The 71,443-nt window shown below is 49.4% G+C and overlaps 2 protein-coding genes across 2 annotated transcripts; one reads left to right on the forward strand and one right to left on the reverse strand.

Annotated features, from left to right (window-relative positions):
- Positions 1-34,779: 34,779 nt before the first annotated feature.
- NPBWR2 (neuropeptides B and W receptor 2) lies at positions 34,780-35,778 on the forward strand (the record flags this gene model as incomplete). Its single annotated transcript, XM_084296814.1, has 1 exon — positions 34,780-35,778. One exon carries the CDS (start codon positions 34,780-34,782, stop codon positions 35,776-35,778), a length of 999 nt encoding a protein of 332 aa, XP_084152940.1.
- An 11,575-nt stretch (positions 35,779-47,353) lies between these two features.
- Positions 47,354-59,757, reverse strand: OPRL1 (opioid related nociceptin receptor 1; the record flags this gene model as incomplete). The annotated part of the gene is made up of 3 exons (XM_084296441.1): positions 47,354-47,877; positions 48,124-48,479; positions 59,531-59,757. The coding sequence occupies 3 exons, from the start codon at positions 59,755-59,757 to the stop codon at positions 47,354-47,356; spliced, it is 1,107 nt and encodes a 368-aa protein (XP_084152567.1).
- Between the last annotated feature and the right edge of the window lie 11,686 nt (positions 59,758-71,443).

Consider the following 71,443-nt stretch of genomic DNA (forward strand, 5'->3'; position numbering starts at 1 on the left):
CTGCCGTGGATCTGTGCTTTGGCATTTCTCCCCTTGCTCAGGTCTGTATTTCTGGCTCCTGAGTGACCTTGTAAATGCAGCCCTCTGAATCCAGCAAGCACAGAAGGGTGAGTTATGGCCTGTACACAACACAGGAGGGGGAAAAAGCACAGGACAGACATTCTCAGCTTTCAAATCATGCACCAGAAAGCAGGTCTGTCCCTGGTGCTGTGGGGTCTCACGGGGATGGTTTTCCCTCCTGAAAACACAAGCTCCTTGTGCACTCCTTGGAGTATAAACGAAACCAGCGGTGTATATTATACAAATAGGAATTACTCAAATTAATGGCAAGATTACAACAAGCTGTAAAATTCCTCTACCAAAACAACTCATTAAACTGGCTGATTTCATTTTTCACCCTGATGGTCTCATTGGAAGTGTCATGAATACAGCGATGCCAGTCTGAGGCAAGAAACGCAGGGACATGCTGAACAGAGAGGCAGGGCTTCCAGAAAATGCAAACCCAACGACTTCTTGGTTTGGCTCGAGAATTAGGAAACATGCTGTGCAAAGACCTTTTGCAGCTGGTTTTGCTGGGAAATCCTGCCTGCAAACGAAGGCAAGGATGCAGGAGTGATGAAAACATCACTCCTGTCTCCTAGAAACAGGACAAACTCGTACACTTAAGACATACAGAAGAGGGGCTTGACCCTTCCCCAGCACCTTTCCAGTGAACGTATTGAAAATATAATAGCGATGATGTTGCTCCACTGAAGTCAGTGATTTTATCAGTTCTCTCACTTAAGAAATGATTGATTTTCTCATATTACCGGGATAAATTCTGGCCTGTAATATGTAGGTCATGAACTCATCCATCTCCACCTTCTGAATCTCTGGGCATGGTACTCCTAGAATTAATGGTAATAATAATAAACTCCTATCTCCTTCGGATCATAAGAGTTTAACGATTATTCACTAGCAAGAGTGCGTTGCTTCTGCAGCCTCCTCTTCCCTCGCTCACCCGACTCTCTGGGCTACGCCGCTTGTATTTACGAGGAGCAGTCAATAAACCCCATGCGGTTGTAGGCTTTGTGGGGTGCTAATTTCTCCCTTTCTGAGCTAGGCACACAGTCCCCGTGGCTCCAGCTAAGTCCTTTTGCCAAACAAACAACAAAAAAAAAAACAACACCCAATACAACAAATGATTAAAGGAGAGCGTGCCTCCAAGCTGCGTGATGCGGAGAGAGGGTGCTGGAGGAGTGGGATGTGCTGGGATGGGAGGTGCAAGACACTGACAAGGGGATGCTGGGGCCTTATAAAGAAGATAACAGGAGGATGACACCAGCCCTCTTCCTGCACTAAGGAGAAGAAGCTGAGAAGCCACTTCCATGCCTCAAATCCTTCCTGGGAGGACAGGATTGGGGTAAGCACAGGGTTGAGATGCCACCGCTCCTCTGCAGGGTCCTTCCTCCTCCATCCAGGCACTTGGGCAAGGACCGAAGTGATGTCTGCACTCCTGAAGCATCTGAGCAGAAGACAGTACCTGACTCTGAAGATTTTATGGCATCTTTCCATGCGCTGCACGCCAAGGCAACGAGAGCTGTCATCAGTCGGAGGGCACTGAGCTCTTTTTGGCCTCTGAATATAATTCATTTAAGCTCTTATGAAGTAATTCATATCCAGATTTTATTAGACGTGGAAGACCTTTTTATTTCCTCAGTGTATTCAGCACACAGAGAACTGGTGCTATGGTTAATTTTATTTCTGTGCTTTCTGTGTTTTAATAATGATCTCCCCAGCTCCATTTGACTCTGAATAGATGGAGGAGATAGAGAGAGATGAGGCTGAATAATGTAATCATGTACTGCAGACAGAGAAATACTGGTAAAAATCATGTGTAATGAGTATATGACTGAAGCAGAGAGATGAAAGTTATAAAATCTGATGTAGTTGCACACCTACCAGGTTTGTGGCTACACTCTCCAAAATATGCAGTCAGGCTTTCAAGAAAAATTCAAAACGATGAAAAGTGACTTGCAGATTTGAAAAATATTTCAAAAGTGCTAATGTCATATACACGTATAGCACAGCTCTATGTGTATTTTCTGTCTTTCACTTCTTTTAAAAGCCATATAAGATAAAGAGAAAGAATAAATAAATAAGTAGATAGATAGATAGATAGATAGATAGATAGATAGATAAAATCCTGTGACACTATTTGTGTGCTGAATGCCACTAGGATGTGACAGTTTCAAGACCAAGTTCTGGCATTTTGTATCCCACTGGCCCTGCAGCTGAGGTATCCCCAGGACACGTCCCAGTTCCTTGGGCTGGGTGATGGAGCATCTCAAACCAGATGAAGCCACAAACACAAAACACTTCCACCTCCAATTCTGCAACAGAAGATTTTTCCAAGTGCATCGAGCAAGCTGCCTGGGCCTCCTGGAACTGCAGCCAGCTTCTGTAACACTTGATTGAAAACCAAGAAAGGATTTAGTTATGTTTAAACATTATTCCTTTAACCGATACTCGCAGTTTGCATGATTTCAATAAACTGTGTTACATTTTCCAGGGGATTCACACAGTGCAGATATTGAGAGATTTAGCAGTGTGTGTTTCTTATGAGCCCAGAAATGGGCAAATTAAAATCTGCCTGTGCTGGACACTGGAATCCCCCGGGCAGAGTCAAGGAGATGAAATTGAAATAAACGGGATTGAGCACCGGAGAATTTCCCTCTTGTTTTGGTTGTTTGTCTTTTTATTTTTCCTTGTGAGCTCTCATCAGCAGCATCTCTCCTGGTTGCTCTTTGCCTTGCTGATGCCCACCTGGGTTTGCTCTGAGAGCAAGCAGCGGAGGAGCAGGACCTCTGTGTCCTGCTGAAGGGAAAGAGAACTGGACAGTTCAGACCTGCCGTGTACGTTGCAGAGGTGGACAAATCCCATTCCTTTTTGTTTCTGTACCAACTACAAAATTCCCTTGAAGCCCAGCCCGCGTTTTGAGCCCAGCTTTCCCTGCCCATGCCTTGCTGCCCCTGGAGTGCCCAGAACAGGAGGGGAGCGCTGATTTTAATGGGATGCTACGGTTCCACCCACACAATTCATCTCAGCAGAAAGACCTGTCCAGCTTCTGCCAGCGATTCTTTTAGAAGTGAGAGGTTAACACAATTCAGTCAGGCTGCCCTTCGTCATTCAGAGAGACAGGCTTTGAACATCCCCAGGTGAAGTGGCTCTGGCATAAACCCTCCTCCTCCTCTTCCATCTTCCCTGACCCCTTCATCCCTGAAGGGATGTCACATCCCTGTGCTCTGATCTTCTCTCTCGAGGCCGATTAGCCGGAGCTGGAGTTCAGGGAGTTGTGAGCACCAGCTTCCTCGTGGTGCTGCTTGATCATCGGTGTCTGCGAGTGCTCCCAATTAGCCTGCAAATGCTGCCTCCACTTCACAAATACCTTAAAATTGAAGTTTAACGAAAAGCCACCTGTGTAGCCTTTCTTCAGCGCTCTCTGCCATATCAAAGCCTTTGAAAGCAGCTAAGGACAAGGTTTATTGCCTGGAAGGGTCCATTTGAGCATCAACTCCTTTGTGCTGAGGCTGCTGCACGGAGTCAGGGAGCAGCCACCAGCCCGTGCCACCAGCCATGCTTTTGGGGAGCTTTGGCTGAGCATCAGCGAGGGCATCAGGCTGTGAAGTTCACCTCCCAGGGAGCCACCAAAGGGCCTTGCAAGCAGAAAGGTCACCTGGCTCGGCTGCTTCCAGAGGAGCTGATTAAAGACTTGTTTCAGGAGCCGTCGGTACCCGCAGCAAGCCCATCCCTGCAGTCTGATTCTCTCTCCTCGTGCAGTAATGATCTGCAGCTCGTCGGAGGGGGCTCGCTGGGGGAGGAAGGCAGCAGCATGTTTCAAAAAATGATATTTGTGAGGCTGCAGCTTTGAGGTGGATATGATGAAGAGCCAGGAGGCTGGATGAAGGTGAAACAAGTGCACAGGGAAGTGGCTTGGAGGAGGAAGAGGTGGTCCGAGGCAGCATCCCCACCATCATGCCCAGCGGCCAGGGTGCAGCTGGGGAAACTGGAAAGCGACCCTGCAGGGAAGGTCTGCAAAGCCCCAGGGGATGCAGCCAAAGCCAGCACAACAGAATTGAGCCAACTGTGCCTTTGTAGCCTTCCCTCCAGCTTTCCCACCCAAAGCATCCCAAGGGTTCTTCTCTAAGCACAAAATAAATAAATAAATAAATAAAACACTTCTGCATGGTAGAGAGTTTGGAGGGGCATTTGCACTGGGAAAACAGAAGGAATATCTTCAGTTCCTGGCTACAGCAGTCTGGCATGAGTGTTGAACACATCTGATAGAAACAGCGCCAAAAACATTGGCAGGCATATCTGCCACCAAAATCAACATGCTGCACGGTGCTAACCCTACTTAATGGTTTTGTTTTTCAATTAGAAATAAGGGGGCAGGGAGGAAAGCTCTGAAAATCACACACTTCTTTTTCCTTTTCCAAAGTAGCTCTGTGTTTTTCAGTACATCCATTTTTCACTATTATTTCTCCTGTAATTTTAAAGAAAGTAATTACTTGAAAACATTGCAAAACATATGAATTAAACCAAATGTTTTGATTAACTCAAAGCCAGTGATGTTTCCTTTCCTCAATAATTTCAAAATTAAACTTAAAAAAATCTTATCTGAGAAGCCTGTTTAAAAGGGAATGTTTGGTATTTTGTGGCCCTTCTGTTAGGTGGACAGCTGCCAGCATGTTACTCTTTCAGTGTTAAAAATACTTTTAATGGACCCAAACTCCAGCTCTAAGCTATTTAGAAAGGAAAAAAAAAAAAAAAAAAAAAAAAAGACAAACAAACATGTTTTTCTAGTCCTTCTCCTTAGCCTCTCATACAGAAAAAAAAAAAAAAACACCCTGATTGTACCTGGAATTTCTTAGCTAAGATATAAATACTGTATTTAAATTATAATGATTGCATTCATAACATGTCTGCTCTTTGAAGGAAAGGTGGAAAGGTGTAGCTGCACTGGGACAAATTTTGTTCTCCCCCTCCTCCCCACCTGAAAATGTGCAGGATTTCTCCATGGAGATAATCGAGTGTTGAAAGGAAAATTCATGTCATGTAATTTCCACGGGAGACTTCTCTTGTTCAGCAGATTTCATTACTGCAAAAGTTTCAACACTTCTTCCATACAACCACATTAAAACAAGGGGCGAGGCGGGGGGGAAGGAAATAATCCTTCTCTGGAGGTTTTATGGCATTACTTTAATGAGTCTGCCCTTCTGTTACCCTCAAGCTTTTGAGTTTGTCCACCCAAAAGTTCCGGAGCCCATCACGCAGACAGCACCCTGAGGCTTGCACACAGACCACAGAGGAAGGGGCTTGTAAAGTGCTAGCAGCTGTGCAGAACTCTAGCCAAGCTGGGCAAAATTCCCCCCGGATTAAAGCAGACAGACATTTAAGAAAGGTCTGTGCTGTGCTGAGCACCCAGATCTGCTGGGTGAGTTCCTCCAGGGGAATCAGGGGAGCCTTGCAGCCGCATCTTCCCTGGAAGGGCTCCTCAGGTGCACCATGACCAGAGACACCAATCCCCCATCTGTCAGAGACATTCTGTCTTAAACTTCTGCCTCAGGGCTTTCTGCACGTTCTGTATCTTCTCCGTGATCACCGTGTCGCTGAGGTGATCGCCAAACTTCTGTTTCAACAGCACCCGGATGATTTTGATGCAGCGTTCGTCCATCATGGGCTTCGCCTCCCGGAACGTGTTGCCCCTCCGCCCCGTGATGGAGTGGCTCTGGATGTAGTCGGAGGTGAAGAGCTTGTAGAGCAGAGTCTTGCAGGCCGTGCTGATTTTCTGGTCGAAACGGATGGCCTCTTTGAGCTGTTCCTTGGTGTAGCCGTTGAAGAGCTCCACCACCTCGCAGGGCGGCCGATGGGGCTCCTCCTGGAAGGAGAGGGATTCCAGCCGCTGCACCTTCTTCTTCAGAGAGAGGACGTCCTGCTGCAGGTCCAAGACCATCCTCTCCAGCTGCTCTACCTTCTCCCTGAAAAATTAAAGCCAGAGGATAAGATGGGCAGAGGGAAGACAGCCCCATGGCTCTTGCTAAACCCAAGCAGCACTGACGTGCGTCCTGCAAGTGGGCCCAGGACAAGGTCTCTGCCAGAATGCCTGGGTGAGGAGCAAAAAATGACATGGTCAAGGCTTTCCAGAAGCTCATAAACATTCAACTCTCAACCCCACCTCATCATGCATGCCTGGTGACTTTGATGGCCAATTTTCTTTTCAGTTTTAAGGAAGATACAAGGCCAGTAAGTCCCAGGAGGCACTTATCCATGGTACGAAACAATGGTAACACAAGAAATGACAATACCAGTGCCATAACATGATTTTTGGCACATGTTTCTTTGCAGTAAAACTGTCCCTTGTAGCTACTTCATCACTGGGTACTTGTCGTTAAAGTAATGGACAATAAAGCAAGCAACACGCAACCATGTTCAAACACGATAGGTGGCATTTTGATGGTTATAGGCAAGAGCTTTGTGGTTTCTGCACTGTTTTAGAGCCTTCCTGCATCTCTAGCGCTGAGCCCTACAATCAGAAACACCTGGCTCTGATTACATTGAGATTCAGCATCTCTTGGCTCTAAAATTGCACCGTTTTGTCACCCAGCTGTGGTCTCAGTGTTCATTTCTGTAGTGAGGGAAATACAGTTAAGAACAAGTGCCTCCTTTTGCTAATTACCTTTCCATTTCACCAGGACCGATTTTTTTCTGAACTCTCTCAAAGGCATCCGTCTCTTGCAAAGCATCCAGCTTTCGTTCTTCACAGCTGGAAGAAACAAGCAAGCTAAGAAGCACTGCCACCAGCTCCACGTTCCTGTTGCATTCATTCCTGCTGAGAATTATCTGGAATTTAAGGGCTGGCAGCAAAGTCAACTCTGGTTTCACTTACAGCAAACCCAAAACATCGCATGAAATGATTTTATATGGCATGAGACAGTCGGGGTCCTCACCGTGCCGCCAGGTGTTACCTGTTCAGACAGACGTGTTGCTGGCACTGGGACAAGATGCCATCTGACTTCCTCTTCATTGCCAGGGCAACATAATCTAGAGGCAGGAATGGGGGACAAAATGAACAAGCCTGCTGTTGACTAGGCCAGCACCTGAATCCCTTTGTCTCCAGGACAAATTATCTTAACATTCGTGCCGAATTGCACGGCAACACATGGTTCTCTTTGCATAACCAGAATGACCCAAACCTGCTTTCCAGGACTGAACAATTGAGATTTTGTTTTTAGAAAAGGTGGTGTCTCGAGGGCTGCTTGTGCTTTCAACCAAAAAAAAAAAAACAAAAACAACAGTGGGCAAGGCAGGAGGAACCAGTGTGTCTCTGGACCCTGCTGTTAGTCAGCACGTAGAGAATGCACCCATGCATTTCTAGAACTGCTTAGCACATGCACTGGTGGATGGAAAAGCAGGCAAACAAAGAGGCAAACGTTAGAAGACTTGGCTAATCAAGGGACAGGACTTTTGGATGTCACAGTTATTCAGGCAGGCTGGATTGTTTTCTTGGCTGAGAGGGAAAGAGCTGCTAGCCCAGGAGAAAGAGTTGGAGCCTGGCTCAGCAGATCCCATATGCTGTTGCACATGCATCTCCCTGTAGACAACCCTCCTGAAGATCTCACGGGTGAAAAGGACCAGAAAATTTCATCTCTGACCCTTGTAGACCTGGAGCAAAGTGGAGGTGTCCTGGCAGCCACACAGGTTCCCAGCCCAACAGCAGGAGATGGCAAGGGTCAAGGTCCTGATTTACAGCCCCATTTACCTCTGGTAGCGGTGCCAGCCCTGTCCTCTTCACCCTGGGACGTCCCCGGCACGGCCAGGGTGACAAAAGGGGCCGGGGGGGTGAAGGCACTGGCTGGGTGGGGTGGCCCCAGGGCACGTCTCTCCTTGATGATGGAGGAGCTGCCAACATCACCGGGCAGGCTGGCCTCGGCTGCCCGCAGCAGCGGCTTGCTGGGGTAACTCCGGTCCCCATATTTCCTGGAGGCATTCCCCGGGGTCCATTTCGGGAAGGTTTTCCTGGATTTTTTTGCCTGGGGTGACATCATGCTGTGGTTGGCTGGTTCGTCTTCTGAAAGCAAAGTGGACACTCAAGACGTGCAATTTGGGGTTGGTGCTGGGCATCCCCCACCTCCCGCTCGCCGCTGCCCACCCTGATGGTAGGGCTGGGAAGTTTGTGATGGGACAGCACCACACAGAGCAGCTCCCCACCCAAAAAGCCCCAGGGAAGGTAGAAAGGTGCCATCTTCAACTCCTTTCACCCCAAACCCATCATCCCGCTGTACTAAAAGCTCCAAAAGCCGGGACACTACTCACTTAACATCCCCAGGAGCTGTCTGTCTTCCTGCAGCTTCTTCTCCAGGACATCTTTGTGCTCTGCAGGAAGAGAGGAGAGGACTTTTCAGCACCGACCTTGCTCCCTCCTGAGCAGCCCCAAGTCTCAGCCTCCGAGGACGGGGCCCTCACTCACCGCTGATGCCCTCCACCATGCCCCAGTAGAGCCCGCTGAAGCCAGGGCAGCGGGCCAGCACCTGCTCGCCCACCGTGTAGAGGTGGAAGGGCTTGCGGGGCTCCTTGATGTTCTCGATGTTGATGACACGGCTGCCGTCGGGCCAGCTGATGAGGACGTAGAGCTTGGCCGACATCGGGGCTGCCCACCTGGAGCAGGAGAGCAGGAGGAGAGCATCGCAGCACGGCTTCGTGCTCGGGAGAAATTCATAAAGGGGACTCTGCCTGAGGCTGCGAGCCCCATAGGTACAAAATATTTCCCCCTGCATCTTTTCTACCTGTTGTTTCTCTTTCCCCATCCCTCTCCTGCTGTGCTTGTCTTGTCCTAAATCCTTCCCCTGTGGGGTTGTCCTGACTGGGGCATAGCCCCACAAGATTTTACTGTCCCTCAGTTTAATTTGAAGGACTCCAGCTACTCGTGGTGTCACCTGGGGTCAGGCAGGGGCTGCTCAAACTTGGGATGTGTTGGGCAGACCCTGGACAAGCCACCGAACAGGCACAGGCTGGTTCCTCTGCCAGCATGAACCAGCACAGCTCAATCGACATCAATGGGGCTACAGCAATTTGCTGCAGAGCGGGACCAGATCTGTGCAGTATCAGGGCAGGACAGAGAAAAGACTCAAAAAGACCCAGGTGTGTTCCAGAAAATGCTCTTTCCTTTGCCTGTATAGCTATTTCTTTTCAGAAATGTCAAACTGCTTTGATAACGAGGGCATCAGTTTACCTCCATTTCACACAAAAGGAAACTGAGGCACGGAGCAGCAAAGGAGACATCAAAGACAGCCAAATAGCTTTCAAACTCTCCCGAGCCACAGGGGCAGCTGAGGACCAGGCTCAGTGAGGATTTCTTTCCAGGTTTCATCCCACACATCACAGATGAGCACAAAACCAGGCAGGGACCAGCTGCCCAAGCTCCTAAGGGCTCTGGCAGAGCATCCCTTAGCCCATCCTGCTCCGCTTTGTGGCAGCGTTTGGCAGAAGGGTTCTGGGGACTGGGGCTGAGCCCTTGTGCCAGGCAGTGCACAGAGGATGGCTTCAGTGCCCGAAGCCGATGGCAGGGAGCTGGGGCAAGGAGAGGAGTGGTGGAGCAGGGACAAACTGGCCAGACAGGCAGCTATGCCCCAATTTATTGCCATCTCTCATTTTGCATCCATATCCCCATTAAAGTTGAGCCTGGCCATGACTCCCCTCACCTGGGAGGTTCGGTTCACCCTGCACAACTTTCTCCTTCTCCTTCCCCCTTCCACCATCCAGCAGCTGCAGCAAAGCTGCTTGCAGGAGCTGTAACCCTCCCTGAACCCGTCAGCCTGCCCTGCTGGCACAGACTCACATCTGGCTCGCTCCAATCGTTTTCCCCTGACCGAGACACGCCGTGCCATTTATTTTTATAAGGCAGCACCATACAGCAGCTCGCCATGCGCTGACGGCTTGCTCCCCACATCCCCCTGCCAGCCACGGAGGTTGGATGCTCTGCAGCAGGCGGCTGCACCCAGCCCTCTGCGTAACCCCAGGATGGGGACAGAGACCAAGCAGAGTGGGATATACTGAAAGCTGAGACTTCTCCCTCCCCAAAACACAGCTGTTTTCAAGAGCTCCTGTATTCTAAACAGCAAACAACCCCAACCCCCCAAATCTCCCTACAGGTGTTTTCCTTTCTGTAACATTTAAAGCAAAAAGCACTGATCTTTGCTGCTGCTGCTCCTTCCTGCCCCACTTACCAGGTGCTCATTTCCCTTACCGAACACAACAAAACTACACAAATGCACAAACAGAGAAAGAGAGAAAGAGAGAGAGAGAGATCAAAATCCTGATAGCAACAGAGCTCGTCCTTGCCTGGTTAGCACTGCTCCAGGTGTTGAGTCTTGCAAAATGTCTCCTGGCTATGCAGATCTCAGCTGCCTGCTCCAGGAGAGGAGGTGGCCGGACAGTCCTTTGCCTTGGGCTTGTCCCTTCACCACAGTTCCTTCTCAGGTCTCCTTTGTCTGGCTTAGAAAGCTCCCACCTGCTGTCCCCACTGCATTACAAAAAGAAGGAAAAAAAAAAAAAAAAAAAAGGAGAAAAAAAAAAGCCCCTTTGCTTTCTTTTTTTCTTGATTGTTTTGTTTCAGCATTATTTTTCCTGTTATTTTTCCGTATACATATATATTTTTTTCCTTAGCTTGTTTCAGGTCTGTTTCTTACAGGGAGAGAAAGCAGAAGAGAAGAGAAAAAGCCTTGGATTTTTTGGAGCATGAATAAACCTTGCATTTCCATGAGTTATTCATGAATAATTCATGAAAATGCATGATTAATTCAGGTTCATGAATTATTCAGGAATAATTCTCGAACATTCCTGGTTAATTCATGCTCACACAGCGAGTGAGTCAGGCTCTAGGGCTTGGCAAATTCCTTTCTCCCCGAGACAGGAGAAGAGAGGCTTAGAGACGGCTGCATTGTGCACTTCCCATTTGCTGAGCCTGAGAAGCAAACATTCTGCAGGCCCTTTTTTTGAAACATGGGCTTGAAGAAGAGATCTGAAATGCCTGCAGCCTCCTGGCCACGGAGGAATAACACAGCACCAAAAGGGAGAGAAAGAGAGAGAGATTTTGCTCTTGGAAGGAAGCCTGGCAGCAAGGTTTTCTCCCTTTCAAAGCATCTTTTGGACTGGCTGCGCCTTTCCTTCTCCCCCTGCCTCCGGATCTCTGGCTGGTTAAGATGCACGCCAGCTGCTTCATTTGTTACCTGCTATGTACAGAAAAGGACAATACAAGCAATCTCTGCTTGAGGAAGCAGAGGGATTCCCCTTGCCACTCGCCCATCTGTCCCCACACGTGTGCACAAACACGCTCAGCCCCTTGGCTGCCGCAGCGCACGCTGGTGGCAGTCAGCTCTGGGGCACCGTTTTCCCCCGTGGTTCATCACAAACATTAAGCTGGAGAGGAACAGCTCAGTCTTTGTGAATTTCTCCCCAAAATGCCACCCCTGCAACACCTAGAGTTTGCTACCGCAGTGTGTTTTTTTTTATTACTGGTGCGTGCAGGTTCACAGCCTGCAGCCAGTGGGGGGTCACAAAAAAATCCCCCTGCTGAGGTGGTCCCAAGGCTGGTGTGGGCACCTAGGACATTGCTAGGGGCTGAGGGCAGAGCCCCAGGGCAGCCCAGGTACTTTGCTGGGATGCTTATTAACAATCAGTTATCTCAAGAACCAGGAGACAGCCAGCACAGCAACCCCAAATCCCACAGACTAGCTCAGCCAGGGGTTTAGTGACACAGGTTTTCAATACCTTGAGCTGCCAGTTCCCAGAAACCCAGCTAAAATACAAGGCATCAGCTTTGTCAGAGCCCGCAGTAAAGAAAAGCTGCTGTGTGGCACCCAGCCTGCCATGGTCTGAGCTGGATCCCTGCAGGAAAAGGCACAGGGACTGGAGCCACCTCAGCCCAGTCCACAAAAGCTGCTCCAGCCCCTGCAAGACATGGAAATACAGCACAGGAGTGAATAATCCAGCAGGGCTGTCTGTCTTGTCTTAGCCAAAAGCAGCTCTGGATGCTGTGGAGACTTCAGATGTTCAGTGAGATATCAGCAAAGGACCTCATACAGAACCACAGGGCAAGAAAATGTCTTTATCCCTGAATGGCAATATTCACAGCTCAAAGAATACAGCTGTCAGCCCAGGAAAACAAGATATTAAATAGAGATCCAAGATAAGGAAACATATCACTGCAGATACAAGTGTAAAAGCAGCGATATTTGAATTCTATGACGTTTTGAATGATGTTGCTGAAGGAGAATTACACATGAAGAAGAATTGAAAAAGCAATGATGAGAAGAAAAATAATAGGCACATGACAATGGATATGAGATTGGATTTCTGTTTTTATGCAGGATGTGGTCCAATAAAATCTGCTTGCAAAGTGGCCTTGCTGAAGCAAATATTGTTTGGTTTGCTTTGAAAATCCATCAGTATGCAAAGCCCAGTGGATGACTAGTCCTGGGGGCAGGAGTGGGCAGGGGCTCTACTGCAAGCAGTGGGAGAAGAAAGGTTGCAGTGACCACAAGAGGAAGACAAACTGTGGTCTCAGCAGATAAACCAAGACTCCATTCGTAAACATAGTGTTATTGTTGAGTTATTCCAGGAAAATACAAGTCTGAAGTGAATCTGAAGCATATGACTTCATGGGAATTAGCAAGTCCTGATTAGCTTTGCCATGCTGTGTTTGACTATGAAATCCATTGCCAGACTCTGACTGGGGGCTGTACCAGAGCTGCTGCTTTGGGAACCTCCAGCTCTGCATTTCCTGGCTCTTTGAAAACAAATCTCATCCTGCCCCCCCAGCACCAGCACGTTTCCACCCTGTAAGCTGTATGTGCCGAGATTTAAGTTTCAGCTGTGACTAAGGGACAGTGATAGAGTCTTTGTAAACTTGTCTAGAGAAGCACTGAAGGAACCGTGTTCAGCATTTTACAAAACCAAGACCAGCAGCTGTTCAAATGCTGCCCTGTCTTTATCAGGATGATCATAATTGATGTTTAATGGGATTTAAATAGCAAATGTAGGTGTCTTTAATCTCCCTTTGTGTTTTACCTCTGCAGCGTTCCTTTTCGTTCAGTGTGCACGCTTCACCATTTCAAGACACAGCCATAGATGGATAACTGAGGGAAAAGAGCTGCATGGTTCATGATTCTTATTGCCACAATGCAACAATGTGGGAAACACCAAGCAGTGGGGTTTGGTGGGACCAGACCTGAGCATTGCCAGGGCACGAGCTGCAAGAAGGACCCAGGCATTTAGCGAATCCCCCTTGTCCCCAGTCCCACTTGGGATGGCTGTTAGGGCTGCGGAAGTCATTAGAATGGATCTGGGATGTGATTTTGTGGCCATCTGTGTGACAAACGCAGTGGCATAAGTCACTGCCTGTACCAGAGAGAGACCACCTGGTGGCATTCTGCATTTTTAATGACAATAAGTACAAGTCCCCTCTCTGCTGGTGGTACGAGAACACCGAAACATGATCCAGGCTAATGAGGCTGGAATTAAATGTATTTTAATTAGAGACTTGTCTCTTTCTTAATAGGCTAGAAATAAGTTAAATCATTCGGAAATGGGGAGCAAGGCAAGTCCCAGGTCAGCAGTCCCCTAGTCTGGTACACGTAAGTCCTACCCACTGCAGTTTGTCAAATGTTTTTTCCAGTCCACAGGCCTGGCAGAATATCTTGCAGTTTGGTAAATGTAAAGCCCTTTCTTCTCTTTGTTGCCTTGAATTCATCGGAATATTTTTTTTCCTCTGCAGAAAAGAGATTCCCCGTTGTAATTCCATTCAAAGAAGCCTTTCTTTTCACCTATTCAGCTTTGCATCATTTTGCAATGCCTATTTCCTGAGCTGTCTGTATTTATTTGACCTTTGCGCTCTACAACATCTGTTTCCTTATCTGCTTGGCTGGCTGGTTCCTTGGGCTTCTTTTGTGAGCTTGTCAGTGAGATAGCACAAGTACAGCCTGGTTGGGGGGCACACGGTGCACGAGCTCCCAGGAGGAGGGCAGGGTGCTGCCTCCAGCCCCCTCCATGGGGTCCAGACAGAAGACAGCTCCTGGCCACAGCTTTGTTCCATTGGGGTAGTTTTCCCCCATTTCTTCCCCTTTCCGGCAAAAAGTACAAAGTGGGCTAAAAAGAGCAGTTATTTTCGTCAGGGGGCATGGGCGCAGCACTGCACTGAGGTGCCATGGGGACATGTCACCACCCACAATGTCCCCAGGCACAGCATCCTGAACACCAAAACATGTGAAATCCTCTGCTTTCACCTTACATAACCACAGCTGCTAATCATTCCTCACAGGGTGCTTAATATTGCTGAATAATTCATCAGATCCCCTCCTACACGTCACAGCACCAAGTGAAGCAGCACCGAGGCCTTGCAGGCCCAGCGCAGCTGGCACCACACAGGGCCCAGAGGTGCCACCACGAAGGGGCCATGGGGGTCCCACCAAGCACCCCGGACACAGGGGCACAGGGGAAAGGAAAATGCTGAACAGGTTTGCAGCAACACACTGTAAAATCAGACAAACAGAGAAATCGTCCTTGGCCAGATGATTCTCTGGGCCTCTTGTGTGAATAATCTGTCAAAATCCATGGCTCTGCTTAGGAGGGAGAACAACCCCACCCCAGCCCTGCCTACTCAGTGACATTATTTTGGTACCTGACTACTTAAAAGGTGTAAGCATACTCTCTCTAATTTGCTAAACTGACAAATTTACTCCTCTCAGGAGACATCCTCATCTCCATCTTCACCCTCTTCAGCCTTACACACTCGGTTCAAAACATGAAAAGGTTTTTTCCTTAATTTCTTCTCCAGGAAGAGGGAATTGATCTTTTATTTTTAGCATGACAGCCACAGCTTAAATTGACACGTTGACTGCAAAAATCCACTGCTCGTCACATCAAAGGCTGATTCAATAGTACCTATTACTCTGGTAACGGAGGTCTTCTCAGGGAAGAGTGAATTAGTACAAAGAGACACAAGCACAAAGCACGAGGGGGAGAGAGGAGCTGACAGGACCAAAATGGATAGGGCCTTCTCTCTAGAGATGCACATCTGTGCAAGGAGGCAGAGGAAGGAGCAAAAGCTGAGAAGACAGTGGTGGTTTAAATTAGGATATTTCTTGCACAGGGCAAGCAAAAACATGACACACTTCTCACCTTGTCAATGGATGCAATTCATTCCTCTCAGCTCCAGCTGGGGAAATGTGGGGCAGGGTCCAGTCCTCACTCGCCTAGTGAAGGACAGAATTGATCTGAGCTCAGCCCAGTTTTCACTGCATGAACTTCACAGGTTTCTACAAGATGTAACTCGTGTTTGCAACAAGAAGAGCATTACCATCGGCAGGGAAAGGTTTTCCTCTTCATCTTGCCTACTGTGCAGGTAGTTGTCTAGTAAAACACTGTGCTCTGCTTGGTGGACCAAAGCAGAGATGTAGGACTTTGTGTGCCCCAACAAACCAGCAACCAACTCACGCTGTGGCTCTGCTGCTCAACACCATCAGTTCTGCACAGAACAGGCAGCAAACTGTTCTCTCTTTGCATTGCCCATCATTTTTGGAGTGGGAACCACAGATCACCATCAAGTTTTCTAGTGTTAAGCGCTCCATGTAGCCCCATCCAAATTCTGGATGCTGGTTTTAGGTTAATCCAACGCTGAGTTTTTGGCCCTGTCCATCAGAGTTCAGGTCAACAGGCACCCATCACGCTGGGGCTTGGTCTCCTTCCAACCAACAGTAAATGAAAAGATCTACCAGGGATGTCATGGAAAACCTACACAAAGTCTCAGGTGCTTTCTAAGGAAAAGCTCACTTCTCGTTTTCTTGGGACCAAGGAAGGTCTTGTTTGCTCAGCTGGAAAGTGAGACAGTTTGTTTCTCATACCTACTCCACATGGCATCACTGATGTACTTTTAACTCAGAGAAATCTGCTGATTGTCTTCCCCTAAATAAAGAGCTGTTCCTGCGAGTGACACCGCGGTGCGGGAAATGCAAATAGGCTGTTATTCAAATGCCATTTCTGAAGGGATTGTGCTCTGCTTTCAGATAAGATTAGGAGCTCAGTTACAGTACAGAAAAGGTCTTTCATTAAAAATTCTTTCATCAAATCAAACATAGAACATAATAAGGACAAGTTGCAAAGCTCTTCAGAAGCACATCTGTGCCAGACTGCTGGGTAGCGAGGCCTGACAGAGGGAGCCTCAGCTGTTCCTCCTCGCCTTCTTTCAAAGAAATGAGTCCCACATACCTCATCTAAATACATTTGTGAGGAAAACACATAACCAAATACCTCTGGGGCACTGAGTTCATTGAATGCATATCTTACACTGGTGGAGAGGACCAGTATAGGCAACTATCCACTCATTTTAGATGTGCAATAGCACGTTCAGCTAAGTTGAGTAAAGCCTGGGAGCTCTGTTTCCAGTTCCAGCCAGGTAGCAGGAGATCAGTTATAGATTTTAAAGGTTTGTTTAAGCCCAGTTTCTAACAGGAGATGCTGGATAATAACTGGATAATAAGCCTAACTGGATAACAAGCAGGTGTTGGTGAAAAAATGACCATTCCAATTTGGAGCACAAAACAGAGATTCATTGATATTTCCTTTCAAAAGAAATCCCCAAAGCTCGTAATCTGTTGAAGAAAACAGTCACCTGGAAGGGAAGAAACAGCATTTTTCAGCAGGCTTCACAACTCGGGCAACAGCCACCCCCATCAAACACTAGGGATGCAATTCCCACACCAAAAACCCTTCAAAGATCTCAAAAACCTTTCTCGGGACATGCTTGAAAAGTGATCCATGAAGGCCTAACATTCCCATCAAGGACAGCACAGGATGAGTATGAGAGCATGTGCAGAGCACTTCAAAATTCAGACCTCACAGATGAGAAGGGATTAAATCCCAACAACTGATTATTCAGGAAAGGGATTAAGCCACGAGCGAGGGCTTGGCAAACAAGAGTGTTCATAACAAACCTATAGTAAGTGTACAGGGAGGAAGAGAAAATAGGGCTGAACACATCCTGAAGTTCCTCTTTAGACTGACTTGATGCCTAGTGCATGCAGCAGTGAGTCACAGACACCTGGCTCAAAATATTCCTGGCAGAACCAAAAAGTCTACTGATAAGCAGTGGAAACAATTAAAAGCACACTCAGAAGTGAGCATGCTGTTTAGGACTGAAGAAGAAAGACAAAGAGGCTAGACATCATATAATAATTTGTATAATGAGGGTAAAATAGATTCTTCTGTTCGTTACGTACCAAAAGACTGACAGACCATTCAAAGAAACCAGAAAACAATTCACTGCTGTCAGTGGAAAGCTGTATCAAAAACAACCTGGAATTATAACCAGCACAGCAGCTTTCAGAGCATCTTTGATCTAAAGATTTATCAACTTACACAAAAAGGGTTAGCTATCCATACAGATACCACAATATCTACATTGAGCTGGGGCAGTAAAGGATGCAAACTTTTGCTTTTTAGGCTACAGAAACCAGAAACAAAAATAAGAGAGGGACTGCAGAGAGTCAGAGCTCATGCTGGCAGTCTCCTTGCCCACCTCTGCTGGGCTTGGAGGGCACCCGAGAGGACAAGCAGCCTGAGCCCCCTTTGCCAGAGCTGCGCTGAGCCCCAGAGGAGAAAATCAGCATCAGTCCCAGGGGCAGAGCAGCCCCTGCCTGCCTGCTGGCTGCCTGCCAGGCTGTGCTGCGTAATTACCCCAGCACAGATGGCTAATGACTTCGTCCTCTCCTCGCTGATGAGCCGGAGAAGGACTGAACAAGTTTGCTCGTTAGCAGCGTGACCCTTCAGGCTGCCTCGTACAAAGGAAGAGAGGCTCCGGGCACTCCAGCAGCACAAAAACAGTGGATGCTTTCCAAAAACCATCACTTTGGGGAACAGCCAGGGCATGCTGGGCATCTGCGGTTAGTAGCAAGTCATGGTTTGGGCTCTCCATCCATCTCCTGTTCACTGACGCATCCTGCCCTCAGCACTCTGCTGCCCTGCTGTGACACCAACACGCTGTGTTGGGAGGGGAGGAGATTTCTGCCTTGCTCAGAGAGAACTGCCGAAAAATAAAATAAAAATCACTCTGCTCTTCCCGCGCTGTGTTAGCACACAGCTCCCTGCTTGCCAGCTCCTGCAGAAACATTGACTTTGTGATGTGACCCCAGTGCCGTAACATCTGGGCACGCACGTGCAAAACTCCACTACAGGAACATGCATCACCACTCCTCCAAAATGAGGCTGTTTATTTTTCTTTTACCAGCTCTAAACTCCTCCAGAAAACACACAGTGCAGGGAAGCCAGGGAGAGCAAAGTGATGCCTCTGCGGAACAGTGGGCTGGTTTAAATTCTTCTCATTAGGTCGTTAACTGCTGGTTTCATTAGGCTGCCTACAGACAAAACATAATTGCTTAGTGGCTACTGCACAGTAAATAGCCAGTTGGGTTTATTAACGTTCTCACAGCTGTGAACCTGCCAGAGAAATTCTTTTAACTATGCCTTGTAAAGTTTGTTCCTTCCCAAAGAACACGGCAGGTGACCGGTGTTGGGAACGAACCCCCCATAAAGGTGTTTTGATGCAGTTTGATGGCACGTGTATGTGCTCTGCACTGAGATCCTGTCCCCAAAATCCAGGTAGACCTTTCTCAGCTGGGGCTCTGAGAACTCTCTGGGGAGTTATAACTTTAGTGCTCATTTCACAGGAGCTTTTATAGCCCAAGAGTCAAGGCCAAGGCCATAAAACGCTGCTCAAGCCCTGAGCTGCCTCGAGATGCTGGATGCTCATATCTGCAGGTCTGTTCGGAGCCAGGTCTACAAAGTCCTCTTCAGCAGAAGCCTGTTTTAAACCTTGGCTTGCACTAAAGACAGCCCCTTAGCTTAATTTACTTAAATGTTCCCCTTAAACTGACATAATTTATAATTGCTCTGCTCAAACTCATGGCTCATCCACTCTTAATTTACTCTGCCTACTTGCAGGCGAGCGAGTTATAGCAGCCCTCAGCACATCCGCACTCCTGCCACACTTTGATAGCTCCAATTTAACTTATTACTATGCAGACACACATTAGATTCAAGTTTACCTGAATGAGGGCTTTATCCAGATCCTGCAGGAGCTAATAGGGAAGATATTTCAGTATATTCAGTGCGGCTATTATCTCAGGGGGAAAAGAAAAAAAAAAAAGGCAAAAAAAAAAAAAAAAAAAGCATCTTGCTCAAATAAGAATAAAACTTCTACCAGAATGAGTATAAGAGTATTCCTTTGTTTCACCTAACCATTCAGTAAAAGCCCCCACTCAACACCTTCTTGTATTATTTCTAGCATTCACTACATAGCCTATTATTAGAAGAGCCATGGACCTGTGCTGCAGTTAATAATGATCTCTGGCACTTTTTAATGCTATTTTTTACTCCCCTCTCCACATTTTCTTCAACAATAGCTGACTAGGTGCCCTCCTATCTTTTTATCTTCAGTTTAATCTGTTTGCTCTCGTCTTCCCGTGGCACAGCACACGATGTTTCTCCAGCACACCCTGCTCAGGAGCAGGCACTGGTTGCTATTTCATGATTCACCCACCACAGCCTCTGGCTTCCCACCTCTTCAGCTTCCCCTGGGTAGGGGAGAGCCAAGGTCAGCCAGATGCAAATGACGTATTTGAAGCTGAAGTGTGACTGGGGAGGGGGGGGGGGTGTTTTGCTTGATGAGCAGAAGATGAGAGAAAGGTCTTGGCTGTGCCTCATTTATTAAATCACCCTCGGTTCTGCAGGGAAAATTAAGGACAGAGCAATGATGTACCTCTGACCAGCTTCCCGCTGTCAACGTTACTGTCATTAAGGCAAAGACAGGCACATCCTCTTAGCCTGACTCCTGCTGTGATGAAAACATTGCAAAAAAATAATAATAATAAAGCCGGGATTTTCATCACATGATCTCTGCCTTTCCAGCCCTCATACAAAGGGGGCAAAGAAACGAGAAGGATCCCCAAATTCTCCAAAATACCATTATCATTTTCTTTTTTTCTGTATAAGCTTTGGCAACCTAAGCGAAGCAGGTTGGCTTTTCACAACCCTTCCCTACACACATCTCACAGGGGTGCCTGATCCCACTGCCCGAGCACCCCAAAGCAACACCCTGTGGTGCAGCAGGCCCAGCCCCAAATCCGCAAATCCCGAGGAGCTGCTGCCATCCCACCAAGCCTGCGTGCCTCCGGCAGGCACCTTTTTGCCAAGCTGAGCCAGATCTTCCCCAAACTGAAGTGGTCGATTTGTCGCGGAAATGGAGGATAACCATATTCCTGTCCTTGCAAGGAGAGTTGTCACTTCACACCTATAACATCAAGGCTTTTTCCCACCAGAGTTGTCCAAGCACATGGGCAGTTTAAAGGCATCTCCATAAAATGGGATGGACCCAAGAGAGCTGCTCGGCCCCTTGCAAGAGCTGGCTGAGGCAGGCAGCAGAGAATTAATTGATATGCATGTAACTGACACATAACAGCCACAAGGCAAGTGGGAAGTTGAATCCAGAGAATAAAATGAATAAGAGGAAAAAAAAAAAAAAAAAAAAAAAAAAAAAAACATCAAATAATAAAAGGTAAGGAAAGCACATCACTCCAACAGGTTGGAAAATGAAGGAAAACAATTTAAAGAAACACAGGGAAAACAAAACACCAACAAAAAAACACCAGCAACTAACAAATAGCAAACATGATGCCCAGAGCAGAAACAAGTCCAGGGAGACGATGAGAAAACAGCTGAGCACATGCTGCAAGCAACATGAGAAGTGAAGGGGGTTTGTGTGAGAGGGGAACAAGAGGTAGAGACAACCCGAGGCATGCCTCCACTTCTTTTCCTGCATGCCTAACCCATTCCCTGTCCATTGTTTTTGTGGGATTTGTTTTTTGTTTGGTTTTGGTTTATTCATAGTTTCTTGCATTACAAGGTAGGAGTCAAGAAGCATAAGAGTAAAGGTGAGGAGAGGTGTGGCTTATTAAGAATAATCCTGCATGGTATACAAGGTGCAACCTTGTGCCTCATCAGGGCTGCACCTGAGAGATAGGGTATCTCAGAGATGACATTAAAAAAAAAAAAAAAAAAAAGTCTCAAAAAACAGGTAAAACCTCCAAAAACCAGGAAGGTGAGAGCCAGTGGCTGGCATGGGGTCAATTTTCTGCCCACTGACTCAGCCCTTGGTGCTTGCAGCAGGTCAGGGACACGCTGCGCTCCGAGGCTCTCGAGGCAGCAGCCTCGTCTCCAAGTGCTGAGGCTAACAATGCAAATAATCCCAAGCAGAGCTCACGTCTTTAATTGCCTCTTTCCCTCTTCCCAGGAAGCCCAGTCGCCCTGGTTACTACAAGCCCAATTTCCTTCCCCTCCCTGCCAAAGAACAAGCCCCCTCTTGGCGAGCGCTCCCGGGGTTACCTCACGCTCATCACACCCATGCTCGGAAGAAGGCAGCAAGTTCATTTGTCAGTAATTACACTGATTAACTTCCACAGCCGTCAAGTTCAAGAGCCCTGGAGTACCTCGGGTTACAAATGAGACTGCAGGAGGAAAAAGCTCCGCTGGATTATGCTGCGGATGCAGCGGTCCTGGCAAAGACACCCAGCTGCTCCTTGCCTGCCTTGTGCCAACATCCCAAAGTTGGGGCAATCACAGCCCGGCCCCATTTGATCCACCATTCAAAACAACCCAGGATATTTGCAATTCTCCCCTCAAAGGCAGCATCTCAGGAAAACAAAGTGTTTGTTCCTCCCAGACCTAAAAGCGTAGCGCATTTACCAACAGCCCCAAAAATATATTTCTATTAAACATCTGCATTTTCCACGGAAAGGAGCACGCCGAGCCTTTTTTTTGTTCTCTTCAAAATCAACCGGAGCTCTTTGGAAAGGGCTGCCACCCCACCTTCTTATTTTTCCCCATTTGGTGGAACATTTGCTTTCTGTTGTTGTTTGTACCGGTGTATTTATACATCTGGCTGAGGCTGCTTAAAATAGTACGACGAGATACCAGGGTGGCAGGGCTGGCAAACTGCGCTCGTGCACCCAGCGTTTCTGTTGTTGGAAGCCTTAAATCCACCCCTCTGGTGGGATGAAATAGATGCTACTAATCCAATTTCTAAAATATCAAGCATCAAGTTGATACTATTTTAAGACCGAAAAAAGCCAGTTTAATCAAACCTCTGCTATTTTCTCCTTTTTTTTTCTGTTTCACAATTTACGACGGCACAGAGGAGGGGGAGGTTGTTTTGGGAACAATGTTTTCAGATCTCTAAAAATAATATAAAACTGCTCTGCCACGTTCTGAGCTGTTACACCCACAGCCCTTATACACACTCCATCACCTCGTGCTCCTGTTTGCTCGAAGCACTGCAGAATAAGGTTTGTCTTTTTTATTTGTCTTTTTTGTGTTTATTCGGCTATACCACACTGTTTGTATAGCTGTGGGGACAGAGGTAACCAGAAGCCAGATGCAGGGTGAGGACAAACCAGAAAACAAATTGTGAGTGGTGAATAATTATGTTATTATTTTAATTATAAGTATTATTATCATAATTATTTCAGCTGTTTTCATTACTGACTATGAGAAAACGCATTGGTGTTTCTAATACATGGAATTGGAAGCTGGCTGAAAGCACAGTCCTGAGTCTGCGATCTGTGAGTGAGTCTTTGCATCCCTCCCAGGAGGATGGATTGGTTTGACACCCTCTGTTCTCCAGCCTTTCACGTGCCTTTGTCCCACTGCTCATCCTGCACACTCTGACTCCGTGCACAGAGCAGTGCTGGAGGCATCACAGGAGCTTTCAGACCCTGGGTCTAATCCTCATTAAGGGAGGATTGTGCTTATCTGAGTGACTGGTAGGTAGAAAGGCAATCCAGGAATATGATTTCTCCACACCCAACTTCATCCACTCACATGAACAATTGCATACAGGAACGAGGGAGCTGAAGGAACCCAAAATGCTTCGCTGTATACAAATAAAGTCCTGTTTGTGGGCAGAAAAAAAACTTGCAGGATAAAAACCTCCAATGAAGAGCAGCCTGAGGGGACCCTGAGCTGTTTCACTGTGCTGGGGCTGAAGATGCTCAGGACTTTCCATGGATACTCAGCAGCCTACAGGATTGGGCCTGAATCCACCTCAGGAAACAACCATGCTGCAGGGATGATTTATAACAAAGCAAGGTTGTGCAAGAAGCTTCCAGCAGGATCTAATGGTGTGCAGGAGCAGGGGAAGGCCAGATCCAGCCACCCCGCATGCCTCTTTCACCCCAACAGAGCTGCAGCTCGCTGCTGTTCATCACTTTTTATATTTCTCCTGTCAGGTTTATTTTGGAGCAGCTGGTAAATGTGGCTTTCACGCTGATCCCCCAGGAATCACAGCCTGCAATACCCACGCAGCTAGTACAGACAAACACCTCTTTTTTATTTTTATTTTTTTAAAGAAACAACCAGCGAAGTTTACAACGCCAAACTCAAGGAAACGTAAACCAGGCCTGACTTACCCAAAGTGACTTTTGGAAGGGTTTAGCTGCACCCCCAGCACAGGTGGGCTCAGGACCATCAGTACACTTGCAGCCCCCCTGGGCTGCAGCAGGAGGAGCCTGGCCCCAGCCCCATGTTCCTCATCAAATACTGAAACGTGGGTCAGCATAACAGGCAAAAACAGCAAGAAAAGTGAGACAGCATTAATCAGCTCAGCCAGCAGAGAGATTGTCACACCATCTGCCCCTCTGCTTTTATTAATCTTCGGCAGCCTGACACAGACAAACCTGGGCTGTCATTTCCCCTTTGATTTTCTCGTGCTAGTTGCCGTCCTCCAGCTTCATTTCCTGCTTATCTAGCTCGCTGCCATTCAGCCTGAGCAGAAAGAATTTTCTCCTCTTCGCCAAGTGCCAGGACACCCACTTTATGGCCCTGTGAAGTGTGGCTTTCCACCAAAAAGAGTCCTCACACCCACCTGGCTCAGCCACCACTTCCCACCCATGCAGCATGGGCACCCTCTGTACAGAGCAGAAATCAACCCAAAACAAAAACATGGGTGACAAAGGTCTGTTCCTGGATTATGTGTGACTTTTATAGGTAGGTTCAGGACTTCAGTATTGTTCCCAGCTAAGCTGCACAGAGAATATTTCAGAGCAAATGAGATCAGCACAGCTCCTGGAACGCGCAGCAAGAATCATCAGATCTGCTTATTCAGGCCATGCGAACTGCTGCTTTTTCACCTTTGTGCAAAGATAATTATTAGTCTGTCACTGACACGGCCAACAGCCCCTCACGGGTCACCCCCCAGTCCTGGCTCCCAGCCGGCCCTTGGCAGCACAGGGTGGCGTGTGGCACTTCATCCCTGCTCTCCCGAGCCTTCTCCTCCCCTGATGTCTGCTGACAGGCTGTGTGGGCACTGCCTGACAAGCCGACAGCAGCAGCATTAAAGTGTCACCTTGTTGACACCGAGGTGCATGTCTCCATGTCACATCAAGGCCCACGCAGCCTCGCAAGGACGCGTGTGGCTGTGATTTTGGCACATGCGAATCTAGCCAGGGGCACCCAAGGGTGAGGTGGGACCCGTAGGATCCAGCCTGAGGTCAGGGCAGGAGCTGGGCTCTGCTTTTCTTCCACGTCACTGCTGCAGGGTAGCTCACGGGTGATAAATGCCCACTGGCCAGAGAAGAGCACCCATTCACTGCCGAGCCCCACGTGCTGTTACCGAGAATAAATTGGAGGGTTAATGTTTGTTGGCACAAATGGTGCTAGGCGATGCTCTCCTCCATCCCTGTGTGGAAGGGAGGTGGCATCTGCTGGGGACAATGCTTAACACTGACTTAAATACTGGAAGATAAAATTCATTTGATTTTCTGTACAAGGCAGTGGACATTTCTCGGGATATTGAAATCAAAGGCTGGATTTTGCAACCATTGGACAAACTTTTGTAAGATATCACTGGCAATCTCCTTTGCTTCACCTGTATACCATCACTGAACACACACACACAGCTGGGGCAGTGTCTGCAGCTGAAAATAGGAGCTGGATGCACAGCAGCTCTCCATCCATCTCCTCTTGCTGATGGCCAGGAGTTCCTCCTCATTCCCAGCCTGAACGACCAGCTATTCCCAGCCATCCTTCAGCAAACAGCGCTTTTCACGCTTAATTTGCTCTCTCCCCCTGGTATACACCTGCATACACAGGGTGCCAAGGTGCAGACACTTTCATGGCTGTGAGTTATGCCATTTCTCCATCCTATTTCCCTCCAAGATCACCACCTGATTTGGTTCTGGCTCAATACTTGGAGCCTTGACACCACAGAGTCAACAGCAGCTTTCCTATCAATTTCCAGAGGCTTTGGATGGAGGCCATAGAAAAGAAAAATAGAGCAAAGAAATTCCAAGCAGAGGCTCTAGGAAAGTTAATAAAATGCCTCATGCCTGTGCTTGCTGCAGGGAAGGATCAGCTTTCCTGTTTAGTGCTGCTTATTAAGTCATTATAAACAATTAAAGCAGCAGAGAGGAGGAAGACAGAGCTGTCGTCCCCAGCTCCCCAGCCTGCCTCTCTGCCCCCGGCATGAATTTCATGAGACACAAATCTCCCAGCGGGAACCTCTCAGCAATTGATTTCCTGCTTGTGAAATCCAGCAGGAAGACATCCCGGTTTTCCTGACAAAAAAAAAAAAGGGAGATGAAAGGGGAAAATATGCCTCAATTTATTCTTTCCAAGCAGCACAGCTGCGGTGACAAACCTGCCCAGCCAGGAGGCCCCGGCAGGAACAAATCACGGCACCCACGGGACCCCAGAGGGCAGGAGCTCATCCAAGAACATCTTTTCTCTGCCATTTCCCCCGAACAGGTGATCTCCCAGCCCGTTTTTCTCTTCAGCTATTCCGCCTCCCTCAAAAGCTGCGTGCCTGGGATTGCTTGGGCGCGAGTCAACAGCTCCATCACAGCGCAGAGCCTCGGGAAGCAGCAATTTGAGCAAAACACCCAACAGCCAAGACAACGCAGAGCCACTTATCAACCCATTCTGACATCTCCTGGACTCACTTGAATGCTCAAGAGAGTTAAAAGAGCCGACCTGTTTTCTAAGAACAGGCTGCACGACGGCAACAGAGCAGCCTGGGATGCGCAGCAGCGATAAAAGCCCGGTGCACGGGGAAGGAGCCGGCACAGCAGCACATCAGAGCAGCTCCATTACTGACAATGCTGCCAACTCAATAGCTTCTGGCTTGCCATTTGGGTCACTTTTGTTGCTTTTATGTTAACTATGTGTCTCACGCACCATAATTGTGTTTTCCCTCCCTGCGACCACATGAAAAGCATCTGCCGATTGCCTGTCTTTCTCCTACCTTATGTTTTCCTCCCTATAAAATGGGTAAAATTGAGCTTGCTTTCACACTGGAAACAAGCCCATAAGCTTCTCTGTGGATTTCAACACAGACAAAATGATGAAGTTTCCATTATTCAGGTGCACCAGGGCAGCAAGGAAAGGAAATGCAGGGACGGGAACACCAGGAGCAGCAGCCCCACAGAGCAGCACGATGGAAAATGCAGGGTGATAAAAAGCCCCAAGGCTTATTTTCCTTCATCACCATAGAGTGAGAGACCAGAAATAATTATTGAGGAAAGCCTTAGTGCCTGTCCCCAGACACAGCCTGTGTGCGATTGCTCCCTGCAATCAGGTGCATGGCACTTTCCTGGTTTTTTTTTCCTCCTCTCCCTTCCTGCAACACTGCTGCAGGGCCAAAGGGCTGCTGCAGAGAGCAAATACCAGAGAACCAAGTGCACAATGAAATGAGAGCAAGGACAGCTTTCCCTTCGAGGAGCTTTCTACAGCACTGTTCTTCTCTTAACTGCTTCACAAGTGGCTGCTGGCAGCCTCCCAGACAAACGTGTTCACTGCACCGCAGCTGAGCTTTACCATTTAAGTTCCCTTGCATCACCTGAGCCTCCTGGGTGCTAACTCCAAGCACACATGGGACAAGACATGCCCTTGTAACCTTTTTTATTATGGTTTGCATGAGTTTGCCTTCCCTTGTGCTTGGAGGGAGCAGCAGGCACACTGTTAGCCCAACTGCTAAGCCTGCAGCCCAGACAAGCTGGTGTTCACACCACAAGGACTGATGGTTTGCCTCTCACACCAGTTTCCCTCCAGCCCAGGACCCTCGCAGGGCTGTGGCAGGACCCTGTCATCTCCACATCGTATGGAGCAGGCCAAGGAGTGCTGCAAAGCCGCACAGAAAACAGAGGAGATGCTCCTGCAGACCTACAGCTTCCTCACCTTCACTCCTGGCCACACCTCAGGGATGCTCAGTCTTAACCCCCCAAAAAGCAGCACACAGAGGTCGCAAAAACCTCTATTCCTGCTCACTCCCAGCTGCTGCATGGTTCAGCCAAACCCACGAACCTGCCGGGAAGCAGCACTGCCAGCCCCTGATTGCAGCGAGGAGTTCATTGCATCCTCCCAGTAAATTAGGATGTTCTGGAGGACAGACGAGTAATTGATTGCTAAGTAACCTGCGGAGACATGAAACCGCTCAGCAGTTATCTAGTACTCACTAAGCAACACAAAAAGGTTATTGATGCAGTTGGGGAGTGTTTCTGTACGGCGTGCGCTCCCGTAACTCCTGACATCCGAGGCAGAGAAACGCATCACTTAGCATTTACAAGCAGCAAGCGATTCTTATTACAAAAACCAGCCTCCTGGCAAGGAGCCTCGCTGAGAGCCTGCAGAAACCAGTGGGAAGGGAGCGTTTACAGGAAAACCCTTTTTGTCCACCTGAAAGTGAAATTGAGGAGCCAGATCTCAGAAAGCCCACAAGTGGTCTGTGCCAGTACGATGACCCTCTGATATTGCTGAGGGACACTGGTATTGAGTGGAAAGATTTATTTGGTCCTAACACAGTCCCCCAGCACTGAAAGCCTCCTCCTTGCTCCATCAGCTTGTCTGGAATTACTCACCTGGCAGGAGGCCTGGCCCCAGGGAGCTCCGTGCTTCAGAAATTGTTCTCTATGGAAGAGATTTGGTGTTTTCTTCCTCCCTGCTTCGCCTCCACAAGAATCTGAAACACCTTCTGTGATGTGATTGCCTAGAATTAAAGTTGCATCAATAGGATTTCAGTCTGGGAGCAGATTTCCCCCCCACACACACACAGTGTGCAAACAGCATGTTGCGACCTGCCAGCTTCATTTCCCCAGGGAATTTTATTCTAGGGGGGTTGCTTTGTGGCTGCCTGGGATTTGGGGTCCAAATCAGGTATAAAGGGAGATGAATCAGGTCCTAATTATTTATTTTTGCCTCTCTTGTGGTTATTTCTGGCCCACATACTAAAACTATCCCCACCTTCATTTGCTTGGAGCCAAATGCCCATTACATCTATGCCCACAGGGTGCAGATGAGGAGGATGGAGCAGCTTGAAACCTCAATCCACAGCAATGCCTTTCGGTGTATTTTGCTTGTTTGGCATTTCACTACACACCGTTTCCTACTGAGGCTCGCCTCTGGTATGCAACTTTCATTTGCTCCATCTCATGCTGCAACTCAACGAGGATCACGCTTTCAAAAACTGAATTATCATTAGCAGGTATTTGGCTACACAAATTGCAATGCCCTAGTCAGGCAGGCACAAGCTGCAAAAATGAGCTGTAATAGATGATTTTCATTCAAAGCCGTGGAGTCAAGTTTGGCTACACTCAAACCCAGCCTCCTGCTTTTCCCTTTTTTTTTTTTTCCACCCCCAAATATAATTGATGGTATCAAGCTCGTAACCTGCTATCTTAGTTGACCTGAAGAGCATTCATCGAAAGGTGCCAGCTCTGTGCAATCACCCTGGAATACATTGTGCCAGAAGACAGATTTCATGCTTTTTTTTTTTTTAAATCTAAACAATGAACACTGTACAAAATATTAAAACATTTTTCTAAAACATGGTATTAACATGGAGATGAGTCATTTCTCTGTCATAACACCAGTGGGGAAGGGGAGCCGGAGTGAACAAAGCAAATTCATTCAGCAGCAATTTGCACTCCATAACCCTCCGATGATTAGCCTTTTAGGCCAGACGAGCTCTGCTACTTAAGCAGAAGAGGTGACACATTTCGCTGTTGCTTAGAGATATTGGAATATATTGCACAGAGCCTGCTCCCCAGCGAGCATCCCCAAAGAGCTTTGTGCTGGCTTTCTGCGGATGCATTAACCCCGTTGCAAGGCCTGGGTTTGCGGCCACGCAGCTCTCAAAGCAAGACCTAGAGCGACAGAGGGTGACCTCCCAGAAGTGACATTTTAGATGTTTTAAAAAAAAAAAAAAGTGAAAGCAGCAACTTGTACCACCTAAAAGTGGCTCAGAGGCACCGAGGGCCATTAGCAGCTCTGCAATAAGTGGTTTAATAACAAGTAAATGAGGTACAGTTCCTGCACGGGGTGCTGGTGTGCAGTGTGGTACCAGCACGTGTGTCCCGCAGAACCCCAGGGCACCAGAAGGTGCCTCGTGGATGAGGAGCCAGAAGAACAGCAAAACTCTGCTTCATCACACCCACTTCTTTTCCACCCATCGCTTAGGGCAGTTAACCTGCTTTTATTTCTCCTTCTGAAGTCATATTCAGGTCCTTTTAAAGTAGGATTGCTCCTTGTGCCTTGCTCACTACCTCTGCAAACCAAACAACTGTGCTGGAGAACCCCCAGGTATCTACTTTGTGCTTATCTGCTCTGACAGCTGGGAGGAAAACCTAATCCTGTTAACATTTCAGTGGTAATTGATAGGTTCAAGGGTTAACAGCATTCCAAGATGACTGTGAAAGCAAGCAATTAGCTGTACCCTGGAGCACCCCAGCACAAGGCACCGTCACATGATGGTTTTTTTTTACCTCGTGGGTACAGGTCCTGAAGCCAGCTTGCATGAAAGCCATGACTCACATGGGCTGATGGAAGAAACCTGAGATAGGGAACAGCGAGAGCTCAAAGCCCAGAAGATAACCCCCGTCCTGCAGAAGATTTGGGGTTTATTAAGAGCCGTGAAGAAGCTCCTGGCCATGGCAGCCCCGCAGGAAGGTGCAAGCAGCTCCTGCCGCCCACCACCTCCCACTTCGGTGCCTTTTATCCCCCCTCACCGCTGGCCCGAGCAAATTACTCACACAGCATTTATCTTAACCGCTCCCCTGCAGAGGCAGCTATGGAGCAGTTATTGATATATCACTCACCTGACAAGAACAGGCCATTTATAGGACTCATTACTCCTTTTTTTTTTTCAAAGCACCTCCAATAGCACTTTGCCTTCACTCCAGCTTGCGGCAGGCTGGATGTTGGCAGCTGCTGGATCCATCACTATCGGTATTCACCATTCAGAGGCACTTTCCTGACCCCCAGCTCACCAATTTCCTGATGAAGATGCCTGCTCCGTCCCCCAGCAAAACCAGCACCCTCCACAAGGCTCCCAGGGATGTCCCACAAGGCAGGCACCATCACCCACCCAAGCCAACTTGTTTGCTTTGGCCCAGAAGGGATGGGAAGCTGCTGCAGATGTCCTGGATCATGGTCAAAGGCAGAAACACCCAGCACATGGGTGATAAATAAACCTGGATTTCTCCTTTCCAGCTCACTCCACCACTCACTGACTGCTCCTCTGCCAAGCCAGTGCCACACAGAGGAGGAGCAGGAGGTTACTGGGGGTAATGGTGCCCAAACCCCACAAACAGCCAGGCAGGGACCAGTGCAGCTCAGGACAAGCAGCTCCAAGGTGTCCTGCCATAAATAACCTCACTCTGTCGTGGCTTACCAGAAACCATCCCTTACAGATGGTTTGACACAGTCGGTTTGGGGTATTAACCTGCAGTGCCACAGCATCTCAAATAAATATACAAATAAATCAACCTAATAACCAGCGTCTGCAAGACAGTCAGCAGAGAACATTTTGTTTTGGTGTGCAATCAATACGCTGCTCATTTGTGTCCTGGAGATGAACTTGACTCTTTGAAAGCAGCTGGAGCCCAGTGAAAGCAGGAGTGACCCAAATCCACAGCTGGTCTGTGTGACTACACCCTCCCTGCAAGCCCCGTTTTTTCAGACACTTTCTTCATTTCTTCATCACTTTCTTTCCCTTTGCACCGCTGACCCCAGCTGCATGCTATCAACATGGGTTTCAGGAGTTAAAACCATCTCCATCACATGGATCTGGCGGGGCAGAAATCTTGTCCCTCTTGCACCATGCTGGTGTCAGGGCTCTTTGCACAAGGCCACATGCAAATAGCTCAGAGGGAAGATGCAGGAACTTTTCCTGCATCCTTTGTAGCAGGAACTTGAAACTGGTGCTCGGTCTCAGGGCTTCAGCACAAGCCAATTCTGAGGTAAGAGTGAGGGGAGTGAAAGGATGGCCCCTCAGCTCTCCCAGCTCCCTGTGCTTTATGTTGGAAAATAGAAGGATTTTTATTGCAAACAATCTTTTGCAGTCTGAGGAACAGATCAGGATCACAACACTTCTCCCTTTCAATAGCAACAAGCCATACCTCTGTCCTCACACCTCTCTGCATCACCTTAAAGTACAATTTTCAAGAAAGGAGGAAATTTCACTGGCCTCTTCCCTCCGGGGGATGTGGTCTGTGCGCAAGGGACACCCTGACCGTGCAAAGCGCTCACTGTGCAAACAGCTGCTCTAAGGTCAGACGGATAGCACGCACAAGATCCTCCGTATGGATTTTGCTTTGAAAGGCTTGTTCAGGCTGCCAGCCTCTTTTCTGGGAATTAATTTGGAGGCAAACAAGTCACGCCCTGTAAGAGGAGACGGTGACACTGGCAGAGCTGCGTCAGCTCCTCCGCTTCCCCTCCGTCTCCCGGCACTAATGGGGCTCCCCCTTGTCTTCACCCAGAGAGAATTATTCCTCTAAGCGTTGGAAATGAAGTGAGCCATAACTCGTAAGGCAGCAGCAAATGCTTTCTAATGAGGGCACCGCGTATCACAAGGAAGATCAAGGTCAGAGCCCAAGGAGTGGGACCTGGCTCACCCAAGCTCATCTCCAGGACAAGCTCATCCCCCAGGATCCCCAAGCAGCCTCGCAGTGTGGGTAGATCCAGCCCCCAGATGACTTTCCCACAGTGACAGCCTCATCTGAACATCAGCTGAACCCAAAGGAGCCCTGGGCATCCAGCCCTTACCTGCCTGCGCACGCTGAGCTCGGATCTGGGCAAGTTTCTGACAAGCTCAGGTTCCTCCTGTTAGAAAACATTTTTCCCCAGAGAACCTCTGTGCAAACAGTAAATTTGACATTTCATTCTCCTGAAATTTTCTGTCTTCCAGGATTTATTTTTCTTTGACAATGAGAACTGATTCCCCAAAATTACCTTCCCACTGCAGACCCATCCAAACCCAGCTTTCCTTACAACTGCTTACAAAAACTTCCCCAAGAGAACTCAAGGGCAGCTCTTGGGATCTGTGATCTGAAGTAACACCCCCATCATTGCTATGGATAATCTGTGGGCAAACTTCATTTTGTTTAATTTCACCAAGGTCTGATGGCTGATGGGATTTGGGTAGAGGCACAGAAAACATCTGCAAGGTCTGTACACCAGGCAAGGTAAAAAAAAAAATTATAAATCAGTCTGCTGAAAAGTCAGTTATACCCCCAGCCTTTAAGGAGGTACTTCTGAGTGTAAAATGTTTTGTTCATCCCAGTTACCAGTGCACAGAAGTCTTGCCAGAAGAGGGTAAACATCCCCAGAAAAAGGAGTGAAGTCAAATGCAGCCCTTGGCTGCAGGGCTCGTTGAACCAGTGACTGTCTGGTTCAGGAACAACACTGCACGCTGGCGGGCAGAGCCCTGCTGGATGCCCACATTTCCTCTCCCCTGGTTCTAAAACAAAGGTCAGGCAGCCTCCAGCTGAGTGCTGCATGTAAAAGGCTAAAGGGAAACTAAAATCACCCTTGATTTCCTTTTTTCCTCTGTACAGGGACATGAAAAGGAAGGGATCTTATGCTGTTCCTGGCTTTGTGATTTAACCTGAGTGTGTTTCTGCCGGGTTTTGCAGGACCCCTGCACCTCACCGAGCACATCCCAGGATTTAGCTGCTTTTCCTAGAGATGGACCCAGCTGGGGAAAGTCAGCTGAGCTCCCCCGGAGCAGCTGAAGCCAGCAGGGATCTGGCAAGGTATGTCTGTTTATTTGTTCATTACGAGCTCTGTAATGGTGTGTACCCTCCTCCCACTCCCTCCCTCCACACACATTTGTGCATCTTCCCTGGTTAAAAACAGCCGGTGCTCCCTGGTGAAACATTTTAACACACACACCAGCACTTCACACATCCCTCACTCAACCAGCCACAGCGTGACAGCCCCGGGTGCTGCCCGTGCACCCCAAAAACCTCTCCCCCATTCCATTCCCAAAGAGAGCCGCCCTGGTGCAACAGCTGCTTGCCAGCATCTCCCTCCTTCCTTCTTTAAACCACCCAGCGCGGACAGAACTTTCTCCCCCTCCTTTTCCCTGGTGAGAAGGAGTGCTAATTACCCCGACGTGCGATGCACACACAGGCACCATGTTGATATGATTGCAAGGACTGGTAACGTCAGCATCCCGGGGACCCTCCTCCGGCTGGGAGCAGAGGGAAGAGGCTCAGCCGTGCGGAGCAGCAGGTGCCGGAGGCAGCCGGAGCCGCTCGCCAGGTAAGGGGCACTCCAAGCCCAACGCTGCTCTTCCTGCTCAATCTCTTTGCCGTGCCACCAGGAGCAGAGCGAGGCACTTCTCCCTGCAGAGCCTGGGGACCAGTTGCCAAACCTTTGATCTTGGCAGGGGGTCGGCTCTTTGCTCGCTTCCCTGCGGAGGAATTCTCAGAAGCGTGGGTCAGGCGATAGCGGTGGAGGTGTAAACAGGCGGGGGGGGTCTTGCTTTGACTCTAAAGCAGATTTGCTTTCAGGGTACTCCCCTCCACCCCCATTTTTCAGTCTGGGTAGCCCTGAACTTTGGAGATTCACAGGTTTGTCTGCCCGTGCCAAGTTTTGTGTGCTGCCACAAATGCATGCAGTGAGCATAGCCTGATATAATAACCTATGCTTGATTTTAAAAGTTACTTTAAATGTGGGTTAAGCCTCTCTAAGTTTTGGAAATATTCCTTCAACTCTATTTTCCCCTTCTCTTGCTAGGGGACCCCTGGTGTGAGGAGCAGCCACACCAGAAACTCCCTCCCTCTGTGTGATCTCAGCTGGAGAAACATGTTTGAAGTCCCCAGCACAAAGAAAGGCACTAATTAAATACAACAACGCTTCTGCTCCGACATGGAAAAGAAAGCCCTGCAAGTGGGAGAGCAGCCAGCCCTCAAGTCCTCTGAGGGCTGAGAGAAGCCGGCCAGGCACAAAGCTCCCTCCCTGCCCTCCTCACTCCTGCAAGCCCCAGGACCTGAGCTGGGGATGGCTGAACGGGAGCCACTTCACCTCCATAGCAGAGAAAAGCCACAGCTCACCTGCACGCCCTCCAAGAGAGGAGTTGTTCCACTTGCATAGGGAGACACAAGCCTTATTTGCTTTGTTCATGGAGCCCTCTGCATCATTCATTTTTTGTTTTCCCCTGCTCATTTCAAAAAATCTGACTTCTCCCATGATGGCAGACAGAGGTAAGTGAGATTTACCCATGCTGCCTCGACTCACTTTTTGGAAATAATCTGATTGCAGATGATAGAGAAACTTTTTAACTACACAGGATAAAAAGCTCTCCCTCCTGGGCTAGCAAGGCTTTCAGTGACTTCGGAGGGCAGCCTGTGGCCAGCAGGCATGGGGAACAGCTCTCTCTGGGATGGTTTGAACAGCACCTGCAGCAGTGCAGGCAACAGCTGCTACCTGGACAGCAGCATGAGGTTCAACTTCTCCTTCCAAGAGCAAGCAGCCGATTTCTATGTTGTCCTCCCTGTGATTTACTCCGTGATTTGTGCTGTTGGGCTCACAGGCAACACCGCTGTCATCTACGTGATCCTCAAGGCTCCAAAGATGAAGACTGTGACAAACATGTTCATCCTGAACCTTGCCATAGCTGACGACTTGTTCACACTTGTCCTGCCCATTAATATTGCTGAGCACCTCCTGCACTACTGGCCCTTTGGAGAAGTCCTCTGCAAGGTCATCTTGTCCATAGACCACTACAACATCTTCTCCAGCATTTATTTCTTAACAGTCATGAGCATAGACCGCTATCTGGTCGTACTGGCCACAGTCAAGTCCAAGAGGATGCCACATCGTACGTACCGAGCAGCCAGGATCGTCAGTTTGTGCATCTGGATCCTCGTCACCATCATAGTTCTCCCCTTCATCATCTTCGCTAACGTCTACGTGGACGACCTGGAGATCAAGAGTTGTGGTCTAAATTTCCCCAAGCCCGAAAGGTTTTGGTTCAAAGCCAGCAGGATCTATACCCTCATCCTTGGCTTCGCCATCCCAGTATCCACCATCTGCATCCTCTACACCATGATGCTGTACAAGCTGAGGAACATGCACTTGAACTCTAACGCTAAAGCCCTGGACAAAGCCAAGAAGAAAGTCACTATCATGGTCTTCATCGTCCTGGCCGTGTGCCTCTTCTGCTGGACCCCCTTCCACTTGGCCACCATCGTGGCTTTGACCACTGACTTGCCCCAGACCTCCATGGTCATTGGCATATCCTACTTCATCACCAGCCTAAGCTATGCCAACTCCTGCTTGAATCCCTTCTTGTACGCCTTCCTGGATGACAGCTTTCGGAAAAGTTTCCGGAAGATGCTGGAATGCAGAACTTCTTAAGCACGGGGCTGGGACAACTTTGCAAACTTAGGGGAACACTTACTGAATGCACAACCCTTCTCTTTAGTTTACACGTAATGTATGTGTATGTCTGTCATCATTCCCACATTTTGTCCTGCTTACCTGCAAGTCTTGCATTTTCCCCAAACATCTCAGCATCGCATCGCTACGGTCTTATTTTTAATCACACCCCCCAAAGCACTAAGGACAAAACTTCCCCGTTAACGGTTTGCTTCTGCTCCATGGCAGTCCTTTATTGCCATCTGCTGTACAGCACGGAGAAGCTGAAGAGCAGCTCTCAGATTAAGGGGTTGTTCGGTTCTCAATTATCTGGGGGATGGTTTGATGCAGCAGAGCCAACACACACTGTCATAGCAAAACAGAGGATGCAAGATGAGTATTTGCAAGAGTATTTCGTGTCCATGTGTGCACAGGTGTTATGGCCTTGGTTTTGACTGAGGGATGTATTTTTCACACCCACAGCCAGATTTCTTCTTTCCTGAACTGGCAACACAAGTTAAATTTAAACCAAAAAGCAAAACCTGTGTCTTAAAGTTGATACCCAACACCACATAAATATTTCAGCAACTGTAGTGATTTGTGTTAGAAGTTATTTTTAACTAATTGTTTCTGTTAAATGTCAAATATATATTTATTTAAGAGTGACTGATGAAATAAACTTCATGGGGGAAAAAATTGGTCCTTCTTTCTCTGAAGAAACCCTGTGCTACTTGTCCCACGTCATTGCTAGATGTATTGCATTTTACCTACTGTAAAATCAGAAGTCATCAATTTGTAACAAATCAGGTGTTTTGTAACCCACAAACAAATCAGGTGTTTTGCTGCCCTCACCATGGCTTTCCCCCAACCAGCTCAAAGCACAGGTGAATCTCTCTCCATATAACATCAAATACTTATAAATAGGTACCTCACTTGCCCCCAAATACCTGTAGCCTCTTAGCTACGCTTCTAGACCCACACACCAGCTTACAGAAAAGTTTTTATGCACATTTGTGCACAGTGTTTCAGTGTTTCCCCCTGCTTAAAGGTCAGGGAGGGGACCCACAGGACCACGGTACACCAGGAGCAGTCATGTAGCCACCAGAGCACCTTGTGAAGCGTGAATGGAAATTTCCAGCCAAAGCAATACAGAAAACCCACTGCAGTCATTACCACCCTAAAAAAAAACACCTGATACCAGCCCTTGTGCTAGGGCAGCAGGCCCAGCTGAGCACAGCACTCAGAGTCCTGGAGGGCTGCAGGAAGAGGTCTGCCTAGGGCAAGCTTGGTCTCCCATCCTTTAACCTCCCTAGGAAACTATAATAACTGGCTTAAAGTTTGCAAAAGAAGCTGTCCTCAAAAAAAAAAAAACCTCATGTCTCATTTACAATGAGACACACTTAAGCTTTTTCTCCCCAGTTTTTCTTCACTTTCCCTTCTTCAGCTTGGGACAGGGAAAGCTCCCTGGCCCTAAAGGCACCAAGGTGGGTCCTGAGCTGTCTGCACCCCACCAGGGAGGGGCAGAAAGGGTAAAGCAAAAGAACAGGGGGCAGAGACAAGCTGCAACACACCTACCTGAGCCCATCCATGAGACAAGATACCAAGAACATCAGTTCTCCCAGAAAACAAGGACAAAGAGGAGGCTGCACCCCAAGGCCCATCTGGGAGAACACACTAGGAGGGGAGGGCTCTGGTGGCAGCACCCAGCTTAAAAAGGCTCCTGGAGAGGGTGGGGGCTTGGGGCAGCCCCCAGGTGAGGCTGCTCGGGGTGATTCAGGCCTGTCAGTACCCTCAGGGCTCTGGCACCAAAATTAGCAGCTTTTGGTACATCACAAAGGCAATTCCACATTTCCCTTTTAGAAAACCAGAAGAGATTTGTGAACACGAAGACATTTCTGTTGCCTTCTCCATATTAAAAGTGTTCATTTTGGAAAAATTTGGAGGGTTGGGGCAATGCAGGTGGCTGATTGTGGGCAAAAAGCTGGGGGCCATGTCCTGACCACCTTCTGAGGGCAGGAGGTGGGTGCTGGCAGCAGCAGGGTGCTGGGGTGCCCCAAAGCCCCCTCGGAGCAGAGACTGGGCACCACAAGCACCTGGGCTGTGACAGGCACCCACCTCTTCAGCACGGCTGCCATCTGCTGGCTACAGGCTCCAGAGGGGGGAAAAAAACCTGGGGTTCCCCAAAGTTGGCTCCTGGGGTGCCACCGAGCTCCTGGATTGTCTGCTTAGGTCCATCGCCACTGCTCGTCGGCGTCAGATCTGCAGGAAGGGCAGCAAAGCCTCTCTCCAGCTGAAATCACACTCGTTCAGACCTGAGCATCACTGATGGAGTTTTTCCCTTTTAATCCTGTGCCACGACCGCCACGGAATCAGCGTGACTGAGGCTGGGGGCACCTCTGGAGCCTGACACCCCCTGCTCAAGCAGCCCCTGCTGCAGTTTGCCCTGACCATGTCCACTCCAACTTTAAATATCTCCAAGCATGGAGAAACTACAGCCTCACTGGGTATTGCACCACCCTTACAAAAGTGTGTTTTTTTTGCTTTTTTTTTCCTATTTTTGAATAGAATTTCCTGTATTTCAGTCTGCACCTCAGCCTCCTGTCTGAGCACCACCAAGAAAGGTGTGATCCCATCTTCTCCACATCCTCAGCAGATATTTGGCTGAGCGGCCCCAGTGATCCCACGCTTTTGCCAGCATCCTGCCTGCAGCCCTGCCTTTCTCTGTGTATTCAAGGCAGGAGCCTCAGCTCCGTTTTTCCTCCATGGGATGCCCCAGGGGAGGAAGGGGTTGCTCTGGCCGAGGTCTCCCCCAGAAAGGGGACACTCTAGAGGATGTCCTGCTGCCACGGGTGCAGGAGATGGTGATGTGCATGCCAAAAGGCACCCTGTGCTGCAGCAGCCCCGCGGCACTAAGCGGCACTCTCCGCTTCTTTTTGCAGCTCTGGCAGCTCCGCAGCACTGCTGGGCTGCACGCAGGGGAGCTGCCTGCGAGGCTGCGTGCTCGGGCAGAGCCTCTGAGCACGCACCCGGGGCCTGGCTGCTGCTGCTGCTGCTGCTGCTGCTGAGAGAGCAGAAATCAGGGCGGAGGGGACCCTTCCCTGCTCTTCGCACAAGTTCACCCTGCAGGAAACCCTAATTCATCCGTCTCAATCGCATCAGGCTGGTTTGCTGCAGACAAGCTTTGCTGTGCTTTGAACACTGGAAGCAGGGAAATAAATGCCCTTAAAAAGTCACCTAACAAATCTGCTATCGCTCTGCAAACCCAAGCATCCCTCCCAGGGTCCCCAGGATCGCAGGGGGCTCCACCAGCGACCCTCCCTCCCTTCCAGCCCCTTCCAGCTGGCCGTGCATCAAGCAGGGAAACCAGCTCAGCCCCAAAGCCGAAGATGAGCTTCCTTCTGGGGTGCCTGAATGAGTGCAAAGGTGCTGGGCAACCTCACAGCTCCCAGGCTATGGCAGGAGCTGGGGGCTTTCGGCTGGGGGCTGCAGCAGGTGGGGGAAATCAGGGGATCCTGTGTGTCCCCTACCAGGAAGGACATCAGGACATCACCTGCCCCTTGGGGACTGGGGGACTGTGCTTCGTCAGCCTCAGGAGATGGAAAAAGAGCCATTTTCCACCCCAGGAACAGGAATTGGGGCTCATATTCCCACCACAGATATTAAATGCAGGCACCTGAGACATGGAGCGGGGATCGGAAGTCGCTATTGCTTTTAAGCCTTCATGCTGCAGCAAGAAATTCTGCTCGTCTCGGTCAATTGTGCCCACTGGAGTTGTGCTGTAGCTCGATCCCCCACGAAGCTGTAATCCCCTGGTACCTGAGCAGCCTCGTGCCGTCTCCTGCTGCCGGTCACGATTTTGGGTGAGAAATGAAACAATTCTCCAGCGAGGAATGAAGGCCCAGCTCTCAAGCATATTTAGACGGAAAAAAAAAAAAAAATGAGAAGAGAAATTAAAAATAGATGAGCAAAAACTCAATATAGAGGAATACAGAAGACATGAAGCAGAAGGGTCTGTAGCTGATGTTGTTAAAAGACGTCTAATAGAGATAATTTGTCAATTTTCTGTACAGCCTGGCTTGTCCATAGCATTTGCGTTGTCACCCATGGGATCCTGGGGGCTCCTGGGGGACATCCTGGGGGACATCTGGATAGGGACAAAAGGTGCTGATGAGCCACCAGCCCCCGATGCTCCCACTGCAAACCCAGGGAACCAGGGAGCCACCCAAGTTCTCCCCTAGTTTGGGGTGAAACGAGCCCAGTTTGCTGCCTTCAGAGGGTCCCAGCTCCTTGAAGCTTGGTGTTCCCACCCTCAGCTCACTTGTGCTGGGAGGGAAAGAAAAACACCAAGTGCAGTGGCAGTAAATATTGCCAGGAGTTTCTCGCTGGCATTTGCTTTTGGTAAGCAAAGATGCAGAGAGAAAGATCAAAGCTGTCTGAATAGCTTTTAATTACGAGCCTCAATTGCTCTATTTTCTCTCAGAAAAGTATTACAATTATCTAACAAAGCTCTTCGAGTGGAATTAGGCACTAGCCCGAAGCTTCAAGAGCTGTTTAGCGGCTATTTTCCCTTTAAAAAAAAATAATATTTGATGTCTAGATAAAAAACAGGCACTCCTATAAGTGCCTAAAGCCAAATCCTGCGCTCGCTGCATAAAGAGGCAGCTGGAAAGCTTTCCCAGAGCGGAGGTGACCGTGGCTCTGGAAAGCCACCACCCCTGGCCTGTGTCCCCTCAGCACCTCCTGCATGGGGACAGGGAGTCCCCAGGGAGGGCAAAATAAACCACAGCTTTATCCCAGCAAAAGACAGCTCCCAGCAGGGACGTGTCTCCTTTTTCAGCTCCTGGAGCTGGAATTTATTTCTCCCTCTTTCACCAGGGCTTCTGTACATCATCATCTGCCCCTGCTCTGCGGCTTTCCCTGGGCAGCTCACGGCTGAAGAACAAGGCAGCTCGGGAGTTTCTAAAGCCCCAAACATCCCCCGGACAAAATTCAATAAGACAGACGAACAAGGAACGCCGAAAAAATAAGGATTCGGTTTCATAAACTTAACCTTCAAATGAGATCAGAGGCTGGTAATTAATAAAGTCAGATTTCAATGCAACGGAGCGTCCCGAGAGACCCAGCCTGCTGCTGCCTCGTATCGATGCGATGGATGCGGGTGTAATTACATTTCTCTGCGCTGTGTGGTGGAGAAAGAGGGCAGCTCTGTGCTGCGGGCTGAGCTCAGCCAAGCTCCTTCCTTGCAGGCTGAGCAGGAGCCAGGCAGAGGAGGCTGGAGGAGCAGGGATGAGACAGGTCAGAGCCTCGCCACCAGGCTCACTTCCATCCCTAACACACAAGGTGGTTTTCCAGGCGAGCGCATTGAAGCTAAACCCCAGAGAAGATGCCAAAGCAAACTGTGGGGAGAGCAGCCCTGCTCGCCTTTCCATCCCCACCACCACAGGAATGCAGGGAGCAGGGATGAATGCTAGCAGCCAGAGGTTGGGCTCGTTTTCTGCTCTTTTAAGCTTAATCCCTGGAGGCGAGCGATTATCTCCAGGAATTTTCTCTGTGGTTAAGCAAAGCAAGAACGGCGCAATGACGAGATGAGGGGAAGTCCAAAAGCTGTGAACAAATGACCTGTGCGTGTGGAGAAGTTGCCATTAATGCCTAAAATTGAGCAAACGTTAAACAGCCGAGTCACAAGGCAGGATTCATTTCACATGGGGGAAAGTAGGCTGAAAAGCCATTAATCTTGATTACCTATTGACTGCATGGCTTGTGTTTTTGTTCCTCATCACTGAGTGAATCAGCATGGCAGGGTCCTTTTAGAGTACTTACTGCACATGGCAGGCTGAAAACACACACAAAAATCGATGTTTATAGCCTGGATAGAGCCGCTGCAAACTTCGCCGGGTCTCCTCTCCGCTGCCAGCAGAAAGGTGAGCTGATGCAACAACCAAGGACCAGATTGTGGGAACGTGCTAATTCTGCCAGTGGTTTCCTTGGGAAAAAATTAAAAATAAATAAATAAATAAAAATCAAGCTGCCTGCTTAGCTTCTTGCCAATTCATCCTTCACCTCACCGTGCTCAAAATCTGTTTGGCAGGGCTGGTGCTGCTCGGCTCTTGGCTCCCGAGCACGCTGCCAGGCTGGGTGCCAGCGGTGGATGAGGGCAGGCAGGAGGGCTCCTCACAGCCCCCAGCCCCACGGGAGCTACGGCCCCTTGCTCCAGTTACATGCACTGGAGGAAAAATGCCTTTTGCTGCATTAATGGACAGGCTGAGTGCTGCCAGAAATTGGTGCCAGCACGGGCTCTGCAGGTCGGATTTGCCACCCAGCTCCTATATACTGCAGGAGGAGGCAAGGATTGGGGAGTCAAGCAGGAACAAGCAGCAAGGACATTCATAACACCATCATGGAGCCACAAATGATGCAACCTGCACATTGCTCAGGAGCATCCCAAGCAGTGCCAGCACGGAGCAAGGGGATTTGCTTCCAGGGGCCCAACCAGCATCTCAAAGACAGAGGAGCAAATACCCTGAAAGCCAAACAGGAGAGATGTTCTCCTAGGGCGAAGGTGGTCCTAGCTGGTTAGGGGTATTATTTTGCATTTTCCACTCCAAGGAGTGAGTTGTTTGGGTTGCTGAAGCAGAAATCTTGCGGCTGCTCACAGAGCAAGGCAGGGGAAAAGGCGACCTGGGTGCCCCAGGCTGCAGAGAGCCCCCATCACTCCTCTGCAGACAGCTGGGACTGCGCTGCTTTAAGGGAGAGAGAGAGCAAAGTCAGTTTACATGGCTGATTAGCATCATCGTTGCCAAGATACATAACCATGTTGTTCTATTTATTGATCATTTCATTCTGTCATGCAATTTATCCAGGCTTCGGGGTAGCGAGGAAAGGAACAAAGGGAGTTCAGGAGCCGTGGGGCTCCTTCTAGAGTGTACCCACCTTGTAAGCAGTCCTTTTTCATGTCTCCTCAGTGCTCAGACAAATCCTGAAAGTCCTTCTTTCAGAATGAGTCGTGGCTTTAACCCGTATGATATTACGTGTTTTAAGCAAAGGAGGCATGTAGTCCTGGTTTAATGGGCAAGGCAGGGGCATGCAGCCACTCAAAATGGATGTGCATCAGCTCAGACATGGCAAGGAGGGGCTACAGATCCTCTAACATCACCTCCCACCCCCAAAAACCCTGTGCCAAACACCAGTTGGCATCACAGCTCTTATATCTTATAGCCCTTATATCTCTGCTCCTCACACAGCACCGTGACTCTGGGGTTACTGGCTGATGCTGAAACCTCCGGACCTCATTTTATCTTCTCGCCCTTATTCCAGCCTCGGGGCATGGCTCAGAAGGTTCAGGTCAGGGATGTGAAGCACCCCAGAGGAGCAGGGGCGAGCCCTGCACCATCACGGTGATGGATCCACACGGAAACCTGGTGTGGAGGGGAAGGCACCACCAAGGTACAGCCCAGGAGCCTTCCAGAGGAGGTTCCCCTTGCTGGGGGAAGAATCCTGCTCACACATAAATAGCCACAAAAATAGCTGAAGGGAAGCACGGCGAAATGAGTGGGGAAGCAAAGCAGAGCGTTTCTGGCAGAGGCTGCTTTGCTGCCAGGCTTCTTTCTGAGCAGGTAGCAAGGGCTGCGCCAGCACCAGCTGCTTCTGCAGACCTCCTGTATTAAAACACGGAGGCTGCAGCAGCGCAGAGCACCCATCTCCCCACAAAGCAGCACGGGACGAGAGGCGTCCTGCTCCCAGCACCCAGCCACAGCACCCCAAATACCCAGTGGGAGATCAGAGCCCAGCTCCAGCTCCTTAGGGAGCTGACAAATCTTCCTCTGGAGAGGGAAAATAAATAAAAAAAGAAAGAGAGAGACATATTTGCAGTCTAGCTCCTCACGAAAACACTTTGGAAAAATAGCCTTGGCAACCTCTCAGCATTAGATAATGTCTTTATCAGGGCACGAGTGGCAGATGGTGAAGGGCTTTGCGGCTCCCAAGGGCGCTGGGCACTGGGAGGGTGACTTCAAGTGAACGCTGACCCGACCCAGAGACCCTCAGCCTCATCTGCAGCTCAGTAAAAGACAGCTCTGCCCTCCCCAGGTAAGTTCTTCCCGTGGCATAAAACCACCTGAACTGCAGCGAGGTGCAGATTCGGCACCTTATTGCTGCTTGTAGAAATTGTGGTTCCTTTTTGGGGAAAGTTTTCAGCAGAACAGCCTGGGCAGAGGCAAAAGGAGACGTGGAGCTGGCAGAGCGAAGCATCCCTCAAAAGCCAGAGCTTTGCCCGGAGGTGCTGGTGCCATGAGCCAAGGGGAGTCTTTGGGGAGAGCTCAGCTCATCCCTCCCAGGGCCTCCACGGCCAGCAGCAGCAGGGAGAATGCTTAGGACATTAATAAATTCCATAATACTGAGTAAAGTGTTTTATTTTATGGCTTTGCCATAAGAACTCACTCCTGGGTACTTATAATTAACTGAACTAGAAAAGCAATAAAGATTTCAGTGTTGTTTTTTTTTTTTTTCCTCACCAATTTTCTCTTTTTTTTTTTTTTTTTTAAATCCCCACTGTTAATAAAGAAACCTCTGCTGATATTTACCTGCTCGGGTAGGAATATTGATCTGCATGCAGAGAGAAGACACTTTCCTTATTGCACATCTCACTAGATAATCCATCTAGTCAGGCTGCAGAATATTGCTTTGGCTTTGTTTTCGGAGCAGTGCTGTAATTCCCCGTCCTGCCCAGCCCTGTAAACCCAGAGAAGAAGCAGCAGGGGGATGGGAAGGGCTTGATCCAGCCCTAAACCCCAGCAGCCAGTGCCCCATGGGACCTGCCTGCAGTGGGGCTTTGGGTGCGGGCAGCTCGTGTCCCTCTCCAACCACCCTTTTTGTAGTTTCCTCACATCTTCTGCTTCCAGGCTGCCTCCAGACAAAGCCGGCGTAATAAACATCCCCTCTGACCTCAGTAAAAAGGGACTGGGTGCTTCGGTGGTGTTGCATGCCCTCGGCAGTGCTTTGGGTGGAGAAATAAGCCCACGTGCTGGCACCCCAGCAAGCTGCTCCGTGCACTTCAGGCTTCCAGACTCCGCATCATTCCAAGTACACGGGGTTTTTATTTTCCTTTATTAAAGCGCACAAGTAGCCACCTAGGAAATTGTCACTTACACTGCGGTAATTGTAAAATCATATCAACACAACCATTTCAGAGGAGAATTAAAGAGCCTGTGCTCCAGCCGGCCAGCCGATCACAAGCCTTTAACTCTGTAGGCACGGTACAATAAAGCTTTTGCTTCCAGGTTTTGTTGTTCTTCTCATAACGAACTCCACTGAGCATTGAACAGAATGCCTAAACACGTTCACTGCAAGGGCCACGGAATTACCCAAAAGCTCAGTAAACACACATTTATTGGGTACTTGATTACGCGAGATTGTTGCAGCATAGTCATTATAACAAAATCCGTATAAAAAATGCCAAACACTGGGGTATCTTCAGAGGACATAAATCTATTTAAAAACGCAACCAGGAATTACAAAGGGAGCGTGGCTGCTGCTGAACCTGAACTAAGGAGCTCCCTCCTGCTCCTCCACAGCTCTGCAGGAGGAGCCCAGCAGCCGTGTCCCAACCCCATGCGCACCCAGCACCCCGTGCCCAGGTGATGCTCCATGCTCATTTTATCGCAGGCACGGATGCAGCCTGCCAGCAGCTTGGTCCTGGGCAGTCTCCTTTACATACCTGGGGGCTGTACGAGATTTCCTGGTGAGTGCAAGGGGACAAACATCCATCACAAAGTGCTTAAAGTGCCCAGAGCTCCTCCTCTCCCTTGGTTATTCAGGGGAAGTGCTACTTGTAAAGTTTTCTCTGGTACCCCTCCAGCTTCCCAATCAAACACTAAACAGTGTGAAAATCCCTCCAGCTTGCACAGTTTGCAAGGGGTCTGGGTCCTATACATGGGACACTGGAATCGCATCTATATTTTATATTTTAAGCCCAACCATGGGGGAAACACTCTACATAGAAATATAACATCGGATTCTTTTGTACAGCATATATAAAGAACATGACAGCATCAAAATATTGGCAAATCAATACATTAAAAATACAGAATCTCATAGACCAGAGCACAAGAAATATATATTCAGGTGAAATCTGTACAGTTTGGCCGATGCTGCCATTTCTTGCGTTGGGGCTGACCTCCCCTCTCCATGCAGAGGTCGCTGCTTCACTCCCCCATCAGCACCACAAGCCACCACTCCCCAAGGCTTCCTGGGGCTGTTGTGCTACAAAAACACAAGGCTGCTGTCCCTGCCAGAGCAGAGGGCGCTTGGTGGTTAAACTGTTTGGGAATACTTCCCAAATTTCATTTTACAATGAAATTTTTCACCTTTAGGAGAGGAAAATCAGTCTGGTTGGGGGTGGTGCCACAGCAGCGTTTCCCCAGCTCTCTCAGCATCACGTAAGTCATTTTGCTTAAAAAAAATAAACTGCTTTTTGTATGGTCTGTACACTGTTTGTCTGACACGGAGCAGGTGGGACTGTTTTAGGCTGCCCTTCACACCAGAAACATCCGTGTCTCCTGGAGGAGCTGCCAGTGTAATGCTTTGAGCTGGCTTTCCCCTATACATAAGTACTTGTATACATAGGCCACCTCATTCCTTCCCCCTCTCAGTGAGGAGGGTCACCAAGGCATGCTTGGCAAGCCAAAATCCTATGCCATAGCTGTACCCATAGCAATATTGAGATGCATATGCATATATACAGCCATTCTGTCCATTATTACAACGGAAATACAGTGCTTAAAAAAAAATAAAATTATAGCAGCATGTAAACAAAGGTGTGTTCATTTCATCTGTCTTTTCTTCCTCCTCTTCTGAGCTGTGCTCGTCAGCTTTGGCAGCCCCTCCTCAATGCCCAGCTCAGGCGGAGGATTTTGCCGCAGAGCTCCGTCCCCAGGAGCTGCCCTTGTCCGCCTGAGGCTTCGAGCCCCGGCTCCTGGCAGCTTGAATTTCCCTTTCTGCCAGCTATGCTCCCTCCTCTCCCTCCCTGCAGCCTTCCCCTCGTGGTGACTCATCCTGGAGATGATCTTGGGTTTGCTCCGACAGCCGTTGCCCGCTTTGGCTTCGGCGAAGTCTCATTTCAGAGCAGTGCCGCAGGAATAAAACCGCACACGAGCTACCTGGTGAGCCACGCGAGCCGAGAGTCTTAACTCAGGGAGGAGAAAAAGAAATGCAATAGTCTGCGTTTTGTCTGTCTCCCAGCAGCAGAAGCGTAAGGTGCAGGAGCAATGCCTGTTTTAAACCCTTAAATCCTGAATTCTCCGTAGTGTTGCAAACCGTCAGGGTTTCACAGGAATCAAAAGGCTGATTTTAGAGATGTTCCTCAGTGCAGCGTGCACCGGAATTAAAAATACATCAAACTGCCTTTTTTTCTTTGCATGCTCTTGCAGTGTCCAATTTTCCCAACCCCCAAAATGATTTCCTTGGTTTCTTGCCTCTCAGTCCCGAGGCCCTGCTAAAGGGCCGTTATCTGAGTTAGCTCTGACGTGGGGGTGGTTGGACTCTGCTGGGCGACAGCCACCATGGGAATTTCCATGCCTAGTCAGGCCGGATTGTTAGTCCCCTCCGAGTTCTTGCAGGCATAAGCCACATCCTTGGCGATGCTGCACATCCTGTTGGACATCTGCAGCTCCGTCCTGAAAGCGCTGGGGAAGCAGAACTTCTTGAAGCACGCCTTGAAGTTCTCATCCAAAAAGGCGTAGAGGACGGGGTTCAGGCTGCTGTTGGCGTAGCCCAGCGCCGTGCAGAAGCAGGAGATGGCCAGCTCGAGCTCGCTCTCTGCCTTGGCGCCCAAGCACTGGACCAGCACAAAAATCTGGATGGGAGTCCAGCAGATTATGAAGACGGCCACCACCACCAGGACCATGCGGGTGATGCGCCTCAGGTTTCGGTCCTTCTCCTTGGAGCCTGAGAGGACGCGGACGTTCTTGAGCCGTCGGATCATGAGGCTGTAGCAAATGGTAATGATCAACACGGGGATCATGAAGGAGAAGAGAAAGACGCAGATGCCAAACACTGGATCCCAGTAATCCACGGGTGAAGGGAGCTTAATTAGACAATCAATTTCTGCAAGGGAAAATAGAAAGGGGAGGAAGATCAGCAAACACATACCAGGAACAGAAACATCGGCAGTTTCTGCTTGGTTAGGCATGCTTAATACAGAAAAGCAGTAGCAGTGAGGTAATGGCAAAGAGACAAGGGTTAAAATCCCTTTACAGCAGGGAGCTCAACCCACTGGCTGCCCCCTCCAGTACCTCGCCAACCCATGGCCACTCCATTAAACTCTCCCACCCCAGATGCCTTTTTACTGACCATTGTTTTCATTCTCTGCAGATCCCATCACCATCGCTGGGATGCCAAAGACAGAAGCCAGTGCCCAGATGCAGACGTTCACCACCTTGGCCTTGTGGGGAGTGCGGATGTCCAGGGCTTTGATGGGGTGGCAGATCGCGATGTAGCGGTCGACGCTCATCATTGTCAGGGTGAAGGTGCTGGTGAACATGTTGTAGTAGTCTATAGAGATGGCAATCTTGCAGAGGACATTGCCAAAGGGCCAGAAGCCCAGGAACGTGTCCGTACCCTGGAAGGGTAAGGTCATCAGACACAAGGTATCAGCCAGAGCGAGGTTAAAGATGTAAATGTTGGTGGCTGTCTTCATCTTGGTGAATCTGAAACGCAGAAGTGAGCAAGGGTTAGAGCTCCGGCTGCCCTTGATGAGCGATGGGTAAGGCACCAAGGTCTGATGAAGAGGGCACTCTGTCATGGTAGGAAGGAGATGTTATATTTTTCTAATAAATAAATAAATAAATAAATAAATAAATAAATAAATAAATAAATAAATAAATAAATAAAATGGAAGAGAGATTGAACACTGCTCCTTCCTTTCTATTTCCCACGAGCTCATTCCCAGTTCCTGCAGTGATGAAAATGGTGCTTCCACACACAGTCTCACGGGCAGGAAAAGCTTATTCCCATAGACCGCACGGAAGGACAATGAAAGCCTGAGGCTGTCAGCTCCTATCATGCTTTTTGAAAAATGACTTCAATAAGACTAATCTAGAATTTCATCACATATGGCTTCATTATCTTAAATACTGGTGAGAGCTTTAGCCAGTAAGCTGATTTGAAAGGCTTCATATGGCCCAGGGATAAGTTGATTAGCCATTTTGTATAGGCTCATAGCCAAAGATGATGGGTAACGTGAGCTGTAAGACCTGGGTGAGATGGCCAGCCCTGGTGAGGAATGAGATTTGTATCAGACATCAAAATATCACAGTGGATCTTCCTAAGGAAAGAGACAGTTTGGAGATAAAGACTTGAGCCAAACTCCAAAGGGCTTTTGTCATTATTATATTGCTTTTATCGCATGAACTGACGGCCCCAAAAGATTCACCTTGCTCTAACGTTGGTCATCTCCTTTTCACAGATGGGAAGTGATGCTGGGAAAGATGTGATCAGCTGCCCAAGGATGCATGCAGAGCGTGCAGAAATGGAAACTCAGCTGTGACTGAGCCTAACCTTTCAGCTCCAGGATGCTCCTCTCACGGACACAGAGAGCTAAAATGTTGGCATATTTTAAAACTTCAGTTCATCCATCATTTACTATACTAATGGCCTTTGCAGAAGTGTTGCCAGACATGGCAGACAATGATATGTTATTAATCGAGGGCAAGTTCATTTGGGAGCAACACTGAAACCCATAAACTACTGCGCTATTTCCACTTCGCTAGGCACTAGAATATTACAGGGTCTGATTTGACCTGAAAAGCTTTTGGTCAAATTAAGCCAGGAGAGCAAAGCCAAGGAGCAAAGGAGCCCACCTTTGACCTTGAAAGCCAAGGGAAGGTTTTGGAGGGGGTGAACATTGGCACAAGCACCTGATGGTCCCACGTGAGCCTGAGTCAGGCTCCTCCTGGCCCAGAAATCACAGCCGCCAAGCAAGTGATGGGTTCTTAGAAAGCCTCCTCGGATCAAACTAATTTATATAACCAAAAGCAGTAAAGGAAAAATACCGGTGTCTTTGTTGTTGTGAAGGGATGACCAAGCAATACACTTTGCAAAAACAATTCAACCTGGAAGCTGCCAGGGTTTTAACACCTCGGGATTTCCTGTGTAGTTCTGCTTTAGGAAGACAGGAGCCTCCAGTGCCCCGTACCCCAGAGCAGTGGCACCAGGGTGGGTTGGTTTTGCTTTCTCATTTTTGGTATAAATGAGGTAATTTAAGTAGTGGAAACATGATGGATCTGTGACTGGATTCAGACATCTTCCCTTCTGGGTCAGCAGCTTGTGTCAGTGGTGGGGGGAGAGAAATTAAATCATTTTTCTGTATCAGCACATAAAAATACATAAAAGTGTTGTCAGCTCAGGCTTCAGGAATTTATTCAGTCACCTAAGACTGTCTTAGCAAATGACTCCTGGGAGCTGTAGGCTGCCTCTTTGCCCTCAGACCAGGCTGATCTTGCCTTCCCAAAGGTCAAGCTTGTTCCAGTCCATCCTTACAGGATGCGAGGACAGAGGCAATTCATCACCATGCCTCTAACTCCGGCTTCTTTCACTGATGTTATAACTTACAGGAATAACAACTGCATAAAAAAATTATAATAATGATTTTAAAAGGCCCGCTTAAGCACATAGAGGGAAAAAAATAAGAAATTCTGAGCAACTTGAGAAACAAGCAACAATCCCTTTGCATCTACCACTAAGGCTGGACCCATCCTGCATCCACAGAGGACAACACTGTCCCCATCCATGCATGCCCCTGTCCCCAGCACAATGAGAAGTCTGGGGCATCTCAGCCAGCCCTGTCCAGGCTGCAAACCTCAGCTCTCCATCCCAATCCCTCCACCCAGGAGGCCTCGCTGTCCCCTCCCTGCTGTCCCTGTTGTCACCCCCTTCTCAAGGTGACAGCAGAGCCACCTCCCCTGGCAGGGAGGATGTGCTGGGGGCAGCTGGCCCCACCGCTTGCCTCCTTCAGCTGACCTTCAAGTGGATTCTGAGCCATTTTTTTTGCTCTTAACAGGTGGAGAAATTAATTTACACCTAATTAATTACTTGTAGCTCCACTTCTCTCCGCACGCTGAGAGCCAACAGTCATCATCCCAACAAACCAATGTTCCCAAACATTTCCAGAATGTTCAGTACAAACAAAAATCAATTAATCATTTCTCTGTGGATTAACCTTCCTTTTCTTTTTCCCTGGGAACTGAGAGTGTTCTCTTTCTTAATCTGCACAAAAAAAAAAAATAAAAAATAAAAAATAAACTCTCAGGCTGTAGGAGGCACCTAAGACCCCCTCCCAGCACGGCTCTGACTCGGATAAGCCTCTGGCCCCCCTGGAGGACATCACCTCCCTGCTGAGCCACTTTCTTGCTCTTGGTCACAGAGGCAATTTCCTAATGGAGCATCTCCTGCAGGGCAGCCCAGCCAGCTCCCAGCTCTGCATCCTGCTCCACCTTTGCCACAGATGTAATCCCTTTTGCTCTGCTCTCGTGCTCTCCCAGCTATTGAAGCTGAAGAGGAAAAGCATGGAGACAGCAGCTCAGCGCTTGGTTTCCTCCTGCTTTTTGCTAAGTGAGCCCCCAGGCAGCGTTACATGGGGCAAATCCTTCAGGGGAGGGAACGAGGTGGGAAGGCAGCAGCTCTTCTACGCGCTGGGCTTTGAGGTCTTGTTTTCGGCAGGGATGGATGGATTCTGCCCCTGGCTGAGCCTCAGGGCAAGCTGCAAAGCTGTTGTTTTGGCATCTCTCCTCCTGTCCACCCAGCTACACAGAACAAGCCGCCCCTGATGCCCCAGGGGTAAGCACCAGCCGGTTGCAGCAACCCCAGAAGCTGAAACGGGGCTGCAGACACCAGGGTAGAGGGGACAGAGCAAAGCCTTCAAGCCCAGGGGAGCTGTGAGCATCACCTCCAGGCGCCCTCTGCCTCTTCGAGCCTTTTGGTGGTGATGCTCTAACTCCAGCTCATTGGGATGCAGACAGTGCTGTTCCCTCGAGCAGCTCCCTCCGTCCCCACCAGCCTTCACTGCCCTTCCCGGACACGCAGAGGTCTGCAGAGAAGCAGGGAAGCAAAACACAGCAGAAGAGGCTCAGGAGGGTTTTTGCCGAGCTGCTCCAACCGTGACGGTGGAAAACAGCAGTGGTCCAGTGACAGCTCTGCTCCCAGCCTGCCCGCAGCCCAGAGGTTGTACAAAGCTGGTATTTGATCTGGCACGGACCATCCTGGTTTGTGTCACCCCTGCCGCACACCCACGCGGTGCCCTGCACGTCCCCGCCGCTGCGATCGCTGCTTCAGAGCCAGCTCATCCTGAAATTCCTCCCCAATCTAAGCCTGATTGTTCCTACTGGTGCAACAGGCCACAAACAGCCAGCAAATTTATGAAGCGAGCTTAAAGCGTTTTGGACTACGAAGCCAGATGCTCCCACAAAAGCAGCCAGCACCACTGGCACGTAAAAGCCTGTTAATTACCTGGCAGGATGGTGGCTGATGAGCAAGGGGTTAAGGAGGCTGCCACCAGCACCACGGCTTTGGGACAGGCAATTTTCTTGCCCTTTGAGTCTCAGCTCGGTGTCTGGGTGACAGCTTTGACAAATGAGCCGTGCTCCCCTCCAGGAGCCTCTGGGGAATGGTGTCAGGAGCCAGCACAGACGGGGACAGGGACACCGCGTGGCCCCGACTGGTGCCATGCCGAGGGCAGAGGCTGGGCTGCTGCAGCAAAAAAAAAAAACAACTCTACAGCTCACCCAGGGTCTCATAGGGGGGCTCAGGGCTGCCTTCAGTTTCAGGAGGGTGTTTGCCAGTGCCTGCTCTGCAGCAGGATGCTCTCATCCCCATATGCAAGCTGGATCCACCCCTGCTGCATTGCTCCAGCCCTAAATGCCACCCCTGCTCCTGGGAGTTGCTCAGTCCCTAAAAGCGCTAGGAACCAAGTCCCAAATTAAGCATCACTCAATTACAGAATCACAGAATCACAGAATTTCTAGGTTGGAAGAGACCTCAAGGTCATCGAGTCCAACCTCCAACCTAACGCTAACAGCCCTCCACTAAACCATATCCCTAAGCTCTACATCTAAACGTCTTTTGAAGACTTCCAGGGATGGTGACTCCACCACTTCCCTGGGCAGCCTGTTCCAATGTCTAACAACCCTTTCAGTGAAGAAATTCTTCCTAACATCTAACCTAAAACTCCCCTGGCTCAACTTAAGCCCATTCCCCCTCGTCCTGTCACCAGGCACGTGGGAGAACAGGCCAACCCCCACCTCGCTACAGCCTCCCTTGAGGTACCTAAAAAGAGCGATAAGGTCACCCCTGAGCCTCCTCTTCTCCAGGCTGAACAAGCCCAGCTCCCTCAGCCGCTCCTCGTAGGACTTGTTCTCCAGGCCCCTCACCAGCTTCGTCGCCCTTCTCTGCACCCGCTCAAGCACCTCGATGTCCTTCTTGTAGCGAGGGGCCCAAAACTGAACACAGTACTCGAGGTGCGGCCTCACCAGAGCTGAGTACAGGGGGACGATCACCTCCCTCGCCCTGCTGGTCACGCTGTTCCTGATACAAGCCAGGATGCCGTTGGCCTTCTTGGCCACCTGAGCACACTGCTGGCTCATATTCAGCCGACTATCCACCATCACTCCCAGGTCCTTCTCCGACAGGCAGCTCTCCAACCATTCCTCTCCCAGTCTGTAGCTCTGCTTGGGGTTATTGCGCCCCAGGTGCAGGACCCGGCACTTGGCCTTGTTGAACTTCATGCAGTTGACCTCAGCCCATCGGTGCAGCCTATCCAGATCCTCCTGCAGGGCTTTCCTACCCTCGAGCAGATCGACACACGCACCTAACTTGGTGTCATCTGCGAACTTACTGAGGGTGCACTCGATGCCCTCGTCCAGATCATCGATGAAGATATTAAAGAGGACCGGCCCCAGCACCGAGCCCTGGGGGACGCCACTAGTGACTGGCCTCCAACTGGACTTGGCTCCATTCACCACGACTCTTTGGGCCCGGCTATCCAGCCAGTTTCTAACCCAGCGAAGCGTGCGCCAGTCCAAGCCAAGAGCAGCCAGTTTCTTGAGGAGAATGCTGTGGGAGACGGTGTCAAAAGCCTTGCTGAAGTCAAGGTAGACCACATCCACAGCCTTTCCCTCATCCACCCAGCGCGTCACTCTGTCATAGAAGGAGATCAGGTTCGTCAGGCATGACCTGCCTTTCATAAAGCCATGCTGACTGGGCCTGATCGCCTGCTTCCCCTGCAAATGCTGCATGATGACTCTCAGGAGGATCTGCTCCATGAGCTTTCCTGGCACTGAGGTCAAACTGACAGGCCTGTAGTTTCCCGGGTCTGCCCTCCGGCCCTTCTTGTAGATGGGCGTCACGTTTGCTAGCCGCCAGTCGATTGGAACCTCCCCTGATAGCCAGGACTGTTGATAAATGATGGAAAGCGGCTTGGCCAGCTCCTCTGCCAGTTCCCTCAGTACCCTTGGGTGGATCCCATCCGGCCCCATCGACTTGTGCACATCCAAGTGCCGTAGCAGGTCACCAACCAGTTCTTCATGGATAATGAGGGCCACATCCTGCTCCCCATCGCCTTCCACCAGCTCAGGGTACTGGGTATCCAGAGAACAACCGGTATTGCCGCTAAAGACTGAGGCAAAGAAGGCATTGAGCACCTCCGCCTTTTCCTCATCTCTTGTAACTAAGTTTCCCCCCGCATCCAGTAAAGGATGGAGATTCTCCTTAGTCCTCCTTTTTGTGTTGATGTATTTATAGAAACGTTTTTTGTTATCTTTAACGGCAGTAGCCAGATTGAGCTCCAGATGAGCTTTGGCCTTCCTAATTTTGTCCCTGCACAGCCTCGCTACTTCTTTAAAGTCCTCCTTAGTGGCCTGCCCACTTTTCCAAAGCTTATAAACCCTCTTTTTCCTCCTAAGATCAAGCCACAATTCTCTGTTGAGCCAGGCCGGTCTTCTTCCCCGCCAGCTCGTCTTTGGGCACGTGGGGACAGACCGTTCCTGCGCCATTAAGACTTCCCTCTTGAAGAGCGCCCAGCCTTCCTGGACCCCTCTGCCCTTCAGAACCACCTCCCAAGGGACTCCACCAACCAGTGTCCTGAGCAGCTCAAAGTCAGCCCTTCGAAAGTCCAATACAGCGGTTTTACTGGTCCCCTTCCTGGCCTCGCCAAGAATAGTGAACTCCACCATTGCGTGGTCACTCTGCCCAAGACAGCTCCCGACGATCACGTCCTCCACCAGTCCTTCTCTGTTTGTGAAGAGAAGGTCTAGCGGGGCACCACCCCTGGTAGGTTCACTAACCAGCTGCGTCAGGAAGCTATCTTCCACGCTCTCCAGAAACCTCCTAGACTGCTTTCTCAGGGCTGTGTTGTGCTTCCAGGATATGTCAGGGAAGTTGAAGTCCCCATGTACTGTTGCACATGGGTGACTCCCTTCATCTCATCCCACCAAAGCCAGGGGAAAACAACAGCACGGGCCTCGAAGCTGCAAGCAGGAGATGGGGAGAGCTGCCACGAGCCTTGTGGCCAAGTCCTTGGCCTGGGGGACAATTTGCCCAGGTCCGTGGGGACCTTCAAGGCAGGGGACTGCACATCCATCCCCCACAGCCTCTGCCACGGGGACTCTCCCTCCCGCTCTTCCCATTCTGTACAGACCCCTCAGCACGGGTTTCCCTTCTCTGCACAGTGCAACAATTGTCTTTGTTCTGTTTAACCAGGGAAAACTAAAAAGAGGCAGCTCCAGAGCGAGCGGAGGTCTCAGATGGCCTCGCTGGCATCCGCTGGCTCCGCACCGCATTAAACACTCACTCAATTTCAGCTCTGAGACATGCAGCTGGTCAACGTTCTCCCATTAGAAAGCTTTCTATTAGGAAATCAGCGTCTCTGAAACCTCCTAATTAACTCCATTTTCCCTGTCTCATCACAGCCAGCTGCCCTCACCCCCCTATTCGCGGGGATCGATGCAGGTTTCCAGCAGAAGGACGGATGGCGCAGCCCTGCCCGTGCTCCTCAGCATCCTGCAGCATCCCAGCCCTCATCCTACAGCCTCACCTGCAAGCAGTGAATAAAGGGTAGGGGTCTGACAGCCCCAACCTGCCTAAAGAGCTGCCTGAACTGCTCTGAAACCGCCTTCATCGCCAGGGAGAGCTGAGCAGCCCCAGTGCTTCGCCAAGGGATCTGGGCCCTGCTGCACCAAGAGGGAGCCCTGGCACAGAAGGAGGGAGCTGTCCTGCTCCACCCCATGAAGAACCCATGGCAAAGAGCCCTAGAAATGAGGCGTCACTCCCAGGGAGGTTGACCCAGCTGAGCAGATCCAGCACTGAGGAAGGGAGTCCTTCAGACCATCACTGCCGGGCATCGCAGCAATGGGATGGAGAGGGGACAAGAGGCATTTCCCAGGCCAGCAGCTGCATGGTGGCCCTGCTCCTTTTCCCTGGCACACCAGAGGCCATGGAGATTTGGGGTCTTAGTCCCTGCACTACAACGCTGTGGTTGTCCTCATGCCCCTCGAGATGCTGGGCAGCTGGGTAGGCATCGCCCCCAACCCATGGCCCAGCCTCAGCAGCACCACTGTGAGAACACCATGTCTCCTTCTTTTGGAGTCATCTCCATCTTTTCTTCCTGAAAACAAAGATCTTGGGCATCCAGCATGGCACAGCTCAGTTACGAGGGATCCCAGCGGCCTGTTTTCCCCCACTCCCTCCCCAAAACCCTACCCCTGCCGTGCTGTTCAACTCCTCGTTGCACGTTCATTAAAAGCAGCCCAGGAAATATATGCAGAAGAGAGCAGACAAACAGCAGAAGAAGGGAGGGAGGGGAGGCATTATCTCAACGGGCAAAGGAGCTCCACAATGAGCGAGCAGAACAAAGCCGCAGACGAGGCAGATTTCCACAATAGGCCCTTTACTGTCCAGGAAATTGTGCTCCTGACAAGGGCCCTTCTCGGTCTTATCCAATTAGTTCTTCAAGCACTAGGAGGGGATTGGCAGTCACATGGTGACTGTCACTACAAATTAATCATTCCAAACGTTAAACGACTCCAAATATAATAGAGATGTAGGTTGGCTTCTACAGCAGAGGGGAAAACCCAGAGGAGGCTTGGAGTTCTTATTTTTGTCTGAAATACCAAGAGATTTTAAACTTTTCCCCGAGCTGCAAAAATCTCATTCAAGAGGAACAAACAAGCCTTCCTGAAGGCTCCAATTTTCTTGAGTGCTGATATTAGACTCTGTGTTTCCCTACTCCATGAAAAACAGGAAACAATTACCGTCTACATCACCAAATCATTCCATTTTTGTGGAGGATAACACGCCAGTTTCTTACAGCTTGGGTAGCGTGTTGAAGCCTTGTTATCCCTGCTGAAAGGAGGGATGAAAACAGTTTTTGTAGGATCCACTGTAGTGGGTTTGCCATTTTTTCCCCCTTAGTGGAAGAGAAGATATTTTTGAGAATCCCCAATTCCCACGTTGGCTTGCCAGCAACCAGCTTTCAAGCCCAAAAGATGCAATTTAAAGCATGAAGCCCAGGAAGCACTCAGGCTCCAGTCCTGGGAGAAAACCTGTGCTTGAAAAGTCAGCTGGGCCAGCAGAAGACACGCACGTCTGCTAATTTGGCATCTCTGCATGAATTTACATATTTGACCGTGGTTAAATTTGAGATACTGAGTTTGGTTTATCACATCTTACCCAAGGGTAAGGGCAAGGAAAGAAAAATCTTTTTCAGAGGTAACCAGAAGTGGCACCTACAGATGCTTTAGTTCAGTTATAACCTCCCCAGTACATGATTTAAGTGGTCCTTCAAGGACCACATAGAAATACTGGGGGGAAAAAAAAACACAGATCAATACCAAAAAAGAGTAAATGAAGAGTTAAGTCTGTATATATATAGGATTGTACTGGGTAAAATGGAACAGGGAGAAGGGGAAGAGGCCTGGGTGGATGGGGGTGATGCTTGCCTTGAGTTTTACTCATTTTAAATGAGTAAAAACTGAATACAGAAGTTCCAGGGAAAATTCCAGGGCTAAATTCTGCTTTTTCTTGGTTTCGTTTATCCACCTGCAAGGCATCCAAGCCAACAGGATCAAACCTGAAGCCACCATTTTGAAAGCGTGGCCCTGCACAGGCACAGCACACGTCCATCCTGACCAGGGTGCTGCTTTGGGACATTTTTGTTCCTGACAAGAGCGACCACAGCCCCGGGGCAGCAGCCAGCAAGGTCCAGCCATGGGGACCCTGTTCCTCAGGGGAAGGAGGGATTCTTCTCCCCAGGGGCCAGCACATACCCACATTCACAGCCAGCAACGTGACATTGATATTTGGGAACAGAAACCAGTGCCCAGCCCAATTCCATGAGGATGAAACGATGGTGGCTGCTTACGTCCCATGAGACCTCAAAGACTGTGAATAAATTTCTACCAGAGCTTCTCCTCCTGACACACACCTGAGGTTTGTAGGTGCTCTGGGCGAGGAGCCCACCCCTTCCCCTGCCTGCACAGCAGCTCAGGCACCCCTGGGAGCTGCATGCCATGGACGAGGACTTTTCCCTCACCCAATCCCTCCGACTGCTCTCACGTGTGCCCACTCGGATGACTTTACTACGGTAAACAACTACAAACTACCCAGATGTGGCACTGCTGCACTGCCAGCCTCCTCTGTGCTGATGTGAGCCCTTCTCCCTGCCGTGAACTCGTCCCCGGGAAGAGCTGACAGGCAGCCTGATGAGCAGGAACGTCCCTGTGCCCTTGTAGCAGAGATTTAGCCTCCATCCGCTGACCTGTGATCATCTTTGTGAAGGAGAAAACAAGTTTACCGTGCCTTTTCTGTGCTGGCAGCATCCACCTGCACCAGGAACCCGCTAAGATGTGTGTATAGGATGGAAGCTGGCTCCTTAGCACACAGGGCACGGAGATCAGAGAAGGGTGGCTGGCATTTGACATAATCATAGCCCTGACAGTTGCAGGAACTCATTTTGCACTTACAGGGGGGAACAGGGTTTCTGATCCCAGGGCAGGGAGCGTGTTAAGGTGCCAGGAGCGTGCAGGGAGGTCAGCCAGTGCTGCTGGAGCCCTTTGCTCCATCCCTCTGCCAAGGTCCCTGCGCTCCCAGCTCCAGAGCGAGGAGCCCATCTGAGCCAGAGGAGCCATCCTCATCTCCACAGCACCCTGACACATCTTATTTATTTTCCCAAGGAATTGGAAGAGCTGCACCTATTGTTTTCTCCCCTGTAAGAGTAAGACTGAGCCTCCCAGCAGGTCCTTTCCCTTGGAATTAGATTCAGCTTTGGGAAAGGGCAGCTCCCAGACGGAGCAGCTACCTGCAGCTGGGTGCCAGACATCACACAGGAGGGAGATGTCCCGTTGAGGACCAGGCACATCCCAGCAGCTGGATGCTCCCAGCACTTTGCCCTCCCCGGGGACATTCAGTTCCCTGCCCAGCAGCTTGCAAGAAAAAAAAAAAAAAGCCCCCCTTTTTGAGCAGATCTGCACGCTCTGTTCCATTCTCTGGCTTAAACTTTAGGAGGCACCAAAGGGCAGCTGAAAGCTGGTGGGAACCTTCATCACGCCTGGGGAGGGAGAAAAACAAAATAAAACCAAAACAATGCAAGAAACGCCACATCATTGCCCCTGAAGCACATCGCAATTAGCGGGGAAGCACCTGTCTGCTCCCACCCCCCCGGCATGGATTTAGAGGGGGGAGACGTGCCCCAGCGGCTCCCTGCAGGTCCTACCTGACGATCACGTACATGACGGAGCAGTTGCCCACCAGCCCCACGATGCAGACGATGGAGTAGACGACCACGATGGTGATCTTGATGCTCAGCGGCAGGAAGCTGTCCCCCGTGCTGTTGTTGAACCAGTTGGTGGGGAGGAAGCTCAGGTTCAGCATGGAGGAGTCGTTCAGCAGCTTGCGCAGGTCGGGGTCTTCCAAAATGTGGGCAGGGAAGAGCGGGTCCATCCTGAGCCTCCAGCCCGTGCCAAGGACCTGGAGCACCGGAGAGACGGCGTGAAGCCTGCTGATGAAACAGGAGCACAAAGCTAAGGGAGAGGGGTGATGTGTGGATCGCTGGGGAGGGCACGGCCCCCCTCTGACCTCCCCAAGAGCATTTTAAGGGGATGCAGCCCCCGGAGCACCCCGCGTATCTCCACGCTGCCGGCGCAGGTTACACTGCACCACGCCAGCCCTCCCAGCTCTGCATGCTCCAAACCTGCCTCCCCCAAACCAGCCGGGGCTGGGTGACCCCACAAGCAGCTTTGTGCCCCCCACACCTCCCCCCATTTGAGCCACCGCAGCCTCCAACCGGGGCTGGGGGCTCCCCCCGGCATCCCCCCGACCCCTGCCTGCTGCAGCCCTGCGGCATCCCCTGCAAAGCGGCAGGAAAAGCTCAAAGTTGGGGGAAAAAAAAATAAATAAAATAGAATACCAAGCCCCCAGCTGGCTGCTTACCTGCGTGCGGGTTTCCCCTCTACCGCATCCAGGCACCCCGGGGGGGTTTTAGGGGGGGGACACAAAGCCGGGCTGGGCACAGCCGCAGGGGCAGGGGGCTGCTCGGTGCAAGGCAGGGCTGCTGCCAGCGCAGGGGGCTGCACCCCCGGAGCCCCCGTTTTTAAGGAAAAGGGAGGGATGGGGGGAGAGAAAGAGGGAGGGTGGGAGGGAAAGAGGGAGGACGGCGGCTGGGCAGAGCCAGCCCCGGCTGCCTGGCTGCTGCCACTGCGTAAAACCAATGCGGGGGGAGTGGTGGTGGTGGGGGGGGGGTGGAAGGAGGAGAAAAAAAAAAAAAAAAGGAAAAAAAAAAAAAGGAAAAAGCCAAACCCACACCTGCGTCCTCCCCCTGCCGCTCGGAGCTGAGGGCTCCCGGCCCCCCCTTTGCAGCTGGGGGGGCTCCAGCACCGGTTCCTTCCCCTGCAGCCTTACCTGGGGTGGGATCCCGCAGCCGGGCGACCCGGCAAATCGCCCCCTGCCCTACACCCCGAATGCTGTGCTAAGGGGAGGAGTGGAGGCAGAATGGGGAATTTGTCCTAAAATCCGGCAAAAATGCGAGGAGGGCTGGGAACCGGAGCGGGGGGGGGGCGTGTTAGGAGCCAGCATCCTGCGAGCAGGGTTCGCTAAGGGGCGTTTGGGACCCGCAGCATCCTCCCCGTGGGATCGCAGCTCAAAGGATGCGGTCCCGAAGAAGCCGCAGTGGTGGGATCAGTGTGTAAGGGGTGGGGGGGAGCCACGCGGACCCTGCCCCTAAATCTGGCCCTGGGGGATCGGCACCAACAGCCTCAGGTCCGAGCTAAGCTCTGTCACCCCACAAACAAGGCACAAAAGGGGTTTTGGGTCTGGTGCCTCACCCTCCGGTTCGGTCATCTTTCAGATTTCCCTGCAGAAGCCACTTCCCAGCAGTTTATTTTGGGGGTGCAGTGACACAGGGGTCGGACCCGATTCGGGACACGCTGCTACTGCCCAAAAGGAGACGGAGAAAAAGGAAAATGGGATCCTGAGGAATGCTGCTTCTCTTCCAGAGCCCACAGAGAGCCCGACACAGAGTTCCTTGTGCCCAGCAGACATTGCCCTTCCTGCTCTAATCCCACTTTAAAGCTTGTCTGGGGATATTTAGCACAGAAGCTGCACCTTCCTTGCGAGTAATGGAATGGTGAGGGAGCGCATGGTAATTTTCCTGACTGCTCCCATAAAAGCAGGTCCCTGCTCTGACAAGGAGCAAGGGGGAAAAGCACGAAGCGGAGACGCAGCCCTCCTGTGAGATACAGCAGTGTTTGAAGAAGGGCTTTTTGGTCAGTCCATTAATGAGAGTGTGAAATAAATACTAGCCCAGACATTACTTTAATTGTTAATGGATTGATTTTCGGAGGCTGAAGGAAGGACAGCAGTAAATCAGGGCGAGAGCCTGGCTGGACAGCACAGGAATCTGTGGGAAACAAGTGCTTGTAAATTCAGCTCTGCTCTGCTGGCTCCCACCCCGATAAGTGCACTTAGCCCTGCTCATTTTATGCTAATCCGGTGCAGCAAAGACGGCATGTTTATTTGTTGTGGGGCTTATTTTGACCTCACAAGCCTTGTGTTTCGGAATAAGGGCTGTAAAAGAGGATGAGGATTGCTACCTCAGACTACTGAGAGCCAAGACGTGTTTTGTGTCTGGGACAAAACTCTTGCAAAAATCATTCTCCTCCCCCACACTGCTCAGCCACGTCCTCTCATGCAGGAAAGCCCAGGATTTTCGTGCTGCACCTCCAGTCCCAACCCCTCCGTTCCATTTGATTTGACCCCAATCTTAATTCAATCCTGAAGAGTGGGATTTCCAAGCATCTCACTCTATCTTGCCTCCTGCTCTTGCTCTTCTCAGCACCCCAGGGATGAGGGGGGCAGGCACCATCTCAAGAGGAGACTCGACAAATTTCTTCCTCATCAGAAATCTTCCCTACACCCACCTGGGACTCTGCACCAGGGCTGAGAAGGAAGGCCACCAGGGTTTCATCTGTGACCCAAAAGGACTTCTCCCAGCCTATTTCTTGGAAACAGCCATCAGCTCTTCCGCTTGAGGGTTTCTATGCAGACAGGAAGGTAACAAAAGCCAAAAAAAAAAAATAACAAGCCAAAAATGTAGCCCTTCTTCCAGGTGATAATTGCCCAGAAAGTGCACATGAAGGCAGCAGATGACACTAGGAACAGATGCTGGATTTACAGAAAGCATCCGGAGCATCAACACACGATTCAAAAACACATTCACACTGCAAATACTGATTTTCCCCCCTCCAAATTTCCACTGAATACCTGCAAAATAAGATTCAAACCAAGAGTGCACATAAACTTGGTGATGAATTGGGTAAATAATTTGAATACCCATAGCAGATTAGAACTGTTATGGAAGTGACCTTTGTCCACATTCAGTTTGTTTGCTGATTTCCAGAGGATTATAGATGCACAGCCAGGGCCTGGGCATGCCTGTTCTCTGCTTGTTTGGTGGACACGTGCTGGTGGAGGCAAAACCCTGGGTTTTCCCTGCGTACCTACACCATCTGCCTCAAAACTCCCAGCCTACCCATAGCCTACACAGTCATGGGCAAACAAATCTCATCTATTCCAACCTAATCTAGTCCAAGTGCCAATATTTGCAGTCACTGTTGTTTCAACTAGGTTAACTTTGCACACTGTTCCTCATCACAGAGGATTTTTGCTGCTTTTGCACAAAACAGCCCACGGCCACCTGCACTCCGTAATAGCAACAGCCCACAGCTTTCTGCCTTCCCTTTCAGGAGGTGAAGATATCTGTGTCAAAGCTGTTTTGCCACCTTCAGCACAGTTTGCTAATCTGTTTAATCAAGGCCATCATGAGCAGAGAATTAATTTTGCAAGAAGTGAAATCATTTCGCACAGAAGAGAAGTGCCTGAGCTGGAGAGGTGAGGAAGGCAGACAGGGGGCAGGCAGAGTGCCTTGGACCAGCCCAAAAGCAGAGGTTCAGAAATCCATCCATCACTCCTGGGATGATGGGCACCTGCCAGATGCTAATTAGTAAAAGTTTACACCCTAACCATTAGTGGTGAGTTAAATTTGTTCTTTGGGCATTAATCATTACGTAGAAATTCAGCAACCACCACCAGCATGCACACACAAGGACACAGCCTCATTCCTCCCACCACTGCCCATACCATGAGCACCAAACACATCTCTGGTCCACACGCAGGCCCCTCTCCCACCAGAAGGGACAGCACTAGCAGCACATCTCCCTTGGCCAAGCCACTTGCTTCAATCATCATAAAACCAGTGGTGGGATGAGAAGCTGTGATGGGCAGGTAGATTTCTTCTCTGCCATTAAACATTTGTAAGACCACAAATCGCTGTGCCTGCAGCTGAGCAGGGAGAGCAGCTCCAGCAGCTCAGCTGCACCACAGCTTTCAGCTAAACATCCAACAGCAAAGAAAAAAAACAGGCCAGGTACTCAGGCTTAGTATAAAAAGGCTGCGTGACAGCTAGAAGTTAGAGCAAGAATTTTCCAGAGCAGGAAAACCTGCAAGCAAATACATGAAATACCTACGGTGGCCGAGCCATGGAAAAGCACAGGGAGGTCACTGCTCGGCCCTACACAGGTTGCACAAGAAATTCTGGGTTCAGTTATGAACAGACTGCTTTACATAATGTCACAGATCTATGGCAAACAGAGCCCCAGTGTTGTTGGCAGGAAGTAATGAATGAAAAGTCAGGACAGAATGAAAAAATAAAATTGCCTCAGGCCCCAGAACACCTCCCCAGAGTCCCTTCTACAAGGGGATTCAGCATCACTTCAGAGGTGGTGCTGACAAATTCTCTTCCTTTGGCTTATAAATCATGTAACAATGTGAGGCAAGGAGGATTCCAGAAGTGGATTATCTACCTTCCATTGCTGATGGACTAGTCTGAAGCATGAGAAATAACATCTATTAAAGAAGGGGGACATTGACTTCTTCAATATTTGCAATCATATGTATTCATTACAGCTTCTGTACTTGCTCCATCAGACTCCTTTTGGAGGTGGCAGAAGTCTCTGCAGACCCTTTTTAGCAATGCTAAGCATCAGAACTAATACATTAAAAAGCAATAACTTTTTGCAAGGTGCAAACAAGGGCCTGGAAACAAACTCACCATGAGGAAAAAAATAAATGTTCCTTCTGACTTCAGCTTCCATTGGGATGCTCCTTAAAGCACATGAAGGGAAACAGGACCGGCAGGATGTCCCCAGCCATGCCCCCACCATGACAGATTCTCAGGGAGAGCACATTTGAGACGATCTCAGGACACCCAGTGGGATGATGGTGGGGGTCCAGTCCATTGCACAGACAACAGATCCTGGTACATGCCACCTACTCTTGGACCTAGCCATAAACAGCCCATATTTTGAAGCCTATCAGCTGCCTGTATTTTGAAGGATAGCATGTGTAGTGGGGAGCCTGATCCTTGCTGCTTACAAATAATTCGAGTGGCTCACGCTTTTACCAAAAATTCATTTAGAGCAAAATCCCCGAAGCTCTAACAGGAAAAAGAGTACATGATGCTACCCACTTCACTGATATTTTATTGTTTGCTATCATTATTTGCAATTTTCCAGGGACTGATCATTTCAGGTGATTGTGAACAAGGCCATTAACAATCCTCTCTGCAACATTATATTCCTTTTTACAGCCTCATTCCTTTTTCCATCTCAGACCCATCAACTTTAAAGCGAGCAAACCCTTCCAGTCCTGTAACAGAAACCTTCCTGCCTCCTGCCGTTCCCTCACCTGGGAGGTCGCTGATGTTTCTCACCATTCTGGGTATGGGCACCCAGCCTCCAGGGCTCACTGTTATGGTCCACAGCCCATATGCCAGCAGAGGAAGGGTTTAGGAAAAAGAAATGCTGTATGGTTTACACAGGTGCACAGTAAGGCAGAAGCAGATGACAAATGCAGATCCTCCAAGCCCCATCCCAGTATTTTAGCCTCTTGTCCCTTAGGGAAAAACACATCTCTGTGCTCAGGTGGCAATCTTCACAAAGTCCTTCTGAGCAAGGACCTGCTTGTCACCTCTGCACTGATGTCATTTTACACAGTGAGCAACAAATTGACCAAAAAAAAAAAAGAAGCCTAGCATCAAGGTATTCAGTGTCCATTTGCTTCCTTCTGAGCTTGCTTTCCTCAAGGTGGTGTCACTCAGGTTCTTGCTGTTATTGGGATCAATAGCAAGAGATGCCTGATAACTTGCTTTGGGGCAGTTTGCTTTCGCAGTTCTGACCCAGCTGAGCACAGTGTCAGAAGTGCTCCCTTGCCCCTTTTTCTAGGGAGAGGAAGCTATGGATGTTTACTGAAAATTCCAAGCAACTGCAGAGAGAAATACATTCTCATCAGTTTTTGAGAGGTTTGAATTATCTGCCTTGAAAACACTCCAGTCTCTAACAAATCTATAACTAAGAAGAAAAAAAAAAAAAAAAAAGGAAGACAAATGCCTTTGAACCATCAGCTAGGTACAGAATATGTATGTAAATAATATGCAACAAGCAGCAGATCCGCAATGCCTTGTCCCATATGCTATTTATGTGACTGTCATGCTCGCTCTGAGGATGTCATGCAAAGAGCCATGCCAGCAGTGCTGTGCATATGCTCCAGCTCCCCATAATTTTATGTGGGATTGAGAGGCAACTGCTCTGCCGGGATAAGTTGGTTCCAGCAGAGCCATGCTGCTTTGCAGAAGCCAAAAAAACAGGGCCTGAAGGCTTGACAGAAGAGGAAAGCGTTTCTAAATTGTGTCACAGAGACACCAGCGATGGCACCCAGGCATGCACAGCAGCAGGACCAATGCATTGAGCAGGCAGAGGCACAGCACTGGAGCAGGGCCACAGCTCGGTGGGCCCCCAGGATCAAGCAGAGACCCCTCAAAGCAAACAGACCCCCATGCTTGGGAGCCATATAAGCCCCATGCACCGTGAGGCCTACTCCCAAGCCTAGGCCACTTTCTGAAAAATACTCAGCTGCCCTTTAGCAAACAACCTCCCCATTGATCTACCATTGCCTGCTGCTCAGGCACCTCTTCCAGAAAAATTACATTACTATGCAAAAAAAACAATAACCTGCAGCAAGAGCCTCTCCTGCCTTGCCTCCAGCCAAAAGCTTACCTAGGAATGGCTTAGTCCCACCACAGATTACACATAGCCACACACCTCTCACCCACCAAACCTCCTTCCCCCAGCCCACACAGCCCTTTTATCCCTTTCCTGCCCATCCCACAGCTGGGACCAAGTGGTGGCACCTGGGGCTGCTCTTCCCTCCTCAGAGGGCTTCTTGTGCCTGGGAACTGGGAGAGGTTTGGGATCTGGTTCGGCCAAAGCACCAATGCTGGGACCGAGTGCTGTGATTAAGCCAGGCCTTTGAATGTGGAAAATTGTGTGAAAAGTCCCCGAGAAACAGATATCCTACTACAATTTCCACTTCTGAATGTGAAAAATAGTGTGAAAAGTCTGTAAGAAATAGATACCCTACAGCAGTTTTTCACTGTTGGGCTCTCAGGCACACAATGGGAAGACATTAACAACAACCCTTAAATAACAGGAGAGCTCTTTGTTTTCCAGCCAGGAGGCATAAGGCTCCTGACAGGCCCCTGGTGATGGGGCAGGCCACAGGGCAGCGTGGTCCAGGTCAGGCTGGGGAGAAAATCATGAAAGCAAAAGGTGTCACGGGAACCCCTCAGTGCTGCTGCCCCTCAGCCCATTTCTGGGCCCCTCGTTACATCCCACAGAGCACCCACAAGATCATTTAGCTTCATCTTCTCTCCTTTTTCCATGCCTGTAGCCTCCATCACCTTCAATGAGGTGGTGAGCACCTCCATGGGCATCCTGCTCCCCGTTCATCACAGCCCCTCGCAGCACAACCTCTGCTGGCATTTCATTTTTTCTGTTCCAGACCGTCCAGCTCCAGTCCAAACCAGATCAGATTTCCCCTGGAAACCAGCCCAGATTGCTGAGAAATTCGGATAGCATCCGCAAATGCTAATAATGCCTTCTCAGCCCATAGCCATGCCCAGATATCATGTTGCTCAGCTCTTAGCAGCATAAAGGGGTGGTACCGCTGTGACACAGGAAACTGGGAAATTTCACACGCTTTTGTGAAATCTTTCTATTATTTGGGTTACTTTACACTACCTGGAAGTGTAAAGTAAGAGAGTTTTTCTAAAGTAAGTGAGTTTTTTAAAGGGAGTTTTTCGAACCATTTGGCAATTTATGTGGGACAGGAAGATTATTTCTTCCCCACATTTCATCTAGTCATCTGAACTCCAAACCTCTGTGCTTTGGAGTGATGAAGTAATGGCAGAGCTGCCTTGGAGAACTTAAAAACAGCCGCAGACATCTAATTCCTCTGGGAGCTCAATGAACTATTTCTGAGGACACCTTGGGAGACCTTTGCCATGTCTCTCCTTGTTGTTGTTGTTATTACTGTATACGTTGACCACTTCCAGCTACCAGCCCTGATATGTGATTAAAGCTTTCCAGTTCTAATGTAATAAAAACTGCACAAGTCAGGGACAACCCTGGGAGCAATTTCTCCTCTCTGACCCAACACCCTTTGTCTGATGGCTTCTGAGCTGCCCAAGCTTTCACTGCACATTTATGTATCTCAGTATTTCCCCAAGACTGGCTATTCCAGGAAAATGTTCCTAAGAGTTCTTCCCAAGGTTTCCCCATGGCTGAGGTTTGGTACAGATGGATTAGATCCCTGTTCTGCATTGAGGGTCAATCCAGGTGAGAGGACATGCTCAGGTACAAAAGAATCTCCCAACTGGCCTTTAAATTAAAAAAAAAAAAAAAACAAAACAAAAAAAAAAAAAACATTACAATAATAATAATAAATAAAAAACTGCCCCAAAATTATAGGGCTATGTTGAGAGCTTTTCTTTGTATGAAATGAACTGATGAGATGGAGCAATACCTCGTGTTATCAACTGGTTTTATGAAAATCTAAATGAAGGCTGAGGAAAGGGGAGGGAAAGAGAAGGGAAATGGCATTTTTAATACTGCTCCTGGAGCTCAGGGTCAGTCATGCTTCTGGAGGTTTGTGTGTGTGCTTTCCTGCAGACTTTTGTCTTTCACAGAAGATAGACTAGGTTATGCAATGTACTTGGAGTTGCCTCTGCTAACTTTAAACTAAATACTGCAGCAGTTCAGTGCCGCAGTCACCAAGGGTGGGGTTCGGTTTTGCACAGGGATGCCTTTTATTGCCTCCTCATTGTGAATCTTGGAGTGCAACAGTAACATTTAAATGATTTACCAGCTCTGGCTTATTCCGCTCTTTCTTGACCTTGTTTCCGTCATTTATGCCTTCAGGTGATGAGCCATTATGGAGCGGCACCTACACAGCCCATTAAAATCCCCAAACCTGCAAAATGGGTTACTTTGTTCCTTCTGCCCAGCGCCTCATGAGCGCTTTCATCAGTTTTGCAAATCCCGTTGGAACCAGCAGGTGATGCTGAAGCAGAAAACATGGAGTTCATTCTGCCTTCTATTAGGCTTTTATTTTCCTTCCATATAACTCAAAAGTGAGAAAAATACTGTGATCTTGGTGGGGGATTTAGAAAGTGTAGGATATAAATGATGACATGCAGCATATGGCTTTGTTCTCACTATCTAGTCAACTCTGCAATCCCTGCAAATACACATGGGAATTTTCACACCTACCATGGAGTGAGGACACCTGAAAGAAAACAGGGAGATTCCTCTCATGGAAGGTTAGTGGGGTCTAAGCTTTCCTTGAGCTGATGTTCTCACAGCACTTGCACTTCCCTGACCTCGCTGTGACATTCCCGGTGCATGGCAGACACCACATTTCCCCTTGCAAGTCTGCAGGTGTTGGAGCAGTCATTGCATAAAGCAGCTGTGTTGGGGAAAGAGACTCGTGTTCAGCATCTTCCTAGTTTCTAGTGCACTCCTCTGCAAACATTTGTTCTATTCCCCAGTCCGTGCCTTGGTTTTCCCTTCACTGGCAGCTCAGGCATGTGATGTGTGCTAATTTTGTTCAGACAAAATCCAAAAATCAAATCAGTAGATTTACCAGAAACATTGCACTGTGGGGAAGAGACACTTGATAGGCAGCCTCCACTCCAGGGGATGGGAAACGCAAAAGATCTTCCTGACAGGCAATGACATTTGCAAGTGTTGCCAAACTTGAGTAGCTGAAGGAGAAGCAATAATCCTTGGTATTTCAAGGGAATATTTAGACACCTTCAGTCCAGTCCCATTCGCTGCCAAGACCAAAACCCAAACGCTCAAAGGAGCACGGAGGTGGGCACCAGCAAAGTGGCCGGTGGCTCCCAGCACCCCAGTTTCTGTATATTTGCCCCATTGCTTATAAATTGGGAACTGCAATGCACTGATCCAAGCATGAGTGTACACACGGATGGGTGTGCAAACAGTGTGCATACACGTCTTCATCTAGTCCTGCCAGATCTGACAGACAGGGCATGTTTTGCTCCCTGCATTCCTCGTTGACTTTCCTGCCCAAATCCCATACACCTTCTTTTAAGGAAGTTCATCATTGTACCCAGGTGTCTTCCACATAACTCTAACAGTAAAATCTGGTAGCTGGGGGTCTGTAGGAAACTTTTATTTCTAGCATTGAAATGTACTGGGCTTAATGGTTTTGCCTGATGAATATATTTGTGAAGTTTTTAGTTCCTTTCATTTTCCTTCCTCTGAGGATTTAGTTCAGTTGAAGTGCACTGATTTCTCTGAAAACACATACATCATGAGGATACAAACAGAAAAAAGAAAGACTCCAAGTTCAAAGAGAATTATCACATCTCCTTTTCATGCCTTGGTCAATCCTAGATGAATTCTACCCAAATTTATATGCAGTTTCAGTCAAACTTACGTAGCCTTTTTCCTATAAAGACTTGATGCCACTAACATTTTCTTGAAAGCTCCAACTAATAAGGGCTAAAACCCTGGGTAAGAGACACGGTGACCTTGATGGAAAGCAAACAAAAGAAATGTGAAACGGAAACACCCAAAGTCCTCTGTGGCATCCTTCGGTGACGTTGGCTATCTCAGGTGTGGAAAGTGTCACCTCTGGCAAGCAGGTGGCATGATGGAAAACTGATTTCTAGGAAAGAGGGAAAGGAAAGGAAAGGAAAGGAAAGGAAAGGAAAGGAAAGGAAAGGAAAGGAAAGGAAAGGAAAGGAAAGGAAAGGAAAGGAAAGGAAAGGAAAGGAAAGGAAAGGAAAGGAAAGGAAAGGAAAGGAAAGGAAAGGAAAGGAAAGGAAAGGAAAGGAAAGGAAAGGAAAGGAAAGGAAAGGAAAGGAAAGGAAAGGAAAGGAAAGGAAAGGAAAGGAAAGGAAAGGAAAGGAAAGGAAAGGAAAGGAAAGGAAAGGAAAGGAAAGGAAAGGAAAGAAAGAGAGAGAAAGAAAAAGAAAGAAAGAAAGAAAGAAAGAAAGAAAGAAAGAAAGAAAGAAAGAAAGAAAGAAAGAAAGAAAGAAAGAAAGAAAGAAAGAACGAACGAACCATGGCCCTGCATGATGGCTGAGAACTCTTGAGAGGCAGCCACAGATTTGGGAGTGCTCAAACCATTTCTGGCAGCTGCAGAGGCCAGCAGTAAACACGTGCTGCGTTAAAAATGAGCCCTGCTAGCACTGCAATAAACACGCACAGCAGTGACCTCCAGCTTCTTCCCCCTGCAAGTCTACACTCATCCACCTCTTCCCAGCCCGCGCGCAGCCACCGCTCGCTTTGTGCAGCAGGGTTCTCCCTCTGTGCGGGTCTGCCAGTGCCATCCTGCCTCTTCCTCCCACCCCAAAATGACACAAGGGAGCTTCATCATCCTCAGCAGTCCCCCTGCCACTCCTGAGCCTCTGCCAGGGGTGCACCCACGTGCCAGGTGGCTCTCTGCTTCTTCACAACTCTCGGTGATGGGGTGTATTTAAAAGGCATGGAAGACCTTGAGGAAGGCAAATTGATAACACACAATCACGAGGCCCTCTCATTGGGTCATTCTCACCCCTTCTGACATCCTTAAGCCTGCCCGAAGAAGCCAGTCCCAAACCTTGGAGCTCCCCATTAAAATTTTGCAAGGGCAGAATCTACTCATTAGCCCCAATTTGCCACCATGGAGCTCACCTACCCCTAGAGAAGAGCATCAATTTACCTGGGAC

The sequence above is a fragment of the Netta rufina genome (genome assembly GCF_964035555.1).
Source record: "Netta rufina genome assembly, chromosome: 16".
Lineage (NCBI taxonomy): Eukaryota > Metazoa > Chordata > Aves > Anseriformes > Anatidae > Netta > Netta rufina.